This window comes from Hordeum vulgare, chromosome 3H, assembly GCF_904849725.1.
Source record: "Hordeum vulgare subsp. vulgare chromosome 3H, MorexV3_pseudomolecules_assembly, whole genome shotgun sequence".
In the NCBI taxonomy this organism is placed as follows: domain Eukaryota; kingdom Viridiplantae; phylum Streptophyta; class Magnoliopsida; order Poales; family Poaceae; genus Hordeum; species Hordeum vulgare.
Window position 1 is genome coordinate 53243072 of NC_058520.1, and position 72089 is coordinate 53315160.

At 41.7% G+C, this 72089-nt stretch overlaps 3 protein-coding genes and 1 pseudogene across 3 annotated transcripts; 3 read left to right on the forward strand and 1 right to left on the reverse strand.

The window, feature by feature from the left end:
• Positions 1–11022: 11022 nt before the first annotated feature.
• LOC123441472 (zinc finger CCCH domain-containing protein 39-like) lies at positions 11023–12043 on the reverse strand. The gene is made up of 3 exons (XM_045117896.1): positions 11633–12043; positions 11400–11516; positions 11023–11103 (listed from the first exon to the last, which is right to left on the reverse strand). The coding sequence occupies exons 1-3, from the start codon at positions 12041–12043 to the stop codon at positions 11023–11025; spliced, it is 609 nt and encodes a 202-aa protein (XP_044973831.1).
• A 350-nt stretch (positions 12044–12393) lies between these two features.
• On the forward strand, positions 12394–19367 carry LOC123442938 (ubiquitin-conjugating enzyme E2 2-like). Its single transcript, XM_045119127.1, has 6 exons — positions 12394–12601; positions 12923–13059; positions 13164–13189; positions 14136–14225; positions 14768–14856; positions 18971–19367. The coding sequence occupies exons 2-6, from the start codon at positions 12935–12937 to the stop codon at positions 19097–19099; spliced, it is 459 nt and encodes a 152-aa protein (XP_044975062.1). The 5' UTR covers positions 12394–12601; positions 12923–12934; the 3' UTR covers positions 19100–19367.
• Positions 19368–56469: 37102 nt separating this feature from the next.
• Positions 56470–57569, forward strand: LOC123439498. The gene is made up of 2 exons (XM_045116213.1): positions 56470–56916; positions 56985–57569. Exons 1-2 carry the CDS (start codon positions 56536–56538, stop codon positions 57288–57290), a joined length of 687 nt encoding a protein of 228 aa, XP_044972148.1. The 5' UTR covers positions 56470–56535; the 3' UTR covers positions 57291–57569.
• Positions 57570–65653: 8084 nt separating this feature from the next.
• The window catches only part of LOC123441473, a 10406-nt pseudogene continuing 3970 nt past the window's right edge, over positions 65654–72089 (forward strand).

A 72089-nucleotide genomic window follows, 5' to 3' on the forward strand; every position in this document is an offset into this window, starting at 1 on the left:
TAGTTGGTCATGATATTGTCTAGGAGTTTTTTAGCGTCTCCTAACGTGATTTCCATGAACGTTCCACCTGAGGTGGAGTCCAAGATATTGCGAGAAGCGAAATTCAAGCCAGCGTAAAAGATTTGTATAATCATCCACAAACTCAAGCCATGAGCGGGACAATTTCTAATCATAAGCTTCATCCTTTCCCAAGATTGTGCAACGTGTTCATGATCAAGTTGCTTGAAATTCATGATATCGTTACGTAAGGAGATGATCTTAGCTGGTGGAAAATACTTGGATATGTAAGCATCTTTGCACCTATCCCAATAATCGATACTATTTTTAAGCAAAGAAGAAAACCAAGTTTTTGCGCGATCTCGCAACGAGAAAGGAAGAAGTTTCAACTTAGTCACGTCATTTTCCACATCTCTTTTCTTTTGCATATCGCAAAGCTCAATGAAGGTATTCAGATGGGATGCAACATATTCACTAGGAAGGCCAGAGAATTGCTCTTTCATAACAAGATTCAGCAAAGCTGCGTTGATTTCATACGATTCCGCACTAGTGGCGGGAGCAATCGGAGTACTAATAAAATCATTATTATTAGTGCTCGAGAAGTCGCAAAGTTTGGTGTTTTCAGACATGATGTCTTCAACAAACAAACAAGCACACAAGCAAGCAAGAAACCGGCAAAGGAAAACGGCAAGGGCAAAAGAAAACGGCGAAGGAGAAAGACGAATGAAAACGGCAAATGTGAAGTGGGGGAGAGGAAAACGAGAGGCAACTGGCAACAAAAGTAAATGCAGGAGATGAGTTTGTGAGACCTACTTGGATAGATCTTGATCTCTCCTCCCCGGCAACGGCGCCAGAAATACTTCTGCTACTGCAACAAAAGACCTTCCAATAGCGCCAGAAATAGGCACGTCGACGGGAGAATACTTGGCTTGATCCTTCTGTTGCGGCTACGCCTTAATGGACTTCCTAGGCAAGTATGCAAAGGATTTCCCCCGTGGCCTTGGAGCCTTGCGTTGGTGTTCCCTCGAAGCGGAAAGGGTGATGTAGCATAGCGGTGGTAAGTACTTCCCTCAGTTTGAGAACCAAGGTATCAATCCAGTGGAGGAGTATCTCAAGATCATGCACAAACACAAAAACTTGCTCCCAACGCTATGAAGGGGTTGTCAATCCCTTATAGATTGTTTGCCAAGTGAGAACTGAAAGCAACAAAGTAACAAAGCAAAGTAAAAGCGAAGGTGTAAATGATGGATGTGAATAGACCCGGGGGCCGTGGTGTTTACTAGTGGATTCTCCCATGAAAGCAAGTAGACGGTGGGTGAACAAATTACTGTCGAGCAATTGATAGAACCGCGCAAAGTCGTGACGATATCTATGCAATGATTGTTTCTATAGGCATCACGTACGAAACAAGTAGACCGATACTTTCTACATCTACTACTATTACTCCACACGTCGACCGCTATCCAGCATGCATCTAGTGTATTAAGTCCATAAGAACAGAGTAACGCCTTAAGCAAGATGACATGATGTAGAGGGATAATCTCAAACCAATGATAAAATCCCCATCTTTTTACACTTGATGGCAACTACTTGATGTGTGCCTTGCTTCCCCTACTGTCACTGGGAAAGGTCACCACATGGCAGAACCCAAAACCAAGCACTTCTCCCATTGCAAGAATCATAGATCTAGTTGGCCAAACAAAACCCAAGACTCGGAGAGACTTACAAGGATTTCAAATCATGCATATAAGAAATCAGCAAAGACTCAAATATATATCATAGATAATCTTATCACAAATCCACAATTCATCGGATCTCGACAAACACACCGCCAAAGAACATTACATCGGATAGATCTCCATGAACATCATGGAGAACTTTGTATTGAAGATCCAAGAGAGAGAAGAAGCCATCTAGCTACTAACTACGAACCCGTAGGTCTGAAGTGAACTACTCACGAGTCATTGGAGGGGCGATGATGATGATGAAGAAGCCCTCCAACTCCAAAGTCCCCTCCGGCAGGGTGCCGGGAAGGGTCTCTAGATGAGATCTCGCGAAAACGGAAGCTTGCGGCAGCGGAAAAGTATTTTCGAGGCTCCCCTAATTTTTTGCGGAATATTTGGGAATTTATAGGCCAAAGACCTAGGCCAGGGGGCGGCCAGGGAGGCCACAAGCCTGCCCACCGCCGCCCCCCTGGTGGCGTTGTGGGGGCTTGTGGGCTCCCTGGAGCCAACCTGGCTTGGCCCAAAAGCCCCCTGGTCTTCTTCCGTTCGGGAAAAAATCATTTCGGGGTTTTTCTTCTATTTGGACTCCGTTCCAAAATCAGATCTGAAAAGAGTCAAAAACACGGAAAAAACAGGAACTGGCACTTGGCACTGAATTAATAAGTTAGTTCCAAAAAAGATATAAAAGGTACATAAAACAACCAATGAAGACAAGATAACAGCGTGAAACCATCAAAAATTATAGATACGTTTGAGATGTATCAGTGATCACCAATCATTGTTTGGGGAAAGGGGAGCTTTCGCATTCTTTTTTGTCCAATTCCTTCAATACAAGAAATGTATTACCGATAGGGAGATGCATGAGATACTCTTGATGCATATTTTCTTATTCACAACATATGTGCTTTGCTTTGTCCAGACTTGTAAGTGCATTTGAGGAAAAACAAAATAAATGACTATAGTTGTGAAATAGATTTGTGTCACGTTGATAAAATCACATGTTCATACTCGTGGCAATCTCTACTTGAGCATTTGTCAGTAAAAACCCGAAGAGATGTATTTTCTTAATCGTGGTAGATCATAGCAGAACCAAAAATGTTGGACTTATAGTAAATTACGAGAGTTTACAAACCTTTTTGTGTATACTAAAACTCTCCCCTCAACTGAAATCAACCAAAACTTGCCACCTCTAATCAACCCGTAAAGATCTTGTATGCATCCTGTATGTGCAACATTACTATGATGGGATCAAAACATCAAGCCTGGTTGAAACATCACTAATTGTTTAATTATTAATAATATACAATGCTACAATAGGGACTTTCCACAAACTATGACCATGTTGTTACCGGACATAGTGATTTGGACATTATCATCATTAGTACCAACATACAATGCTTATCGTTCGCACCAAAGGAGACATCGTTTGTGCTAGAAAAGGATAGGTCCTAATCATTCACGCGGGGAAACTATAACCACATATTTCTATATTTCAGGGCATAGTTTCTCATTTGCAATATATGGATTTTTCTATGAAAGGAGGTGTAGCTTTCAAAATTACTGGTTGTTTTGAGAAAAATATGCCTATAGTTAAGATTATTTTTGCCACATTAAGAGAATCACATGATTATAGTTGTGGCGATCTATACTTACACTGTGTGTGAAAACCGAACAAAAGTATTTTGTAGGCCACAACTAGCCATCGCATGTTTGTTGAATAGCGATTTGTACACCAAAAAGGAAAAACATCATGTCCGACATTTGTTGGCTTGACCTAAAAAGGAAATATTGGTTTCCATTTGTCTCGTGTAGTGCCTCAACAAAATATCCCCCTAGTCACGTGCATTATTTATGTATCATCATTTTTAGAAAATACAAAACACCACAACTTTTGAATAGTGCGTTGAAATTCATATATGTTTTTACCATTAGCTTTCTCTTGACGAGCTTTTCAAAACTAGAAGTCATATGGGAAGGTTTAGACTACTTCCACGAACAACTTTGGTGCTATGATGCTATATGAAGCATTTTTGTTGGTAGAATGCCTATCAACCCAATGCCCACCTAAGTTGGATACGATGATTGTCAAGTTGCGTAACATCGCCTCTAAAGTTATATACAATAGTTTCCTATGAACCAAATGCACCCCTAAGCTCGATACCATGTGTATCAAGTTGCCAAATGTCACCTCTAAAGTTCCATACCACCACCTTTATCTTGGAAGTTGCTTCCCATTGATGTTAAGTTGCACACTACTACTAATTAGTTGTTTGCGGTATTGTGAAAGTTGCCCACCTTGAAAGTGAAGTTAATTATAATTTATGAAGTTGTTTATATGTAATGCTCAATTGTATGCTAATTAGTTGCCTACGACATTGTGAAAGTTGTCCACCCTGGTTTCTAAGTTTCCTAACTTGTAAACTAAGTTGTTTGCACTATTATGAAGTAATCTCTCCTATTTTTAAGTTGTCTATGACAACAAAAAATATTATAGAGCAACATAACATAGTATTTGGATACTCATATATCATTGTAGGCAACTTAGGATAATGTTAAGCAATTTGAAGGTCATGGCAACAAATTGAAGATAACATTAGGAAACTTGGTGTTCTTAGTATCCAACATAAAATGGCAATGGATAGTTAAAAAGTCATGGTAGGAAACTTGATATGAAGTTGATATATGCAACACTAAAAGGTGCCTCATATAGCACCAAAGTTGCTTATTTTTAAAGTGTGTCAAAGCATATACAAATGTGATCTGGTTTTGAAGAGCCTATCAAGGGAAACCCAAAGGTGAAAATAGATCTCAATTCACATTTTATTATAAAAAACTATAGTTTTTTCGCAAAGCAAAATTAAATGCACAAGGAGACATAGGTCTACCACATGCAAACTATCGTACTATTGACATATGCCACCTCTTGTGAACTCCTTAATTGTGCCTATTGACGGGATCTCAATTTTGTCTTGATTGCGCGGCTCGGAGGTTGTGTTCCTGTCTACGCCAAATCATGCAGCTACATAGAGAAGAATTAGTTTTTCTTTATCATGTAAAATCACAAGAGGATAGGAAATGATAAGTCTGACCGTCTACATCAATGATGTATTCGAAGCATAGGCTCTCTCCACCTCAGTTCTAAGTGACACACATGCATTTTGGGGTTTTAGTTTGACTATCAATTTGACCAACATAGCATGGTTTACGTGTCACCCAAATTACACCTTTGAGTATGTGTTACAAATAATGTACAAAGATACAATTTTTGCCACATTGTAGTCATGCATTATTAGACATTGGCGACCAATGATTGAATTGTGAAATATGAAGGGGTCATGTGCATAGAGATCGAGGGAGTAACCAACAAGCTATGTTCTACAAACCAACAAAGTAGGTTCTGTTTTCATAGTAAAAGTTGTTTGAATCTAACATCTTGGTGAAATGTGATGAAAAAATATGGCAGCATCTAAGAAACAAAATTATTACTCGTTGATGGTTGTAGCTTTAGTAGCTTTTGACAACATTGCAAATCCCACATGTGGTTAGAAGTGTATTTGTATATTTGTGTATTTTGTCGATGCCCCGTAAGAACTCAGCATCAACTTCAATCTTCACAAGTAGGAATGCAAATTCAACAACAACTCCAACATTTATAAATAGGAAATAAATATGTGTAATCAATTCCAAAAATAAGAGTTGTCTCTGCATTTTTGTGAAATAATAAAAATATCCTAAGTCACTCTAGGTTCATCACACCATAGGGTCTTTACAAAGGTGTGTAGACAACACCTTTATACCATTTCATTGCACAAGCAAACAAATAACTAGAGAAGATCTCACAGAGCATGGTGAAAACAAAGGAGAAGAAAAGGATGCATCGAGAGATAAAAATAGGAAAAATGAAGAAGAACATGCATCGAGGGATAAAAAAAGAAGGAGCCAATTAGTTGTTCTTGTGGTCTTCTCCACGACTATGTAAGTAAGAGAAGATCTCATAGAGCATGGCACCGGGAACATGGTGCCGTTTATGAAGAGTATGAATGAGATCTCTAGAACAGAGTCACAAAAGGCTACTCTTGAAGGTTCAAAATCAGCTTTGACTACATATTAAGTAGTTATTTAGTGCACACTTAGAAAGGGGCACACAATTGCTAAAGAATTATTTTTAGATAAAAATTGCCAAATAAAATGGGTGGTTAAGGAGTTAATTGTTCATGATTCTTCCATAAAACTAAGAGAAAGTTCCATGTATCTAACTCACGAAGACACAATGAATGAAAAACCCAAAACTTGATCGAGTTTACCTACCACTCATATGTATAAACTTTTTTTAAATGTCCTTTGTTTTCGAGGTGTACACACTTACAACGCTCCACCCGCTCGAAGTGCAAATTCACAAGCGACATGTGAGGCAACGTTTGCTTCTTCTCTCAACCATGGAGTGAAGTGCATTAGAGAGAGATAGAATTTGGGGGGAGAGGGAATGACAAGAAAGGGATAAATGAAGCCGCAGCAAGCTGGCACACACATTGTCTACGAGGAGTATGGATGGTGATGTCGCTGACTCCATGTCAAGGATGAGATATAAGCTAGCTAGGAATTGGGAAGAATAATCTCGGTGCATATGTGAATAAAATGTGGAATAATCTAAAATGAAATAATTGGAAATGCTTTGCACATTATCCATAGAAAATATCTATGTGCCCATGTGAGTGCCTACTTGTCGTATTTCCATTGCGCATACTAATTTGGACTAAACTAATAGGTAGTTCAAAGTTATGGTCCTTCGATGTTGTTATTGCAAGTTGATGTATCAAAGTGTACATCAATGCCGAAATCATGTACTGTTGTATGTTTTACTTCATTTTATTTCACTCCCCTTATAGCTAGGTGCTAACAATACTGTCTCAGAAGATGATGATGAAAACAAAACCATGACAACTTATTTGTATAATCCCTTCTCGCGCGTGATATCACATACTTTTTTATGCGCGGGGTAACATACCATACTGTCAAGATTCAAATAAACTTTTTTATTTCACTTTGACACAAAATACAATTTGTCTAACACACAATTTCATGTCACAACCACCAGACTTGCACAATGAACCACATGCTTTGAAAGGAAATGCACACGACCACGAGTTTTGAGGTAATTGGTTTTATCTCATCCAAATTAGACGCGTTATCGCTCTTAAAACCAAAAACAAAAATAACTGGTTCTAATATTTATTCAAGTGTCAAGCAGACCATGCAACCTTGATTGACACGACTGCATTAGACCTTGTACAATAGAAGGTACTTAGAGAAGTGTTTTTTTCTTAAACACCAGTGATTATTTGATAACATAAAAACTTACTAGGTACTTCTATCATAGAAACAAGCACTCTTGCTTGAAAAAAAGTTTATTTTTACAACCTCCTCTCTACGCATCTTGCATTGTATATGGTCTTGGTACTTTTTTTGTTGATAGCAATATCTATCAATAGTGCCAATGCTATTATTTGCCCGTTGCTCAACCAATATATTTCATGTCTGCCAAACTTCCTTGATGTCTATATGCCACATGAGCACTTGCAAGCTAAAAGCATCGTCTATAAGTTTCTATGTATTGTTTTTGGCTGAAATGCAAAAAATCACCTGAAAACATGTGTTTATATGATTTGTTTTGAATAAAATGTGGTCATAAGGTTATAATAATATTTGGTTGTATGGAGCATGAACATTTGAATTGAAATAGGAATACACATGATTATTATATTTGTTTGTTTTGCAGTTGTATTTTTTTAATACAAATAACATAATATAATGATAACTATTTCCACTTATTATGGTTGCACGATGAATCATTTTCACGTATTTTCATGCATGATTTCATGTTAATATAGATGTTTTTATGTTTTTAGGCAATAGAGTTTATTCTATCAATATAGGGTTACAGTCGGGAGGCGGAAGAATCATGTTAAGATAACTAGATTAGAAAGTTCATCTTCAAATATACTCCCTCCGTATTTGTATACAAGGCTATCTTATACTCCCTTTATAAACTAATATAAAAGTGTTTAGACAATTAAAATAGTGATCTAAACGCTGTTATATTAGTTTACGGAGGGGGTATTTTTTATGTGTAAGTTCAATCATTAATTTTATCAATAGAGTGTAAGTTATGTGGCCTAAAAAATTATGTCACCGAATGCACATTTCAAAGAAATTATGATGATATATTTTTGATGACATATAACCTATTTTATATTGATCCAAATTATAAGTTAAAGTCTAACAAAGAAACCCGAAATGACCTTTGTATATATAACAAAATGGAGGAGTATGATTTCGTGCAATATTTTCTCTTGGTATCCTTCTCGGCATTGTACACCACTAGTACAAATGCCTGTGTGTTGCACCGGGCAAAAATTATACACTGCTTACATGTTCAACCATCTTAATCCTGATGAAAGAGAGGATCTTAATCTTGATGAAACAAAAAAATATAAATAAAAGTGTATGAAACCTTGAACATGGAAATTATCAATCAGGATATTATCATGTCATACTTCACATAGTTTTTAACAATCTCTGTCATAAAGGTCTCATCTTGTTATATTCCAAGATTACCATCCCGTTTTAATAGTGCAACAACAAAAGGAATCTCAAAATATACTTTACTATCATTCTAAACATGTACTTGGTCCTTTAAACAACATATATATGCACTGATGATCATCTATAAACATTTAAAAAATACATTAGTAATGGATATTACAGATTAGAACCTTTTTCGGTTTGCGTAAGGTTACTTACATTATCATTTACCCACCCCTTTTCATCTAGGAGGCACATCAATTGATTTTCTAAGACAGAACTTCCATTTGTCGTCACCAACAATTCTTTTCATGAAGATGTTTCTATTGCTATATGAGCACATAAATCATGGTCTGTCAATTCATAATCTGCAAAAAGGTCAAAAAGTTTAACAAAATGTATTGAATAAATCTACATGTAAATATAGGTGAACCATACACATGAACAAATAATAAATAGACTGACACACATAGAAAAAAGATTGAAGATGCGAGGTATTAAAGTACATGTTATAAATTAAAGAATTACCTTGTGGGAGATAGTCTTATGGTTCATCAACTTTGATCTGTTTATGCTCATATGGTTCATTATCATCATCTATTGACACTTTTGCTTCATTCATCAACTCAAAATCTGGAGATAATGTCATGCTGTTTGGAGAATGAGGTGATGGCAATGGATAATGATTTATCTGATTATCTCATTCCGGCACAATCAATGCAAAACATTCAAAAAACGAAGATGATGTTGAGATTGATGGTGACATAGGTGATGTCTCCAAAACACCTGATTCAGAATATTTTGCTTTTTTTGAAGGTCGGTTATCAAAATCGTCTACAATTATCAGTTTAGCGATGTCATTCATTTTCTGTGATAACAACACAATTTAAAGTCAAACCTCCAATTTTGAAATCATCTAACAATATTGAAAAGCTCATTATAGGGTGGATTTTCGGATTCCAGCAAGTCATGGGCAGAGAACTGTGCATATATGTGACCAACAAGAGTCTAATCAAAATATCTATGTCATATTAGCATAAAAAAAATAAGAGGACCTGATTCTACAGCAAAAAAGAAGTGTATTGTACAACACATACTACAGAATCTGGAACATCTTGTTCATGGTTGCTATATCTTGTTCATGGTTACCACTTGCTCGCATCAATTTCAATTGGTACTTGATGCAGCTAGTTTCACAAAGAAAAGAAGATGAAAAAGTACAGATCGAAAAGGTGATTGCTTGAGCATATGCCAACAGAAAAATTGTGTTAATTACTTGCTCACATAAATTTAAATTTCTACTTGCTGCAGCTAGTTTCACAAAGGAAAGAAGATGGCAAAGCAATATAAAGCTATAATCACAAGTTAACTCCTAAATTCCGACCTGCCTCGAGCCCTCGACATTGACACCGACCTGCAGCGGCCGACGATGATGTGGAGCCTAACACCCAGAGGAAGGCTCCTATGGATAACCTCGGTTTCAGGAAGTTGGGAATCATGTCCAGGCCTTCAGGGACGGCGAGATGCTGCATAGACATTAAGTTATAACTTGTGTGAACCACAACTTCTATTTTCTTAAGTTCAATTTTTCTGAAAAAACACTGAAACTATCTGGATGTGTTTGCTTCAACCCAGAAAAATATCAGCAAAATCTTTATGTAAATAGCTGTAAATCAAACACAACTCCATCTAATGCATGCGACTACAAGCACTTCGGTCATCTCCTAGATCACACCTTACAACAACATAATCAAGGCAGGGACAAAGTAAGATAAAGAAAGCTGCAACAGCAACAATGCTTTGACCCGGCAACAAGAGTGTTGCCCCCTCAAGAACCTAAAGCGATTGAGGCGGAAGATTGGTGAAGGTAGATACCTGTGGCAAAGAAGGTCTAAGCGACGACTGATGGTCTTCTAAAAAAGTCGGCGCAGGAGACCTTCTTCAAATCTACCGGATACAGGTACATATTATATCATTATTAAGCAAATAAACCTTCCAAAGGAAAACATTAATTAACTCATAGCAAGTGGCAACTCTATTTTCACATAGTAGCAATTGCCAACTCCTGCATGACTCACCGACCTTCTATGTAATGTAAGGTGGAAGCATCCCTTTCAGGAAAGAGGTCAACATTACCAGCGCTCTCTCAGGCTGGAAGGACGGAACAAGATGACCGGCACCTCTCACTGATAGAAATGTCAATCCTCCGGCGTACTGCTGAACATATCCTGCCACCTAACCAGTGAGTGAAGCCGTCAATTTCAGAGTGACCAGAACATTGTAGATGAATAATGTTTTCGATGATGGGATTTAATTACCTCCCCCTTTGCTACCCATGGGCGCCATGGAGTGGTCACAGGAAGGCCAAGGTCTTGAATAGAGTACCTCGTCGCCGGAAGAGGGCATACAGAGTCGAAATCACCACTGTAAAATGCAGGAAACTTTATCGTACTACTAAAACTAAATATTTTTTAGGTGTCTGATAATAACTGATGTTAATCTGTTACTACCTGAATATCCAAACGGGAAGCTTGTTCTCGATCAAGAACTTGATGGATGGCAGCATAGTCACTGGCGCATATTTCCACTTGAAGTTTCTGCAAGCATGAATCACACGGTTAACTTTCGGACGTGTGGGTGAAAATCATTGAAAAATCGTTGACCGGTATATGCTAAATCAATGTCCATTCATCTAATTACTTGCAGGGTGACCACTCTGTCATCCTAGCGTGGAAAGCGTCCTGCACTGCTGGATCATTGAGATAGCCATTGATAGGATAATCACTGCACGGATCATACCCTGGCAGTTGCGCACAATTTTAGAGAAACGTGAAGGTCAGCTAGCAATTCAGAATAACTTACATAACAAACCATGTACGAAAGTACCCTCCAACACATGAATTTACCTCTCTGATGATCCAGAATCCCAGATCAACCCCACCGATAAGCAGCTCAAATATTCACATTTTTGCCGGTATGTCCTAACTCTGTTGACTCAAGTGTCGTTTGCTCTGTGCATCTAAATCAAAATTTGCGTTACTTAGGTCTCCCATTTTTGTGCTTTTTGCTTGTTTTCTGATGTGGCATATATAACACCTGGAACTTCAACCCGCCGGGAGCCGTGGCGACCTGACCGCCCTTCTCCCCGCCATCGCTTCCGCCCTTGTGCTCCTCCTCCTTCGCGCCGTCCACGCCCACGAACACGCGCTGCTGCTGTCATTGCGTCGACACAAGCAAATGGTCGAACACGTGAGCGTCATGGATTGGACTGGCACAGAGCCGCGGGATTGAGTTGGGGGAATGGAGGGGTTGGGTTTCGATGATCTCACCGAGCCGACGTTCACCGGCTTCGTCACGCGATGCTTCAGGTAGCCTTTGGAGCGGATGGAGATGCTCTTGGGCATCGCCGCGTGCTTCTCGGCCGGGGAGGCGGGCAGCACCGGGGGAGCCGGCACGACCTGCGCCTGCGTCTGCCCGACGTGGAGGGGGCGGAGCTTCTCGTCCGAGGAGGCGAGGCGCGCCATGGGCATGGGCATGGGCTGCATCTGCCCGAGGTGGAGGCGGCAGAGCTGGTCGGCCAGCGTGACGACGGAGGCCTGGAGGCCGTTGGGGTTGGGGTGGTGGGGGTCGACGGGGACGAAGGCCCCGGGCTCGAGCTCCATGGGCTCCTCCTCCTCCGCGTCCGACACCGTCTGTGGGTACCGGTCCGCCAGCCACCTGTAGAACGCCGGGACTGCCATCTCTCGGAACCTTCCGGCCGAATCCCTCTCCTCTCTCGCCTCTCCTCCTCGGGGGCGGCGCTTGCCGGGGGCTTGTGGCGGGGACGGCGGGGGCGGCGGTGGCTCCCCTCTTCTTCTCTCTCTGGTTCGATCTGCGGGGTGGGGAAGACGGAGGTAACGGGACAGGTTTTTTTTCCACTTAATGAAGGACTGCGGGTTGATTTCAACAAAATACAGAGTGTTTTCTGTAAAATTGCCACGACGGACGGCAGAATGGCTACGCGCTTTATTATTAGGGGAGAAAACAATTGAGTAGGTGCCTTTCGGCAGGATATTTGGATCACTTGCGTCTTGCGTGCGTGAATCGACCAGTGGCTGGCGGTGTTGTCATCGCTGACTTTCCTCGACTCTCCTGTCCAATCCTTTTGCCCTCCTCTCTACATAGCCCCCTCTCCATCCCCGACCTGCCCTTCCATCGCCCAGGCTGACCTAAAGCCGTCCACCCCGTCGTCTCCATGCTCTAGGACAACGAGCACGCGGGAGCCTACATCTCCACCACCACCGCCGGCCGCATCTCAGGTGACCACCGATCCCCTCCCCCCTGCCAGATCGCTCGAGCCCTCCTCGCTTCGCTCCCCAGATTCGGTTCGCTTTGGGGATATTCGTAGGCTAGAGCTCCCGATTCGACCTAGATATACGCTTGTTCTCTTGTCAAAATCGTGTGCGCGGGACGGCGGGGGCACGAGCAGCTGTCTCGGAGGAGGGAGGATTTGAGCCGCGAGCGAATTCCGTGTCCGTAGATTTGATGTCCGGTGTTCGCGAGAATTTAGGTTTGCGCCGGTATGTGTCGGTTGCTGGGTTTTGTGGCGGTGTGCTCACATGGCGGTGTGGTTTTCGCAGATAACTTTGAGGATGTCGACTCCTTCAAGGAAGAGGCTGATGAGGGACTTCAAGCGGCTGATGCAGGACCCTCCTGCGGGCATAAGCGGGGCGCCGCAGGACAACAACATAATGCTGTGGAATGCTGTGATTTTTGGGTATGAATGATGCTAGGATTACATGGTTGCGCCGTTCCTTTCTTTTCCTCTTCAATGTCTTTGGGTTGTGGTGTGCTCATGCATTTGCTCGTGTTGATTTGCAGCCCTGATGATAGCCCGTGGGACGGAGGTTAGTTGATATAAGTGTAGTTGCAATAGCTTTTTCAATGATGTCCTAGAATCCTAGAATTTCCTTGCTGGACTCCCTTGGTTTTGGTTGTTACATGCTAGGTGCCATGGCCACCAAAGATTAGCAATGTGATTCCAACCTGGATATCTCATGTCGTAATATTGGGAGTTCGACATATGGAATGATGTGGCGGTGCAGGGGTGTGGTCCGACATCGAAATGGGGGTGCACCGTGATGGTTATGTGCCAAACAACGTCACGATGGATACCCTAACGTCGTATTTTGTCAATGCCACTGCTGTCCATGCACTCCTGTCCTGAGGCTGCTGGAATGGTGCCTTGTCTATTGTAATAGGAAAATAATAGATATACAACATAATTCATATAAGGCAGTGTGGAATATAAAACGAAACAAATGACCGGAACCTGTTTTTCTTCAGAATAATTACCAAGTACTTAATTACTTAGACATATAGTCATAGTGATAAGAGTGCTGAGCAGAGAAAAAAGAGGTACTTTGATAGGTATCTCACAAGTTAAGTTTATAATATAAGTAGGCTTTGTTACGAAGTTGAGTTCCAAAGTTAGCATGTTGTGTTGGTAAAAGGTACCTATATAGAATAGAAGAGTTATGGCTAGCTAAGGCAAATAGCTGAGCTATTTGAAGCTATACGGCTGTCGCTACCGTAGTGGAACATTGGCATATCGCTGAACGATTAGGATCCAAAAAATCTGCAGCTCAGCTAGCTATTTAGAACCTTCGTCAATAGATCGAAAATACTAAATTTGAGAACCGAGTCTAGCCCAGCTTCATTGCAGTAACTAGCATCACATGCACGATTTGTATGGCTCATAGGTTGCTTATAGTATCCCTGTTATTTTTAGTTCTGATTGCATATTTTGATTTCTTTCTTTCCATTTTGTGCTGAGCTGTATCCCATTTTCAGGTACGTTTAAGCTGACTCTCCAGTTCAATGAAGAATATCCTAATAAGCCACCAACAGTTCGGTTTATTTCTCGGATGTTTCACCCTAACAGTAAGTTGTTTCACGTGATCTTTAAATACGTGTGTACACATGAAATAGTTAGATTAAATTGAGCTGGCATGCATTTCTAATTGAAAGATTGTTCTTAACGTATTTGTATTTCTAACTGAAATATTGATCTGTAACATACTACTAAGTGTATCTAATTTTTAAATCTATGCATATGTTTTTTGTAAATGGAGCCTACTTATTTTGTTTGCGCTTAGTTCTCTTGTTCCTTCTGTTTCAGAGACTTCCAACAATTAACTACTGTTCTTTGTATTTTGTTACCTGCTTTATAGATGTACACTTGTCGGTTGTGCTGTGAAGGCTTGATATTGATTTTATGCCGTGAACACATCTTTGCTGATTACCTTGAGCAAGCATGCTGCAGCCTTTACAGCACACTTTGAGTGCATGCGTAGCTTATGATTTTGAACTGATGAAACTCTCGCTTTCTTTTTACTCCGCTGATAGAAAGCCAAAAACAAGGATACAAATCATGTACTCTCCACTTCTACTTGTCATCGTGACCTTTTTCTTATGGCCTGCAGTTTATGCTGATGGAAGCATATGCTTAGATATCCTACAGAATCAGTGGAGCCCAATATATGATGTAGCTGCTATACTTACATCCATCCAGGTACAAAATAAGCAGCTCTGATTATTTATAGTTTTATACACCAACGTTTTGCAATGCCAGTTTGTTACACTTAACTATAGAGCATATATTTGAAAATTCAACTTTTCAATCTGTTCAAGCCTCGACTCATTACATATTGGTAGCTCTTCGGTGATACGTATATTTTCAACGCACTTGCTCCAATTGTTGGAGCATGTGGGGGATCAATTTAATTAGTGCATCTTCATTTGTTGGCAACTTCAACCAGCCAATCCACGCCCCGCTGCCTGTATCTTGCAGTAAATGCCTGGGATTCGGCCACCCACAGGCTAATTGCATCTCGGATGTTAGATGCAAAGCCTGTTATAATACGGACATGTGAACGGATCCTGTCTACTCCCTCCGTTTCTAAATATAAGTCTTTCTAGATGTTCAACTAATAGACTACATACGGATGTATATAGACATACTTTAGAGTATAGATTCATTCATTTTACTTCGTATGTAGACATCTAGTTAAATATCTTAAAAGACTTATATTTAGATACAGAGGGAGTAATTGAGAAGCACAATCGCCAGAGTCTGTGGATGTGCAAGGGAGGTGGGCCACAGAGTAGTGTTCCTGCTTATACGCTGGGGGCAAATGCCTTCTCCCCACTCCCTCTCCTTGTGTCCATCCACATTATTCTCTTCCTGCAACAATGGTGAACTTTGGAGTGAATCACCTTCCGTACGTTCCCCATGGCTTCACCCAGGGCCGGAGCCAGGAATTCTGATATGGGTATGCAAAGTCGATTATTTTGTGAGACAACAATACATAAGATACGAAAGTCCACACAATAATGGAAGTAATAAGACTGCATTATTGTTTGTAACAAACAATCCCTCACATAATTTATTATGTTCAGATGTCAACGATAGAATCACATTTTATCAATATGATCACGATTTTGGAAACAATAAATGATGATTAAAATGCATAAATTCACCTTGTTTCTCTTGCATCTATTCTGTTGACATATATCAATTATTAATAATCAATTATTAATGATACCCACGATGGATTATTGGACATATATCAATTATAATCAAGAAATATAGGTTATATCATCTGTTCTCAAATTGATAATAAGGGGAAATGAAGAACTGATAGAACAAAAAGATAACCATGATGGATGTTGCCGCAGTTGGGGGAGTACGTACACGTCGTGGTTGGGCGTTGGACTTGCCAGTTGCTTGCCGGAGTGCCGGATGCGCGCACCGCTAACCATCGTCCTGCTGCCGTCACTGTGAACGACGAGGGCAGGGAGTGCCTACGCGGTAGCGGCTGAGACACTGATCTGATTGTTGACCCGCGCGCGGCCGCAGGATGCCCTAGTTCTTTCGTGCGAATCGTGTATCAATCAGCAATTCCTCCGCTCTGAGCCTTCGACCCCTTACGTTTGCCCAGCAGCAAACTTAAAAAGCCCGGTGGCGGGCCTAAGTGAGATATTGGCCCACGTGGAGGAAACCAGAACGTGGGAGGACGCCAGAAGCCATGAACAGTGCTTCTGCTCTTGTTTTTCCTGATTACACGCGTAAAAAGGCTACCATGCTTGATATATACACATGGACATATAAACTGAAATTATTTGACAAAAAATATTGGGTATACATTGCATACCCTTGAATTAGTCTAGCTCCGCCCCTGGCTTCACCATTAGAGAGGGGCGAGATCAGCGGGTCCTGCAAATGAGGGTTCGTTCTCTCCTCCGAGGATCCTCCTGATGTTGGTGACGCTTGTATCTTCCCGAACTAGAATCTGAGGAGCTCAAGCAGGAGGCAAGAGTGGCCATTCGTACCTATGTCAGAGTTGTCAAGGGAGAAACGGTAGCCATCTCAGGACATCACCCTCTGGCTGTTGGTCTCTTCCAGTTTCATCTGTTATGTCTAGAGGTCGCATGGTGCAAAATGCAAAATTCCCATCCTGATTTCTGAGTTCAACGGACCGTGTACCTTATCTTTTATCATGAATATGAGGCCAGGAAGTATCATTCAGGACCCATTTGAGTGCTGGGTTCTTTTACTTGGTTTATCGCAGTGGCTTATTAGGCAGTCCTGTATTTGGAAGATAATTAATTCTTTTTGAATACTGCTGCATTGGCATGAGCCGAGGGACAGCATGCACAAGGTTTTGGTTAGGTCTGCTGTTGAGGACTGTTAATAGCATCCCCACTGATCGTGCCTCGGGCCTAGATAGTTTTAGTGGGTTGTTCATTAAAAAGTGTTGGCATATCATTAGACATGATTTGTACAAGCTGTGTGAAGATTTTTCTATGGTACGGGTAGTTTACAAAGCATCCATGACATCCTTACTACCCTAAAACCCCCAAATCAGAAGTACATGGAGACTACCGCCCAATTTTCCAACACAACTGTTGCCTCAAAATCATCACTAAGGTGGCGTTTAGTTTGATGGCTGCGGGGTATTGGTTGGGGATATCTTTGGTTGTAAGGATGAGGGTTTGGTTGGATAGCCAAGCTTTTTTGTTTGGTTACATGAAAACATAAGTTGTTGGCTTGTTGTGATGCCCTTTTTTCACGAGAGATGGTGATTCTACCTCTTTGCATACAAAATTATTATTTCTCCAAACCAAATTAATTCACAAATTGATACATGTGCTGTGAAGTAAAATATATTATATATGACTATAATTAGACCAATATGTATATACTACCTCTGTTCACTAATGTAAGACGTTTTGACAGTTTGTTCGAACTGCCAAAGCGTCTTACATCAGTGAAATAATCTGGTATACCACACATGCATTCACAGTTTTCCCAATAAATATAGATGCATCCATTTTATACACACATAACATTTGCCGAAAGTTGCTCATAGCCTGAAAATTTGCTGAAGGTAGGCTTATAATTTGCTCTAATACTACTATGGCAGCAAAGGCAACCTATTGTTTGGTCAAAACCAGGAACTGTAGGACTAGCAGCAAGCACTGGCCATCGATCCAACCCAATTTATACATCGAGGTCAAATACACTGACACTTCAAACCCATAGTATGCAACGGATGGAGGCCACACCTTGAGGATGGGATGGCAGCGACCCACGGTGGAGATCTTGCCGGTGGCCATCACCGCTCACGCGAATCAGGTCGATGAGGCGGATGGGGTATGTGCCACTGCTCACCTAGTAGCCAGCCCTGCCGCTCGCACTCTTCCTGCAGACATAGAAGAAAGGAGAGGGCACGGTGAGAGGTGAGAGGAAATCCTAGGAAGAGAAAGAGGAGATGAGGCCCTGACATATCATCGTCGCTCGCTTTGCCGTATCTCTGTGCACAACCGCCACTGCCACAGCTAGGGATTAGCGAGAGAGACGGGATCTGGGTAGGCTGGGTTATTGTACAGGAGATAAAGGCGGGTGATAGGAGATTTTTTTTCAAGAGGGTGAGGGAATTGCGCGTCCGCAAGCTGGTTTCTCTCATCTGGTAGGTTTCCGCGGCTATCGTCAACCAACATATACAGAGTGTTCCCAAAATTGGGTTGCCCTTATCCCCGCAGACCTGCCATCCTTCCTTCCAAACTAGTGGTGTCACACCAAAAAGTGGACCTGTCCCTTGCATGGATGGCTACCAAACGCAAAAATACCACCTAAAATCTCACCTAATCGCCTTGAAAGTCATTCTTGACCTTGGGCACGGGAATCAATACGGATTCATCAAAGGCCTATAATGCTTGGAGTTCTGAATTTCTCCGTCGGTGCAATCAGTCTAATAGGGAGATTGTGGCGCTCAAACTATAGACTTAAGAAAAGCCTTTAGACATTGGAGGGCTCCACAATTATTACTATGCTTGAGGCCTATGGGTTTGATAGCCACTGGATCAGATGAATCAAGTTCCTCCTCAGTTCTGGTACTCCTGCTATCCTGCTCGTTTAATAGTAACATATTAAAGGCCTATCCTCAGTTTTGATACATATTAAAGGCCTGCTATCCTGTACATGGAAACCGTGTTGTGTTTCCAATCACTCAGCATGTCTCTCTCTCTTTTTTTGACAGCAATCACTTTGCATGTCTCTGTTGGAGGCAACGGTGTTGGTTGTGGTTGTGCTGAACTAACCTGAGCTTTTGTCCCATTTGCAGTCGCTGCTGTGTGATCCTAACCCGAATTCGCCTGCTAACTCAGAAGCTGCCCGCATGTTCAGTGAGAATAAGCGAGAGTACAACCGCAAAGTGCGGGAGATTGTCGAGCAGAGCTGGACGGCAGACTAATGAGTTGAGTTCACCATGCGTTCTCATGCGGTCTCTGTATCAAAATGCTTGTAACTGAAATGGTTGAACTCCGTCTTTACCACCTGAAACAGCAACTTGCTTTGTTGCATCATTTGGCTGGACGGTTGGAAATGCCTATACTGTCTGTATGTGGAATACAAACATTTTGTAACGTCCTCTTGTGTGAGTTTGTAAGTTGTATCACATCACATTGACTCTGATCTGGGGCACAAATCTTCACTTGCTATAGTTGAATGGTGTAGAAGTTCAAAAAAAATCATGAAAAGAACGCAGTGGCTAAATATCATGAGCAATATTTAATCCTATTCGCGTGGTTATTCCGTAATAAGTTGAACACTAATTTCGATGCGGCTGTAGTTGGTTGAGTCAAAAAGGATGGACATGAAATTGGTCTAGTCTCGACTGAGCTTCTCTGGAATTCACATTCATCTTTTTATATAATTTCATCTTGTATCCATCTTATTATTGACGTTGCCTTGCTGCACATACGTTGCTCTGACACCATTTTCTTTGTGTGAATATTCCAAACGCAACGTCACATAATGCGGGTGCACCATCCCATGTCCCACCTTAACAATTACTCCCTCTGTTTCAAAATATAAGACCTTTTAAAGATTACACTCGAAGACTACATACGGAGCAAAATGAGTGAATCTACATTCTAAAATATGTCTATGTACATCCGTATGTAGTTCATAATACAATATCTAAAAGGTCTTATATTTAAAAACGAAGGGAGTAATTATTAGTTAGCCTGTTTGTTCATCTCAACATCCACCCCTTCCAACCCTTTCTAATCTTTTCGACCGCTATAACAAATCATTACACGGAGGAGGGTCTTGAATCCATTGTTATGTACTCCCTCCGTTCCTAAATATAAGTCTTTTAAGAGATTTTATAAATAAACTACATACAAAACAAAATGAACGAATCTACATTCTAAAGTATGTCTATATACATCCGTATGTAATTCTCTAATAGAATCTCTAGAAAGACTTATATTTAGGAACGGAGGGAGTACTATGTGGAATAATAGTATGAGTGGGACATAGAGGAAGCGACAAAGGTGCACAGCTGTACGGGAACATAGTATTGGCATAGCTTGAGGTTTCCATGAATTCACAATATATTTCAGTTATTATGTTGACCTTCTGGTAATGGTGGTATACTTGTATATTTAAAATAGATTTCAAGAAAATTTAATAAATATTTTTTTCTCTATCTCTACCTCACTCTCTCTGTCTCTTTCTCCTAACCACTCTGAGAACCTTTAGAAGCTGAATACGAAGTTGAGGCAATAAATTGACACAATCATCACCAGTTTAAGAAAACACATGCAATCTTGTATCAACATCGGTGATGTTTTTTTTTTTGTAAAGATCGAGTGACTTATGTTTCTATAACAATAGGGTTTACTATTCTTGTGCCCCCGATTTCTTAGTTGTACTCATTCATCTCCACGCTGTTAATTTTTGCTTACTTTTTTCACTCCCTTATCCGAAACCCTAAAAAATGGTCACAGTGGAGGACACTGCCGGGTCAATGATTTGATTGTTAACTGCTGACAAGTGGGGCCGCGTTGGACCGTATCGCCCGGTGGACCTGCCAAGTGGGGCCATGTTGGACAGTGGCGTTGGTTGGGCCGTTGGGTTATGGTTTCATTCGACTATTGGGTCGTTCCATGAAACGCGTGCATGCATACGTTGATGCACGCCGCCATGATACAGAAACCTTGTTATGCATGCATGATATGAGCCAGCTAGCCTGCCTCCATGCACTGATGCGCGTCGCCATGATGCCCCACTGACACAACCTTCCTGCATGTGAGCCGCCACAGACGCAGCGACGATCGCTGCCGCTGGTTCTCTTCTCGCACGCGTCTCCTCAATCGATTCATATCTTTACATCGTTTCAGCCTTTTCGATCCACTCCGCATCTATTCAGCGTGACAACTAAATTCTAGGGCATAACGATCGACACATCTCGTTTGAACGTAGCAACATGCGGTCGATGCCCACCCTTATTTCAACCACCCACCCCTGCACCTATTCTCCACACATCTATTTGTGCCGACCCCTTCTCTTCTTCACCCAAATCTAGAGCACTCTCGAAGCGAGGCGAAGATGGAGCACTACGGCCCCACCTTCCAGCTGCCACCGTTCGTGCTGGAGAGGTGGTACCCCGCAGGCGTCGTCGTGGAGAAAATGCTCCGCGTGTGGACGATCTCACACTGGAGGGGGGCTAGGGATTTGGCCGAGTGGTTCCTCCGTGCGGGCTTCCCCCACCTCCCGGCGGGCTTGCCAGTGATGTTCCCACTGGAGGAATTGCGTCCAAACTCCAGCTCTCCGCCGACAAGGCTCATCGCTAATTTCACCAACAGATTTGATGCGTACCACCTGCTGGGCAAGGTGTTCTGGTGTGGGTGCGAGTTCATCGCTTTCACAACCTACAACATCTTCACGGATCTCGATAGAATCTTCTTCACCCGCAACATCATCCATAACCTCCCCTACTACCTCGGCGAGAATAACATGGAGGAGGAGCAATGAAGAGAAGGCGCAATGTCGTGAAGCATGTCTTGCCCTAGGGTGTTAGGGCTTTTTATATATTTGCATATTATGTCGTTGCTTGTACCGTGGACCTTTTATCCCTGTCGTGTTATGTCATGTTTTATGTAAGAACCATGTTATGCTTGCTACTATTTATATTATCTGTGTTATGCTTGCTATTTCTATTCGTGGAAAAACTGATTTTGGGGTTATCCTCATAAAAATGGATGGAGGGTAGTCCATTCGGCTTGTTATATTCATGTTGTGTGATATTTGTATTTTGGTCCTTATATTTTATTGGTTCCAAGTTTTGGCACGTGCGGCTAATGGACTAGTTGAGGTGTCAAAAAAGGGAGATAAAGCTAAAAAAATGAGCCATGTTGATGTTGAAAATAAGAAGGAAAAGAAGCTATTTTTTTGAATTATTGGTGGCCATATATATTACCTATATATTTAATGAACAAAAATAAGCTAATTGTTTACTTGTTGGTGGCCATATTGCATGAAACAAAAAGCTAATTGTTGACTTTGTAGGTGCAATCAAATCAAGAAAGAAAAAACCCAGAACCAACACATGCACTATATTCTAGGCCTCTCTTATCTTTGTGGGCCTTCGACAGTCAAAACCTTGTGCAGGCCCAACGAGGACTTGGTTTCATTTTGGGTAGACGAGTGGGCGAGCAGAACCAACCTCTCGCGGATCGCCCAACGATTCAACGATGCGGAGCCGTCCATGTGATCCAACAACGCGAAGCCTGCACACAACCTACCCTCGGAATTCCTTCTAGAGACAATATGTGAGGGCTGTCGCTTGGAGCTAGGGTATGATCGGACGGCTGCAGTTCGCCGTTAGGGTTTGGAGAGATACTGTGGGGTTTTGTTCCGGTCAATGTGGTTATCTTAGGTTTGACCAACTTTCAAATGACCTTAACTAATTCAAAAAAAGGAAACCTTCCCGATTTGTCGTTCTATAAGACATAGTTACCATAAAAATATAGACCTGGTTTAGGGACATTTTTATGAAAATCATTTTTTGAGGTGAGCTACCATTTCCAAGTTCAAATGAGCAGAACTAATTCAAAAAAATCAAAAAAATATGAAACTTGCACCCATCACCGTTTTCTATGACCGAGTTGCTGGGAAAAACAAGAAACTTGGTCTATGGGTATTCTCATGAAAAATCCTTCACAAAACATAGCTATCATGAACGAGGTTGCATGAGATTCAAGCTAGGGTTTAGGGCTAAGCATGTCATAGTTTTTTAAAATGCTCTTATTGGGCATGGACCCCATATTTGCACACTATATGTCAACTTTTGATTTTTGGCTCATTTAGAAAAGGTCGCAAAATTTTGCTTAGGAATGGGGTGTTTAGCCTAACTTCGGAGCTCATTTGGAGCACATTTTTCATGACTAGTATTCACATCAACAATAAGTGGGAAGGATCTGAACATGCATATGCCTAATATGTGAGAACGATATAAACTTATTATTGAATTTCTGAAATTTTAAACCGTTTTCATAATGATTTCTATTAAAAATGGTCTGTTTACCCTAACTTTAGAGCTCATCACCATGCCATATTTATCATGACTACACACATACATCGGATTGATCATCTAACATGTGTCATAATTCAAAATCATTGCAACATCACATCACAAAGCAATGGATTTCAAATGTTGCTTATAATTTAAAGGTTAGTTCAAATTCAAATTTTGCCTTAATTAAACATCACCTCACACCACATCACATCACATCACATCCTAACATCACATCACATCACATCCGAACATCACATCACATCAGTGACACTTGTGATCTGCGTGGGTTATCGCAACACAAAGTGGGTAAGTATTTCCCTCAGTTATGAAACCAAGGTTTATCGAACCAACATGGATATCAACCACAACCGTCTTCAGCGGCTGCACACAAAAGAACAAACAACTTGAAACCAACGCGAGCAAGAGGGTTGTCAATCCTCTTGTCTTGTTATTTGCAAGCAAGTGAGGTGTGTAGATAACTGTAGATAGTAAGATAAAATAAAAACAAATAAATAACAACAAGGTAATGAAGGTTTTATTAATATGTTGTGAATGGACCCGGTGGCCATAGCTTTCCCTAATGGCATCTTTCATGAAAAATAGCATATGCTGGGTAAACAAATTACCGTTGGGCAATTGGCAGAAAAGCAGATAGTTATGCGATATTCACGACAATGATCATGTGTATATAGGCATCACGTTCATAAACAAATAGGTCGACTCCCCCGTGCACCTATTACTTTTACTCCACTCATCGACATCTATCCATCATGCATCTAGAATATTAAGTAAAACAAAGTAATGCATGGAGAACAATGACATGATGTAGACAAAGTAAACTCAAGCAATATGGGTAAACCCCATCGTTTTATCCTTAGTAGGAGCAATAGAAAGACACATCTTGTCCCCTTCTATCACTGGGATATAGAAATTCTCCAGGCTAAACCTACCACAAAACACTTCTCTCACCGAATAAATATCGATCTTGTTGGCCAAACTATTTTAATAGATCGGAGAGAATTACGAAGCTATCATAATCATGCACATAAGAATCATATAATTATTCAGAGGTGACTCAAATATTTATCATGAATAAACTGAACATAAGCCCACAATTCATTGGATCCCAACAAACGCACCGCACAAAAGGAATTACATCATATGGATCAAAGCAAAGATGCGATGATCATTGTATTGAATATCAAAGAGAGAGAGAGAGAGATTGCCATCTAGGTACTCACTATGGACCCGCAGGTCTGTGGTAAACTACTCACACATCATCATGAGGGCAGGAAGATTGATGAAGAGGCCCTCCGTGATTGATCCCCCCTCTGACAGGGTGCCAGAACAGAGCTCCAGATGGCCTCCCATCGAAACAGAGACTTGCGACAGTGTAAAAAGTGTTTTAGGACTCCCTCTAGTGTTTTTAGGGTAGATGAGAATTTATAAGCCAAAGAACGGAGTCGGGAGGGCCACGAGGGAGGCACAATCCATCAGGACGCCCCCAGGCCACACCCTATTGGCTTGTGGGCCTCTCCTGAGGCCTCCAGCCTTCTTTCGATGCTCATTGGTCTTATTTTGGTCCAGAAAAAATCACCAAAAAGTTTTAGGGCAATTGGATCTCGTTTGGTATGGAAAACCTGCAAAGTGAAAAACACGCAGAAAATAGCAACTAGCACTGGGCACAAGGTCAATAGGTTAGTGCAAAACAATAATATAAAATGATAAATAAATACCCCAAAAGTATTCTAGAATGATAATATATCAACATGGAACAATAAAAAAATATAGATACGTTGGAGACGTATCAAGCATCCCCAAGCTTAATTCCCGCTCGTCCTCGAGTAGGTAAATGATAGAAACATAATTTTTGATGTGACATGCTATCCATGATGTAACCTTATGCATGTATGCTCACTGAGAAACGATGAATTAACAAACATTAACATAGCAATACTTATAGGTATATGTAGGAAATAATTAATCTTTCAAAGTATATGATCCTCAAAGATTGTTTTACCCCCATCCATCTTTATTATATTAGCAAGGCATGGCTCCATCTTCACCACATTAATACAAATGTCAAGCACCACAATATTCAAGTCACGCAATTGGATCGTACTTTTTCAATATGCATCAACCTTTTATTCTTCACGCAATACATGAGCGTGAACCATTGGACATAACATAAAGATGGAACAGAATATGGTTGTAGGTTTCAAAGGGGTAAAAGTGGATAAGACAGTCTCACATCAACTAGGCGCACAACGAGATATGGAGATGCCTGCCGATAGATATTGATGCGAGGAGTATGGATTGCCATGCAAACTATGCACAAGAGCTATAAGTGTATGAAAGCTCCACTGAAGCTAAGTGGGGTGTGCATCCAACTTGCTTGCTCATGAAGATCTCGGGCATTTGAGGAAGCCTGTTATCGGAATATGCAAGCCAAGTTTATGAAAAAGTGATTCCCACTAGCATATGAATGCTATAACATGAGACTCTCTATGTGAAGAACAAGGTGCCACTTTGAGGCACAAGTGTGGTAAAGGATAGCAGCAAAGTCCCTTCTCTCTTTTTCTCTCATTCATTTTTTTATGGTGGGATCATTTGGCCTCCCCCAGTTTTATTTCCTCACTGGGACAATGCTCTGATAATGATGATCATCACACTTTTATTTACTTACAACTCATCATAAAAAGTGACAGGACGATATGACTCTGAATGAATGCCTCTAGCAGTGTACCAGGATGTGCAAAGATCTAGCGTGACATGTATAAAAAACATGATGAACGGTGGCTTTGCCACAAATACTATGTTATCTCTATATGATCATGCAAAGCATTATAATGATGAACGGACTAGTCATGTGAAGTGAAGATGGCATTTGCATGGCAATATATCTCAGAAGGGATGTGGAAATGCCAAGATAGGTAGGTATGGTGGCTATTTTGAGGAGGATATAAAAATGTTTATGTGAAACAGAGCATGTCATGTCATGGGGTTTGGATGCACCGGTGAAATTGCACCGATCCTCAAGGTTAGAACGGGCGATGCACGGTACCGAAGAGGCTAGCAAATATGAGGAGGTGAGAGAGCGTATGTCCATGGTGTAAAATTAGTCATGAAGAACTCATATACTTATTGCAAAGTTTTATTAGTTTTATCATAAATCAAAGTACTACCCACATGCCCCGAGGTAGAGGGTTGGTAGGAATTAACCATCGCGCGACTCTGACTCAAAACAACACAAGGATTTCAACGAGGAATAGAAATGCTCACACTTCATCACCATGCCTTTTTAATTTTTATAGATGAACAAGAAGTTTAACATCTCCTAATATCGACACCTATCTGAATTAATGATAATGCACTCTCACCTTTTTCATATCACGACATCAATATCATTAACCAACAATTCCTCTATATGTTCTACATGATGGTTTTTATCATCACTCATTGGATACTCATTATTTTTGATCTAATATTATGACCCATGCAAATTACCGTCACTATTTGTCCAGATCTCAAACAAAAATAAATGAAGAACGAGAGCATAATATTTCTATAAAATGTACACGCCACCGTGTTCAAAAATATATAAGTGAAGTACTAGAGAAACTTCTAAGCTCAAAAGATATAAGTGAAGCACATAAAGTATTCTAGCAAGTTGTGATGATGTGGTCTCTCTCTCTCTCAAATAGGTGTGACCAACAAAAAATGTTTGTGGTAAACTGAAAGTAAAAGCAAACAAAAGCAAACGATGCTCCAAGCAAAACTCATATCATGTGACGAATAAAAATATAACTCCAAGTAACATACCGATGGATTGAGACGAAAAGAGCAGATGCCTTCCGGGAAATCCCCAAGCTTAGACGCTTGAGTCTTCCTAGAATACTACCTTGGGGTGCCTTGGGCATCCCCAAGCTTTGATTTTTCTTCTCCTCAATGCCTTGTCCATCGGGACAATACCCAAAACTTGAAAACTTCAATCACATAAAACTCAACAAAACTTCGCGAGATCCGTTAGTATAAGCAACATATCAAATACTTTCAGGTGCTGTTAAAAATTAATTATTATTTCATTTTAGCATATGGTACTATATATTAACTCCTCCATGGCTTAGACCCCTCGATACAATCCATAGCATCATCAAAACAAGCAAACTACACATGCAAAAACAGAATCTGACCGAAACAGAACAATCTGTGGTAATCTGTAATGAACCTATACTTCTGTAATTCCAAAAATTATGAAAAATTAGGAAGACCCGAGGAATATGTATACCAATATTGTGTAAAACGTTCAACTTAAAAAGACATTCTAGTAAAATCAGAGAAATTCTGCACTGGACGTCAAAGTTTCTGTTTTTGCACCATATCAATTCTACTGATCTTGCAAATCATCCCAAAGGATTTACTTAAAAACACATCATTGCAGAGGCAATAATCATGTTATCACACACTAACAAAAATAAAAGAAAAAGTTAAACATAACTATTGGGTTGCCTCCCAACGCGCGCTACTGTTTTATGCCCCTAGCTAGGCACATTGCATAGTTTCAAGTGTTGTCATCTTTGTTATCAAGCTCCTTAATAATAAAACCATGGATAGTAGGAACAAGAGAAGACTTGAGAATAGGATCCTTTATCATATCTATGAAGTTAGGGTGAACACTAATCGTTTTGAGATCTTTGTTTCTTTCGGTGGGAGCTGTACTAATGCTCTTAGGAACATATATGAACTTGGGACTTTTGTCTCGACAAATACTAGCATTAGTTTTAGATGGTGTAAAAGTAGAACCTACTTTGTCAATCACCTCCTCCATTATACTAATTCTACTCAAACCTTGTTCCACCCTATTATCAATAATAATGTCCTTTTCCTTTAAGGATTTCAAAGTCATTCCTACACGTGACCCAAGTTGAGTGATATCATTATTGAAAGTGTGTTATATCACTAGAGGGGGGGGGTGAATAGGAGATTTTTAGAATTTCATCACTGAGGAAATTCCTTGTGAGGAAAGTCCTCAGTTATGAACTTAGTGCAACGGACATAGTATAGGATCAGGAGTGCAAAAACGACTACAACAAAGTACTCGATGAAATTTAAGAGATTAGGTTTGCACAGTTCGCAAGTACGGAGTAAGCAGGTGAAGATTAACTCAAGTGAAGAATTTGAGGTTGAGGAAATTCAGAGAAAGTCTTCAGATAAATTCTTCAAACATCACAGATGAAATTCTTCAACATACAATTGAGGAAATGAAAAAGTTGAATAAATAGAACCCATAGCTCGATGGAGACAGTTGTTGATGACCCAGTTCCAACTACTGTGATAGTTCTACGTCTTGTTCGGAGCGGCTTGGTATTGAAACCAAAAGGACACACAGTCCCGGGACAAATAGTCCCTACCATCTTCTCCTTATCTAAGGACACACAGTCCTCACCCAACACTCATGGTAAGTCTTCAGGGCAGACTTCCAAACCCTCACAAACTCGATCGCCCGACGATTCACAATTGATTGCTGGATGCTCTAGACCATGACGCCTAACCGTCTCGAGGCTGCAGAGTAGTCAAAGGTAAAAAGCGTCGGCTCCACACAGGAACAACTTCTTTAGTGATGCTCAATCACTTGGGGTTTTGGTTTTGGTTTGGTGTTTGGGGTATTTCCTCACTTAAATTTTTTCTCTCGAAGACTCTGAGGAATTTGGGTTGCTCAAAATGACAAGTGTCAGTTTCTCTCGGAGCAGCCAACCAACAAGTGGTTGTGTGTGTGTGTGGGGGGGGGGGGCTATTTATATCCTGGGAGCATACCGACATGATTTGACATGAATTCCCTTAAATAATGTGACCGTTGGGTGGATAAGATCAGTGAGGTGGCGCGTGGAGCGACAACAGTCGGAACTTTCAACTGTGAAAGTCCACATGTCCTCATATTCCTCACTTTGAGGCTTTGGTAGATTTAGGCTTGGGTTGAGCATCATGAGGGAAATCATTCCGTAGTTTTACCTCGACCCCCTTTAACAGTACGGTATTCCTATGACAAGTATAAAGAAAATGAAACAGAAAGAGTAAGTCTTCACGCTTCAAAGTCTTCAGAGTGTTTTCTTCAGGACAAACCGAATTCCTCATCTTCAATATCTTCATGAGGAATATCAATTTCATCGCAATTTCTTCGTGATCAAAGTCTTCAAGGAAGGACCAAAGTATTCACCCGAATACATACGTTTTTAGGGGTCGATATTCATCATATAACTCAAATTCCTCACGACTTACAGAGCCTGTGTACACTAAGGGGCTCTAGATGCAATTACAATCTCCCCCTTTTTGGTGGTTGATGAAAATTAGGTTAAGTTTTCAACGGGGATAATAATATGGGATGTAATTACAGAGTTTTGAGGAATTTGAAGTTAAGATACACAGAAACTACCCCTGAAGATGTGCATATTTTGAGGAATTTGCTTTGAACAGCAGATGCACATTGATGATTTATATCATGGAGATCTCCCTGTGTATCTTACAATTCATGCATGCATTTGACATATAGTATGAGGAATTGGATATGCATGATGAAAAATGGTGTTTGAGGAATTTCAGCATGCCTGCATTAATAAACTTTGAGGAATAAGCATGCGAGGAAAAACATTCAAAAGAGTTAGAACACCATCAGGCTTAAGTTACAACTCATTACATAAAAAACTTCAGAAGAACCAAGAGTTTGTAACTTAATAAAGTTTATAAGCCCATAAAGTATCCCGCTTGAAGACTAACTCTCAGATTTCCCCCCTTTGTCATCAAGTGACAAAAAGGGACAAAACTGATGACTAATGCCTTTGAAGAAATTCAATTCTTTGTTGATGTAAAGGCGTGAGCATCCTTGGGGACATACTTCTTTCTTGGACCAGTTGCAGTGTCCTCTGGTTCTTCATCTGACTCTGAAGTGCGAAATGAAGAAAATGAACTGTCCTCCAAGTCAGGAACTGGAATTGGCTTGAATTTCTTCTTTGGAGGCCACGACCAGTCAAAGTCTTGAGTAAATTCCATTTCCTCAAGTTCCTCAGGAGTCTCCACGTGAGCCAAAGTGGCCCAAGTGCGATCAAAAACCTTATGAAGATAATAATGATTTTTCTTTACCGCATTTTGAGTCTCATTGAGGGTTTTCACAATGGCACCAAACTAGCGTTTCACCCACTTGTGATTGCGATCGACTTTTTGGTAAAGACCGAGGAGAAGCTCTCTGTTAGTCATCACCTGAGGGGCAGTTGGGCTTGGAGGTTCTTGAGTAGCAGTATCATCATATGAAGAATATGAATCAACCTTGGGAAATTGGCCGTCTAGGGGTCGATTTCCTTCATCAATCACGGACTTGCCTTTGCCTTCAACACATTCAAAAGATTGCTTAGTGACTTTGATAGGCGGCAGATGTCCGAGGTGATTCTGAAAGTCAGCTTGATAATTGATGCCCGATCTGTTCCTGATGAACCTCATAATCCACGGTGCATAAATCTTCAGCTCATATGGTGTCAAAGCGTTGTCAGCCAAAGTCCTCAAGAAGAAATCATGGAGATCCATGGGAATGCCATGAATTACGTTGAATAGGATATTCTTCATGATGCCTACAACATCTTCTTCATTGTCATGCCCTTTGATTGGAGCGAAAGAATATGACAAGATTCGATAGACGGTTCTGGGATCATACTTCAGATCCTTTACGAGGAATCTAGTCCTTGGAGGTTGGCCTTGAGCCAAAGGCTTAATGAGGACTTTCATGAGCTTGTTCGACAGTTCTCATTCATCATACATTTTGACTGGATCCTCTGAGGGAATTGATATTAGGAGAGCTCGAAGCAATTTTGTGGCTGGAGCTTTGTAATGCGTGTGCTGAGTCATCCAGTCCAAGACCCATGTGGTGACGTCTTTTGGGTCGTCTGAGATATGCACTGTGGCATAAAATTGAAGAATTATGTACGTGTTCCAATCTCTGATATCTGTGCAGAATGGCAGTAGCCCAGCTTCGTGAAGAACATTGAGGACTGGGGTGAAGCAAGGTATTTCCTCCATGTCACAATGAGGAATATGGATGTGAAGAAATATCTTCTTTCTTCCACAAAGCACAGAGGCATAATAGTTGAGTTGATTTCTGGTCCACAATTTTCTGTGCCTTATGCGAAGCTTATCATAGGGGTTTGCACCTGTGAAGTAATGTCGTTCATAAAAGAATGCTTCCTTCTAAAACTTCGGCCTCTTGGGGAAGGGTTGATTAGGCTTCGGCTGAAGATTATGCTGCTGTGCATCTTGAGGAGTTGTGGCCACCACCACAATGGCAGTTTCAGGATTCACTACAACAAGGTCAGTTTCAGCATTTGGGGCAGAAGCATTTTATTCATCTTGAGCATTTTCTTTAGCTTGAGGATTTTCTTTAGCTTGAGGAATTTGCTGACTTGAGGAAGCAGTTGCAGTTTTTGATGCTGCATTTTCTTCAGCTGATGCAGCTGATTCGCGGTCTTGTGCTGATTCCTCATGTATGCTCTTTTCATTAGAGCCAGTCAGAATTTCAGTGTCAGCCGGAGTTTGAGGAATTTGGGTTGTTCTTGGTGAGTTAGGGTGAGCTTGTTCCCAAAACTCATCATGGATCACAGGTGTGCTGCATCCAATTTCTTTATCACCCTCCTTTTCTTCAATTGTCATTGGAGGTGTGGCGGTTTGAGGAATATCATGAATTTAAATTTCCTCATCCATCGGTGTGGATGCACGAGAGCGAGTGTCTTCCATTTCTTCATCCTCTCCGGGAATGATGTATTCCTCACCGAATGGAACCATCATATACGATGGTGCTACATTTGAAGGAGTAGCATCCACCGGGGCCGATGAAGATTTTGAAGGCATAATCTTCAGACGTTTTGCTTCTAAGGATTCTGAAGCCATTGAAGCTTTTCTCTTTTTAGCTTCTTTTTCAGCCGCTTTGGTTTTCTTCACGTTTGCTGCAGACGGAGTTACTTTATTTACCTTTGAGGATTTACGTGAAGGAGCAATTTCATCAGGCGCTATTTTATCAAAGTCAGGCGTGGCATATTCTTCAGCTGGAATATTCTGAGGAGTTTCTTCAGCAGCTGGTTCTTCATTTTCATCTTCCTCATGCAATTCAATAGTGTAGCTTGGCTGAGGGTTTGTTTGCCGCTTTGGAGCTGCCATTCTGCTATTGTATTCATCAATTGTAGAAGTTGCAGCCTTGACGAATTGCACTTTGACCCTCTTACGATCAGCGTGAAGACTTGTATACTTGTCCGTGAGGGTTTCCAGTTCAGCTTGAGTTGAAACGAGTTTCTTAGGCGATAGGTTGAGGAGGTTCTGCTTCAGAAATTTCTCCTTTTTAACTTTAGCAGCCCTGGCTTGTTTGGCTTGCCGTTCCTTCCATTTGACTTCATTGATGAAAGTGGCAACCATGTGGCTTACACTAGGGGGAAGCTTCAAATCATCAATCAGAGTGTTTGGATCTTCATACAAGAGGTCTTTGAAGTCTAGCAATACCTTCGGATCCATTGCAAGAGGAATGGAACTGCCAGTGGCTTGTGCAACTCTTTCTTGTTTGATTTTGATAATGGCTTGAAGTGTTTCATCATCAAATTCTTCACTTCCTTCTGATGCAGAAGGAACGTTGACGATTTTGTTTGGACTTGGTCTGGTACCTCTACCAACAGTCATCTTAGTCTTCAACAGACTTGGTGAAGATTTTGAGGCCGAGCCAGTGGCAGATGGTACAGAGGAACTGGGTTGTTCAAATTGAATCTTACTGAGCTACGGAGGGGGTGAAGACTTTGCTACAGTTGAAGATTTTGTAGTCGTTGCAACTTTCTGAGGAAACTGCTCTTTTAACGCAGTTGTTGAGGCTTTTGGTTTCTTCAGTAGAGCCTTCTTCTGAGGAATTTCAGCGGAAGAAGCCTGAGCAGCTGAAGAAGTGGCAGCAGTGGCTGCAGCAGCAAAGTCCTCATTGAATTTCGTCACGACAGCTTTGGCCTTTTTCTGCAATTTAGACAAGTATTTGTCTTTTTCATCAGGGTAATCCTCAATAGTGGCTACACTTGATGGATGAGCTGTTTGTTGATCTCCATGTGGCAACCTTTTGCAGGGAGGCTTGAGGAGAACTTCTTGGCATATTTTGGAGTCACATATGTGTACTCTTTCCGCTCTTTTTCCCATTGAGTTCAACCTCTGAAGCCTTATTTTGCGCTTCACCATGGTCTCTTTACCATGAATTTCCTCATCAGGTGTACAATAATCAGCATAGATTTCTTCAAGGATCTCAAAGGAAGTATTCTGTTCCAGCTTCTTGCCACCTTTCTGTTTCCGGTCTTCTTCCATTTTCTTCAGCTGAGGTTTTTGGTGAGGAATTTGAACTCTTTATGATTCTGAAGACACAGGTAAGGTTTTTTCTAGAAATGCTGCAAATGAGTTAAGTTGATGAGAACCTAGTTATTCATCAGCTAACATTTTGTACGTGTGAACAGAGTATAGGTGCGAAGAATTTGGAGAGGTCATATGCGCTCTCAGATTTGAGGTAATTGAAGAATTACTTAAGTTGAGGAATTTGACCAGTTAGTTGAGGAATTTGACTAAGCATTCTGATCTTGGGTTTCAGAGTTGTGTAGATTCGAAAATTTACACAATTGAGGAATCTCGTGAAGAATTTTAGTGACTTAGTGAAATTCATGAAGTGTTCTGGACATGGGTGTGCACTGCTGAGGAAATTTCTGAGGAAAAACTGATTTCACGAATCTAAAGAGAATTAAGTGATCAACGGGGGCAGTAAAATAGGATTTTATTTACCCTATGCGAAGAACACGATGAACTGAAGCAGTAAAAAGAGGAAGTTCTTCGGTCCAGATCTTCAGTGCCCTAACTTGGCGACTGAAGATAGATACGACAGCGGCATAGGAAGATATTCTGCAATCGGCGTGAGTCCTGCGACGACGAGGGCGAGGCTGTGAACCTTTTCCTCACCGACGAAGAAGATGCTAGCGACGATGCTAGGGTTCGAGCTCGAGCGGAGAATATGAGAGGGAGAGAAGAGTTTTGACTGAGGGGGGTTAAGGGGTGATGTCTACTACGCAACCTTCTCCTTGTAGACGTTGTTGGGCCTCCAAGTGCAGAGGTTTGTAGGACAGTAGCAATTTTCCCTCAAGTGGGTGACCTAAGGTTTATCAATCCATGGTAGGCGTAGGATGAAGATGGTCTCTCTCAAGCAACCCTGCAACCAAATAACAAAGAGTCTCTTGTGTCCCCAACACACCCAATACAATGGTAAATTGTATAGGTGCACTAGTTCGGCGAAGAGATGGTGAAACAAGTGCAATAAGGATGGTAGATAAAGGTTTTTGTAATCTGAAATTACAAAAACAGCAAGGTAACTAGTAACAAAAGTGAGCACGAACGGTATTGCAATGCGTGGAAACAAGGCCTAGGGTTCATACTTTCACTAGTGAAGTTCTCTCAACAATGATAACATAATTGGATCATATAACTAGCCCTCAACATGCAACAAAGCGTCACTCCAAAGTCACTAATAGCGGAGAACAAACGAAGAGATTATTGTCGGGTACGAAACCACCATAAAGTTATTCTTTGTGATCGATCTATTCAAGAATTCATACTAGAATAACACCTTAAGATACATATCAACCAAAACCCTAATGTCACCTAGATACTCCATGTCACCTCAAGTATCCGTGGGCATGATTATACGATATGCATCACACAATCTCAGAATCATCTATTCAACCAACACATAGAACTTCAAAGAGTGCCCCAAAGTTTCTACCAGAGAGTCAAAACGTGTGCCAACCCCTATGCATAGGTTCCCAATGTCACGAACCCGCAAGTTTATCACCAAAACATACATCGAGTACTCACATGAATCCACGTGTGCCAACCCATATGCATAGGTTCCCAATTTTCACAAACCCGCAAGTTGATCACAACAGGTAGACACGTGCAAGACATACATCAAGTGTTCTCAAAGACTCAAGCCGATAAGATAACTCCAAAGGGGAAACTCAATTCATTACAAGAAGGGAGAGAGGGAAGAACGTCATAAGATCCAACTATAGTAGCAAAGCCCGCGGTACATCGAGATCAAGACATCTCAAGAACACGAGAGAGAGAGAGATCAAACACATAGCTACTGGTATATACCCTCAGCCCCGAGGGAGAACTACTCCCTCCTCGTCATAGAGATCGTCGGGATGATGAAGATGGCCATCGGAGATGGATTCCCCCTCCAACAGGGTGCCGGAACGGGCTCCAGATTGGTTTTTGGTGGCTACAGAGGATTGCGGTGGCGGAACTCCCGATCTAGGTTTCTTTCTGGGGTTTCTGAATTTATAGGAATTTATGGCGGTGGAATTGCGTCAGTTGGGTCAACGAGGAGGTCACAAGCCGGCACGGTGCGACCTGGGGGGGGGGGTGGCCGCGGCGTTAGGGCGTGTGACTCCCTCGTGACTCTTCTGGCCTTCTTCCAAAGCTTCGAGGGTCTCTTTTGTCCAAAAAAAATCATCGTAAAGCTTCATTCCATTTGGACTCCGTGTGAAAAAGGGTCAAAAACACCGAAAAAACAGAAACTTGCACTTGGTACTGAGTTAATAGGTTAGTCCCAAAAAAGATATAAAAGGCATATAAAACATCCAAAGTTTGACAAGATAACAACATGAAACCATCAAAAATTATAGATACGTTGGAGACGTATCAAGCATCCCCAAGCTTAACTCCTGCTCGTCCTCGAGTAGGGAAGTGATAAAGAATGAATTTTTGATGCTTTCATGCTACCTAGCATAGATGTCCTTTGTAACTCCTCTTATGTAACATGGATGTTCAGATCCGTTAGATTCAAAACAATAGTTTGCTATTGATGTGGAGACAATAATACTTCAAACAAACTAGCAAGGTAATTATGAACTTTCAAAATAACAAGGCCAAAAGAAAGTTATCCCTACAAAATCATATAGTCTGGCTATGCTCTATCATCCTTGCACAACGAATTTAAATCATGCACAACCTCGGTATTGGCCAAGTAATTGTTTTCACACCTTTACTTTCTCAAACTTTTTGAACTCTCATGCAATACATGAGCGTGAGCCATGGTTATAGCACTATAGGTGGAATGGAGTGGTGGAGGTTGTGAGACAAAAAAAGGAGAAGATGGTCACATTGAATAGGCATATCAATGAGCTATGGAGATGCTTATCAATAGATATCAATGTGAATGAGTAGGGATTGCCATGCAAGAGATGCACTAGAGCTATGAGTATGTGAAAGCTCTTAAGGAAACCTAGTGGGTGTGCATCCAACTTGCTTGCTCACGAAGACCTAGGGCAATTTTGAGGAAGCCCATCATAGGAATATACAAGCCAAGTTATATAATGAAAATTTCCCACTAGCTATATGGAGGTGACAAAACGAGAGATTCTCAATCATGAAGATCATGGTGCTTAATATGAAGCACACGTGTGGAAAGGAGATAGTAGCATTGTCCCTTCTCTCTTTTTCTCTCATTTTTTTGGTGGGCTCTTTGGCCTCTCTTTTTTGTGTGGGCATCTTTGGCCTCTTTTTGTAAATGGGCTTCGCTGGCCTATTTTATTTCCTCACATGGGACAATGCTCCATCAATGATGATAATCACACTTACAACTCAAAACTTAGAGGAATGATGACTCTATATGGAATGCCTTCGGTAGTGTACCATGAAAATGGTCTAGCATGTCATAGACATCAATGGAAACATCATGCTAGCTATCTTATGATCATGCAATGGCAATGTAGAAGCTGTGGCACATGTCATGGTGGTAGTTGCATGGCAATATATCTCGGAATGGCTTTGAAAAATCCATAGTAGGTAGGTATGGTGGCTGTTTTGAGGGAGGCTAATGGTGGTTTTATGCACTGGTGAAAGTTGCACGGCACTAAAGAAGATATTGATGGTGGAAGGTGAAAGTGCATCTAAACCATGGACTCACCATTAGTCATGAAGAACTCATATACTTGTTGCAAAAGTCTTAGGAGTAATCGAAACAAAGCATTCAACGCATACTCCTAGGGGAAGGGTTGGTAGGTATAAACCATCGCGCGATCCCGACCGCTACACAAAGGATGACAATCAATAAACTAATCATGCTCAGACTTGATCACATAGCGGTTCACCATACGTGCATGCTACGGGAATCACTAAATTCAACACAAGTATTTCTAGATCCACAACACCTTACTAGTATAACTTCAATATTACCACAACCACAACTCAAAACTAATTGAGATGAATCAAACTTCTCTAACTACTCAATGCACATAAAGTTGGAAGTTTTCATATCCCTTTGGATAACTACCCCTTTTGAGACTACTTTCATAGCATATATCAACTACCACGCCACGCACTGCCGTGCTCCAAAAGATAGAAGTGAAGAGCATAGAGCAAAATCAACTAGCTCAAAAGATATAAGTGAAACACATGTGAGCTGAATTGCCTAACTCAAAGGATATAAGTGAAGCTCAACAAAATCACGGTGAGTGCATGTCTCTCTCTCTAGGTGTGCAGCAAGGAAGATTGTGACACAACAAAAATAAAATACTCCTACGATACAAGACGCTCCAAGCAAAACACGTATCATGTGGTGAATAAAAATATAGCTCCAAGTAACATTACCGATGGATTGAAGACGAAAGAGGGGATGCCTTCCCGGGGCATCCCCAAGCTTAGGATTTTTCGGCATCCTTGAATCAACTTGGGGTGCCTTGGGCATCCCCAAGCTTGAGCTCTTGCCACTCTTTATCTCTTTGTCCATAAGAACTTCACCCAGAACTTGAAAACTTCACAACACAAAACTTAAATAGAAACTCGTGATATCATTAGTATAAGAAAGCAAACCACCACTTCCTTAGGTACTGTAGCAAACTTAAATTCTACTTATGTTGGTTTTGGGTTGCTATATTTTCACTTTTCCATGGCTAGTACCCTCCGATACTATCCATAGTTTCATCAAAATAAGCAACCAACTCAACAGAAAACAAAATCTGTTAACAGCAGACCAGTCTGTAGCAACCTGTATACTTCGTATACTTATGGTACTTCTTACGACAGTCTGACGAAATTGCATAGAAATCAGCAGAAAAAAGAAGCAACTCAAAAGCTCTTACAGAATAAAAATGAAAATTCTTTTCGTGAGCAGAAAGTTTCTGTTTTTTTCCAGCATGATCAAACAATCATCACCAAGACTAATCATAACGGTTTTGCTTGGCACAAACACAAAAATAAACACAAAAGACAGAATTATGATGGTGTGGATAAAACAAAACAGGAAGCAAAAAGCAAAGAAAATTTTATTCATTGGGTTGCCTCCCAACAAGCACTATCGTTTAACGCCCTTAGCTAGGCATTGATTTCAATGATGCTCACATAAAAGGTAAGGATTGAAACACAATGAGAGCATCATGGAGCAAATGGCTAGCACATTTAAGTCTAACCCACTTCCTATGCATAGGGATTTTGTGATCAAACAATTTATTGGAGCAAGAATCAACCAGCATAGGAAGGCAAAACAAGCATAGCTTCAAAAATTTCAACATATGGAGAGGAAGCTTGATACTATTGCAATAAGTAGAAGCATATGATCCTCTCTCATAGTAATTTTCAGTAGCATCATGAATGAATTCAACAATATAACCAGCACCTAAGGCTTTCTTTTCATGATCTACAAGCATAGGAATTTTACTACTCTCCACATAAGGAAATATATTCTCAAGAATAGTAGTGGGAGTATCGTAAAAGACTTGAGCACTACAAATTGTGTCCACAATGAAAAAGCAAGGTTTAGCAAAGGGGTTCTCGAGAGCATGACAAGTTTTATCACCCCTCTTCTTTAAAGCATAAGTGTCCTCACAATAATCATCATAGATAGGGGGCATGCTTTCATCAAAATGATTTTGATCATTCAAAGTGGAAGAACTAAGAAGATCATCTTCATCAAATATAGCATCCCCAAGCTTGTGGCTTTGCATATCATTAGCATCATGGGTATTCATAGAATTCATGCTAACAACATTGCAATCATGCTCATCATTCACATATTCTATGCCAAGCATTCTATGTAATTCTTCTTTCAACACTTGAGCACAATTTTCCTTCCCATCATGCTCACGAAAGACATTGAAAATATGGATCATATGAGGCATCCTCAATTCCATTTTTTTTCTAGTTTTCTAGCGAAAGAACAAGAAACAAAAAGATTCGATTGCAAGATCTAAAGATATACCTTCAAGCGCTAACCTCCCCGGCAACGGCGCCAGAAAAGAGCTTGATGTCTACTACGCAACCTTCTCCTTGTAGACGTTGTTGGGCCTCCAAGTGCAGAGGTTTGTAGGACAGTAGCAATTTTCCCTCAAGTGGGTGACCTAAGGTTTATCAATCCGCGGGAGGCGTAGGATGAAGATGGTCTCTCTCAAGCAACCCTGCAACCAAATAACAAAGAGTCTCTTGTGTCCCCAACACACCTAATACAATGGTAAGTTGTATAGGTGCATTAGTTCGGCGAAGAGATGGTGATACAAGTGCAATATGGATGGTAGATATAGGTTTTTGTAATCTGAAATTACAAAAACAGAAAGGTAACAAATGGTAAAAGTGAGCACGAACGGTATTGCAATGCGTGGAAACAAGGCCTAGGGTTCATACATTCACTAGTGAAGTTCTCTCAACAATGATAACATAATTGGATCATATAACTAGCCCTCAACATGTAACAAAGAGTCACTCCAAAGTCACTAATAACGGGGAACAAACGAAGAGATTATTGTCGGGTACGAAACCACCATAAAGTTATTCTTTCTGATCGATCTATTCAAGAGTTCGTACTAGAATAACACCTTAAGATACATATCAACCAAAACCCTAATGTCACCTAGATACTCCATTGTCACCTCAAGTATCCGTGGGCATGATTATACGATATGCATCACACAATCTCAGAATCATCTATTCAACCAACACATAGTACTTCAAAGAGTGCCCCAAAGTTTCTATCGGAGAGTCAAAACGTGTGCCAACCCCTATGCATAGGTTCCCAATGTCACGAACCCGCAAGTTGATCACCAAAACATACATCAAGTACTCACATGAATCCACGTGTGCCAACCCATATGCATAGGTTCCCAATTGTCACAAACCCGCAAGTTGATCACAACAGATAGACACGTGCAAGACATACATCAAGTGTTCTCAAAGACTCAAGCCGATAAGATAACTCCAAAGGGGAAACTCAATTCATTACAAGAAGGTAGAGAGGGAAGAATGTCATAAGATCCAACTATAGTAGCAAAGCCCGTGGTACATCGAGATCAAGACATCTCAAGAACACGAGAGAGAGAGAGATCAAACACATAGCTACTGGTACATACCCTGAGCCCCGAGGGAGAAGTACTCCCTCGTCGTCATGGAGATCGCCGGGATGATGAAGATGGCCACCGGAGATGGATTCCCCCTCTGGCAGGGTGCCGGAACAGGCTCCAGATTGGTTTTTGGTGGCTACAGAGGCTTGCGGCGGCGGAATTCCCGATCTAGGTTTCTTTCTGGGGGTTTTTGAATTTATAGGAATTTATGGCGGTGGAATTGCGTCAGTTGGGCCAACGAGGAGGTCACAAGCCTGCATGATGCGGCCTGGGGGGGTGGCCGCGGCGTCAGGGCTTGTGACTCCAGCATGGCTCTTCTGGCCTTCTTCCAAAGCTTCGGGGGTCTCTTTTGGTCCAAAAAAGTCATCGTAAAGTTTCATTCCATTTGGACTCCGTCTGAAAAAGGGTCAAAAACACGGAAAAAACAGAAACTGGCACTTGGCACTGAGTTAATAGGTTAGTCCCAAAAAAGATATAAAAGGCATATAAAACATCCAAAGTTTGACAAGATAACATCATGAAACCATCAAAAATTATAGATAAGCTAGAGACGTATCAAGGGGCTACCTATAGCTCAGGTGAAAAACTGTTCGGGCTGAAACTTTCGGACCAAACTGCCCTTGCCCCTTTGTATCCGCTTGACATGTGGTGCCCACGATTGAAGCGGTGGAGATCGTGATTATCCGAACGTGAGTAGTGGGTGTGGTTACTATTGTAACATTTAACTTGTTCTTTGAATTTTGAGGATTTCGTGTCCTCAGCTGACTAGGATTCAGTGAGGACTTTGAACAAGTGTGAAATAGAAAGCATATGAAGAATTGAGAATAGACTGGGTTGAGCTTAGCATAGAGGGGAGTCGGGTCCGATCACATTCACTTAGAGGAAATATCAAATTGAATACTGAGGTATAAGTGAATGTTGTTGTGGACATTGAAAGCTCATTATATATATATACTCAAATGAAGATCATCAAAAAGCATGAAGAATTTGAAGATTTTGAAAATTTGAGGATTTTGTGACAAAGTCTGAGATTGAAGAATTTCAACTTTGAAGAAAAATCAGCTTGAATAATTTCAAAGTTGGGTGGTGGTGTGACCCACCGTATAAGATTGATGATTTCATGTGCCGCGTACAATTGTGGTAGGGCCGTTAGAACCAAATTCTTCATTGATTTCTTCACACTTAGAGTGATTTTCTTCATTGGTTGAAGAAAATCGTTACTTTGTGTGTTGCACATCTAAGTCATCAATTTTGCATAATTGTTAGGACGTGTGCATATTTACAAGACATTCGAAGATTCTAGGATGTTTAGCTCACACCACAACTTGCAAAACCTTCTCTCATCCAAGGGCTTCGTGAAGATATCTTCTAGTTGATCATCAGTCTTCACATGATCGATGATGATATTCCCCTTGAGAACATGGTCACAAAGAAAATGATGACGAATTTGGATGTGCTTGGTCTTCGAGTGTTGTACTGGGTTGTAGGCGATCTTGATTGCACTCTCGTTGTCGCAGTAGAGAGGCACATTCTTCATGTTGATGCCTTAGTCTCTGAGGGTTTGTTTCATCCATAGCAGTTGAGCACAACAAGATCCAGCAACAATGTATTCAACTTTGGCAGTGGAGAGAGAAACACAGTTCTGCTTCTTTGAGGACCAGCAGACTAATGTCCTCCCGAGGAAATGGCATGTGCGAGATGTTGACTTGCGATCACACGCTCACCAGCATAATCAGAATCAGAATATCCAATGAGGTGAAGATTTGAGCCCTTGGGGTACCATAATCCTAGTGTTGGTGTGTGAGCTAGATAACGAAGAATATGTTTCACAGCCTTATGGTGTGATTCCTTCGGTTTTGCTTGAAAACGAGCACACATGCAAACACTAAGCATAATATCTGGCATAGATGCACATAGGTACAATAAAGAGCCAATCGTAGAGCGATATACCTGTCGATCAAAATCTTTACCATTTTCGTCAGTGCAGAGGTGGCCGTTGCTAGGCATAGGAATCTTGACGCCTTTGCATTCATGCATGTTGAATTTTCTCAGAACGTCCTTGAGGTATTTCTCCTGAGATATGAAGATGCCATTGCGTTGTTGACGAATTTGCAGACCTAAGAAGAATTTCAGCTCCCCAACATAGATATTTGATATTTTTCACTCATCATGTAGGCAAATTCATCACTGTAAAGTTTGTCAGTACAACCAAAAATAATGTCGTCGACATATATTTGGCACACAAATAGTTCATTGTCATAGGATTTTGTGAAAAGAGTAGGATCAAGTGAACGGGGTTTGAAGCCTTTCTTCATGAGGAATTCTTTCAATGTATCATACCACGGCCGAGGGGCTTGCTTGAGGCCATAGAGTGCCTTTTTGAGTTTGAAGACTTTGTCCGGATGCTTCGGGTCTTCAAAACCTGGGAGCTGAGCAACATATACTTCTTCCTCAAGCTTACCATTGAGGAATGCACTTTTCACATCCATTTGATATAGAGTTATATTGTGATGATTAGCATAAGCAAGTAATATTGAAATAGCTTCAAGTCTAGCAACAGGTGCAAAAGTTTCATCGAAGTCAATTCCTTCAACCTGTGTGTAGCCTTAGGCTACAAGTCGTGCCTTATTCCTCACTGCTTGACCATCCTCATCTTGCTTGTTTCGGTAGATCCACTTGGTGCCGATGATATTGTGCTTACGTGGATCTGGTCTTTGATGAGTTCCCACACGTCATTTAGCTTGAACTAAAGAAGTTCATCTTGCATGGCTTGAATCCACTAAGGTTCCATGAAGGATTCAACACCTTTTGAGGGTTCTATGATAGACACAAACAAGGAATGCACACAAAAGTTAACTAAATGTGAAGCTTTTGAGCGAGTGAGAGGACCTGGCCCATTGATGTCATCGAGGATTTTCGCAAGTTCTACTTCATTTGCAATCCTCGGATGAACTGGTTGAAGACTTTGGTTGGGCTGAGGAATTTGATCTGTAGCATTTTCCTTAGGTGCACCAATTTGAATTTCGTCAGTGTTGGGGATGACTTCTTCAACAAGGGGTTATTCCTCAGTAGGAATGATATCTTCAGTAGCCTTGAGCTTGATGGCTTCCTCAGGAGATAGTTTATCTGGCACCAGAGGTAGTTGCTCTCTTTGCGAGCCATTAGTTTCATCGAACCGCACATCTACAGTTTCAACAACCTTGTTGTGATAGGTGTTGAAGACTCTGTAGGTGTGCGAGTCCTTCCCGTAACCAAGCATAAAACCGTCATGTGCTTTAGGTGCAAACTTTGAGCTATGGTGAGGATCTCTAATCCAGCATCTTGCACCGAAGACTTTGAAATAACTTACATTGGGCTTCTTGTGAGTAAGGAGTTCATGTGAGGTTTTGTTGAGGAATTTGTGAAGATATACCCGGTTGATGATGTGGTAAGCTGTGTTGATTGCTTCAGGCCAGAAGCAACGAGGAGTCTGATATTCTTCAAGCATAGCCCGTGCCATTTAAACCAGAGTCCTCTTCTTGCATTCAATGATGCCATTTTGTTGAGGAGTATAAGGAGCAGATAATTCGTGAGTAATACCAAGTTCATCAAGATAATCATCAAGACCAGTGTTTTTGAATCCTATCCCATTATCACTCCTGATGTGTTTGATCTTCACGGCAAAGTTTGAAGAAAATTGTTTCAAGACTTCCTGCACTTCAGTTTTATACATAATGATGTGTACCCAAGTATAGCGAGAATCGTCATCAACGATGGCAAAGCCATATAAATATGTTGCATTGGTTATAGTAGCATAATGAGTAGGTCCGAACAGATGCATGTGAAGCAATTCAAACGGACGAGTAGTAGTCATGATAGTCTTCGAGGAGAGTTTGGATGTGGCAATCTTTCCAGATTCACAAGCACCACAAAGATGATGGTCCTTGAGGAATTTGACGGATTCGATGCCAATGACATGATTTTTCTTCGCCAGTGTATGCAAATTCCTCATGCCTGCATGACCAAGTCATCGATGCCATAGCCAGCCTTCTGATGTTTTTGCTAGTAAGCATGTGGCTGGTTGAGGACCTGTGGCAAAATCAACAATGTACAAATCTCCTCTCCTAAAGCCTTCAAAGACTTTGGATTTGTCAGATTCCATGATGACTACGCATCTATATTATCCAAAAATGACAATCATATCAAGATCACAAAGCATTGAGACTGACATGAGGTTAAACCCAAGGGATTCGAAAAGCATGACTTTGTCCATGTGCCTGTCCTTGGAGATAGCCACTTTGCCAAGTACCAATACCTTGCTTTTACCTTTATTAGCATAAGTGATTTGCTTCGGTGGTGACGGGGTTAGTGGCATATTTCATCAACAAGGTTTTATCACCAGTCATGTGATTTGTGCAACCACTGTCAAGAACCCGTTCTGTATTCTTGGGTTTGTCATCGTGCAGATGAATTAGTACAGCTTACCATCTCATATGCTTCAGACTTGAATAATATGATATCAATTTCACCGGATAAGAATTTCATCATAAACAGTAAATTTGAGGACGTGTGAAATGTCATCATTTCATCATTTTTAGCTTGTGTCCAATCAAGCAATTTCCTCAGGTCTCCAGCAAATTCTTCAGATGATGACTTTCATCTGGAGACCTGACCTGTAGAAGTGATTAATTCATTTTCTTCACCACACACATCTGAAGGGGTGGCAAAGCGTTTATCATCCTGCAAGCACCATATGAGAATGGAGGCATTGAAGCTAATGCACTTATTTTCAGAGTAGGGGGGTTAGAGTACTCAAATGAATAGGCGCAGAAATTCTTTGAGGACTTATGAACATAATGATTTGAGGAATAACACTCATATTCATGCCCCTTGTAATTTCTCTGCATATCAGAAGCATTAGCGCGAGTACGAGCATAATATTGACCATTTGAGGAATTTGATCCTCGTGAAGACTTCTGTCCACGTGAGGAAATTGATCTGGGTTTCTGGTTCTTCACAGGTGGTGTCATGAAGACATTCACCTGAAAATTTTCCAAGCAACTTTTGGGGACCCAGATTTTCCTCAGGGGTGGTTCATTCCTGTAGTTAGTTCCAACATATCGAGCAAATACTTCACCAGATTGATTTTTGAACAGTTTATAGTTGGAGTCAAATGACTCATCTGAGGAATAGGATAATTCACATGCAAAGCCTGTTAGAGTGGATGGATCAATGGGAGGGCCTTTAGCAGTAACCCATGAGGTTTTGGGGTACTACTCAGGTTTCCAGTATGATCCATCGGCATTCAATTTCCTCTCAAAGATAATGCCTTCTTTCCTCGGGTTCCTGTTCAGAATCTGGTTTTTGAGCACATCACAAAGGGTTTGATCCCCTTTGAGATTTTTGTATAAGCCTGTCACATACAATTCCTTCAACCCTGCATTTTTGTTAGTAGCATTTGTGGTTTCTTCAAGTGAAGAATTTGATACCATAGGGATAGTTGAAGAATTTGTAGCGATAGAAGCGTTTCATGATTCGGGTGAAGAATTAGCAGTTTCATGCTCGATGCATTTCAAACATGGTGGAATGAATTCAACATGAGAGGTACTGATCTGTTGAGCAAGTAATGAATCATTTTCCATTCGAAGATCATCATGAGACATTTTCAACTTCCCAAGATCAAGTTTCCTGTGAAGAAATTCATAGGAAAGTTTCGCATGATCAGCCAAGAGGGTGCCATAACGATCTTGAAGACTATCAAACCTAGAATGAAGACTTTTCACATCTTCAATGAGGACTTGAGTATGATTCATTTCATCGTTCAACAGATCATCGCTTCTGTCTAGGAGTTTCTGAAGCTTTTCAATGGCACTTTGTTGCTTAGTGGCAATGTTGGCAAGTTTATAGTAACTGGGTTTTTGATAATCATCAGGTTCATAATCACTAGAATTAGAGGAGGACTTATGGTTTGGTACCTTTGAACCTTTTGCCATGAAGCAATTGGTTGGAGAGAAGTCATCAGCATATTCATCAGTGTAGATAACGTTGCCATTTTCTTCAAGGTTGAAGATTGACTTGGTGACAATGGGGCAGCCAGTGCAAGACTTGCCACACCAGACTGTGAATCCTCTTTAGAACCTTCCTCTTCATCACATTCCTCAGATTCTTCGTCAGAATCCATTACCTTGCCAATGAGTGCCCGATCCTTTCTCAAACTGGTCTTCTTGTGCGATGAGGACTTTGAAGATGAGGATTTTTAAGATTTCTTCTTTTTCTTTGAGTCATCAGAACTTTCATCCTTGTATTTCTTCTTCCTTGATTCCTTCACCCAATGAGGGCTGTCAGCAATGTAGTGACCATATTTCTTGCATTTGTGGGAGGTTCTTTTCTGGTAGTCCTCAGATGAAGATTCTGATTTCCTCATATCTCTTCTTGAAGATTTACCAAACTGGCCATGCTTTGCGAACTTCTGGAATTTCCTCACGAGCATTGCAAGTTCCTGTCCAAGTTCTTCAGGGTCACCAATGCTGCAATCCGAGTCTTCTTCTTCAGATTAGGAAATAGCCTTAGCTTTCAATGCACGAGATCTTGAGTAGCTTGGTCCGTAGAGATCTCTCTTTTATTCTTGTTGGAATTCATGAGTATTGAGTCTCTCGAGTATATCAGCAGGATCAAGCATTTTGTAGTCTCTTTATTCTTGAATCATCAGAACTAGTGTGCCAAATGATGGATCAAGAGATCTTAGGAGTTTCTTCACAACTTCATGGTCAGTGATGTCTCTAGCTCCCAGTGCTTGCAGTTCATTTGAGATGTCAGTGAGGCGATCAAAGGTATCTTGGCAGCTTTCATTGTCAAGCCTATTGAAGCAATTGAAGAGATTGCGAAGAACATCAACACGAGAGTCACGCTGTGTTGAGACTCCCTCATTGACTTTGGACAAACTATCCAAGATAAGCTTAGATGTGCCCAAAGCACTCACTCTGCCATACTGACCTTTGCTCAGATGGCCACAGATGATATTCTTCACTTGTGAGTCAAGTTGCTTGAACTTCTTCACATCAGCAGCAAAGATAGTAGCAGTGATGGAGGGAATACCATGTTCCACAATATACAAAAGATCATTGTCAATAGCTTGAAGATGCATTTGCATCTTGGTTTTCCAGTAGGGAAAATCCTTTCCTTTGAAGGTAGGACATCCTGCAGTAACCTTGATCATACATGCGGTCGACATAACTAAAACTCCAGGTGGTTAAACCAAAATCACACAGAACAAGGGAGTACCTTGCTCTGATACGAATTGAAAGTGCATTATATCGACTAGAGGGGGGTGAATAGGAGATTTTTAGAATTTCATCACTGAGGAAATTCCTTGTGAGTAAAGTCCTCAGTTATGAACTTAGTGCAGCGGAAATAGTACATGACGAGGAGTGCAAAAACGACTACAACAAAGTACTCGATGAAATTTAAGAGATTATGTATGCACAGTTCACAAGTACAGAGTAAGCAGGTGAAATTTAACTCAACTGAAGAATTTTAGGTTGAGGAAATTCAGAGGAAGTCTTGAGACAAATTCTTGAAACATCCAGATGAAAGTCTTCAACATACAATTGAGGAAATGAAAGAGTTGAAGAAATAGAACCCGTAGCTCAATGGAGAAAGTTGTTGATGACCCAGTTCCAACTGCTGTGACAGTTGTACGTCTGGTTCGGAGCGGCTTGGTATGGAAACCAAAAGGACACACAGTCCCGGGACACACAGTCCCTACGGTATTCTCCTTGATATAAGGACACACAGTGCTCGCCAAACACTCGTGGTAAGTCTTTAGGTCAGACTTCCAAACCCTCACAAACGCGGTCACCTGGCGATCCACAATTGACTGGTGGATGCTCTAGACTATGATGCCTAACCGTCTGGAGGATGCACAGTCCTCAAAGGTAAAAAACATCGTCTCCACACACGAACAACTTCTTAAGTGATGCTCAATCACTTGGGGTTTTGGTTTGAGTTTGGTGTTTGGGGTATTTACTCACTTGATGATTTTTCTCGAAGAGAGTGAGGAATTTGGGTTGCTCAAAATGACAAGTGTCAGTTTCTCTCGGAGTAGCCAACGAGCAAGTGGTTGTGAGGGGGCGACTATTTATAGCCTGGGAGCATCCTGACATGATTTGACATAGCATGCATCTTTTAAACTTTCTCCTCCCCTTTGCTTAAAATTGACAACATCATTATTGTTAGTAACGCGAAGAGAGGAAGAACGAGCCATGACTTCAAACAAGAAGACATGTAGAAAGCAAAGATAAATATTTTTGTATTTTTATTTTTTTATGAGACAAACTAAATATACCAGCAAATAAAAAGAGTAACAAGTGAATGAAATTTTGTGTGGAGTTATTTGGTAGTTGGTGATAATATTCCCCGGCAACGGCGCCAGAAATCCTCCCTGATACTCGTGATGTGCGTTGCGTTTTCCGTGAAGAAGAATGGGTTATCGCAACACAAAGTGGGCAAGTATTTCCTTCATTTTTGAAACCAAGGTTTATCGAACTAATAGGAATAGAAACCACAACTATTTTCAGCGGTTGCGCACAAAAGAACAAAGAACTTGCACCCAACGTGGGCAAGAGGGATGTCAATTCTCTTGTCTTGTTATTTGCAAGCAAGTGAGGTGTGTACATAATTGTTGATAGTAAGATAAAATAAAAACCTATAAATAACAACAAGGTAATGTAGCGACCCGACTCAAGACGAGTCAAGCCTCTATGTTTCTGTGCCATCCCTGGATCAGTATGCTGGCACACACAGTACATCAATGTATATATCAAAGTGCAATCACATGTAAATAGCGTAAAACGGATATATACCTTAATTATCTCAGCGAAAGCGGTCAAGGGAGTGGAGACCCAATAAACACCAACGGCAAGTTGAGTGTAGACCGTAACCCTGAATCGTACTCTTACTCGTCGAAGAAAAATATCTGCAACATAAGACGTTGCAGCCGTGTAGGTCAGCATATTGAATATGCCGGCAAGTCACATAAGAGAGGGGTGAAAAGTAATCATCTATACTATATGCATATATGCCAGGTGGGGCTATAAGTTTTTAGCGAAAAGCAAGTTTTCTCCTACATCAAGAGACGCTTAAAAGCAAAATTTTACTACGTTGTTTGTTGTTAACGAGATGGTTCCGCCAACCAGTTCTCGTACCCGAGTTGTCAATAATTACCCTCATCAAATATATTTAATGGTGTTGAGAAATCCAGATAACTTCGATTCCTTTGGCTCAAGTTGTCCATGACCGTGGACACGGCTAATCGATTAGGTTTGAGTACTCTGCAGAGTTTTGCACACGTTCCCCACAAGATTTGATCGCCTCCGGGTTTGTCCTCGCACTTCAGGGTGTTTGAAGACCGGATGATCAAAACATGGTCTTTCAACGGGTCCCTCTGAATTCCTGTCGGTGCCCATCCATTCCTACCGTTCGTCTACATCTGCTAGCACCGCCTGTCCAGAGTCGCCGCGTTGTCCAACCAAGCCAGAGCCCATAATGACTTGTGGCTGTGCAGGTAAGCCTTGGGTCTTGAAAATATCCGTCCGTCTCTTTGAGCCTGGGTGAAGCTTTCCGCAGGATGACATGGCCTCTCCAGCATCCCGGGCATCCACTGGGTTTTCCAGGGAGCCGATCAGCCGTCCTTCACCCAATGTTGCATTGCGTCCGAGGTCTTGAAAATCTTGTCTTAGTCCGGTCTTGATTATTATATCAACCTCGCATTACTCGTGGTATACACTCAACCGATAACCCATCTACTTAAGCATAGCAAATATAACATTGTCATCCCGGGGCCAAGTGTCGGGGTTGTTGTGTTCCTACCACATGATACTACAACTAGAATAAAGTTTCCAAGTACCTAGGCAGCATGCAAATGGGCATAGGATGGTAGAACTACAATGCATAAAACATAGGTGAAAGTATGATCAAAGTGACTTGCCTGTGATGTTGACGAAGAAGAATTTCTCGAGAAAATAACTTGATAGACTACTCGTCACTCTCCGATGAAAATCTATATAGCAAACATAACATTCACATAAGCACTCATACTAGCAATCATTCTAGCAATCAAACAAAAGAGAGAAAGCGAATGAGAAACCGAAAGAAACATCAAATAGAAATAAAGAGTCTTCTACTACGTCAACCACTAAATAGTTTTGTCTAACAGAAAAAAATAATAGCAAGGAACTAAGGTATAAGTTTAACTAAGATAAAATAAAGTGTTTTTCACAAAACCTTTTGAAAGTATTCCCAAACGGGATTTGAAACAACGGTGAAAACATTTGCACGTTACTACGGAGCTAGAATTGTTTTCATAAAAACAAATAAAACTAAAATAAGAACTTGTTGCAAAACTACTGTTAACTAACATAAACAAACAATAATAATCTTTCTGAAATAATAAAGAAAATATTTTAAAACAAAAGTAGAAAAAGAATTAGCTGAAATCCTGAAAACGGTGAAACAGAAATTGTTTCACATGAAATAATGAGTTAAAATACTCAAACAACTCTGAAATTTTACCACTGATACTTAAGATCACTAGTGATCAGTACCAAAAGGAATCAAATTAAAAGCTATTTTTAAACTCCTAGAATAGGCAAAACAAGGTTTAAACTAAATCTGATCTAACTTATATTTACAAATTTCAAACATAGACAAATTATATGTTTTTGAAAACTACAGTAAATTTGTGAGCTACTGGAAAAAGAATCAATGTCATTGGACTTCGGGATCAAAAGTTGTGGCCAAAACAAGATTGAAACTTGCTGTTTTTGCAATTTAGACGGAAAAAACCGGAGATAACTAGCTAGCTATTGGGGTACACGTGGCAAGTTGCTAGTGGCTGCGGTGGGTGTTTGTTTCATGGTTTGGAGCAAACGGCCGAGGGCTAGCAAGACTGCTGGCTAAATTATAAGTGGAACTAAAAAGCCATTGGTTTTCTAAACTAAACCGAAGAGGTATTCTAGATCTAATCTACACCATCTAAATAGGATCTAAGGGCCAAAACAAAACATGTACAAAAAAGAAAGGAGGGAGGGGCCTTACCTCGGCTGGGGTGCTGCTCCCGTGGCTGTATGGCCGAGGTGGGAAGGGGGCTCCGGTGGGGTGGGTCGCCGGCGGGGAGGGGGGGCACTCCGGCGGGGTTGGGGAAGGGGGCCGAAGGGTGGGGGCTCTCGGCAGGGGTGGGGAGGCGAGGTGGAGGGAGGGGGGCTGCAGGGGCGAGGTGGAAGGTGAAAAAAACTGCTGGTTTTGCTGCTGCTCGTGGCAATGGTGATGGGGAGGTGGAGAAGGGGCAGCAGCGGGGTGGAGAGGTGGTGGAGGAGGGGGCCGAGGTGGTGGGGACAGGTGGCCGAAGGGTGGAGGTGCAGGGGTGGCGAGGTGGAGGAGTTCCAGTGGGTTTTCCGGCAAGTTTTCCGGTGACAACTCCGACGAGGGGTGCGCGAGCTAGAGGCGAGGAGAGGCGGCGGTTTCAACGGGAATGGAACGAGGAGGACGAGGGGCTTCTTATAGAGGCGACGGGAGGCGTTGGGAAGGTATGTGCGTCGCGAATCCCGGAGGTGGGGATTCTTTGTCTCCATGGATGGAAGTTTCTCTGTCACGTGGGAGAGAGGAGGAAGAAGAAGATCTCCTGGGCCAAATTTGGAAAGTGCTTAATGGGCCAGCTCCTATTTCCTAATAAAAGTGATTTCCTTCCTATTTTCAAAACTAGGAAACTAAAACGATAAAAAGGAAATCAAATCAATTCGGAATAAAGAGTTTTTATATACTAAAATTATCAGAAAAATAAAATATACATGATGTGCATTTTTCCACAGCAAAAATAAAAACTTCACAAAAAAATATTTTTCCTAAAATCCCTAAAACTATTATTTCTTTTTGCAAATAATTTTCAAATGACCCTCTAAGTTTTAGGGTGCAAATAACATTCAAACTGCCCGGGTATTTGAGGGTCATGTTCCTCCGCTCTTTAGAATGTATTTCCCGACATTTCTTGCACGAAGAAAACGGATAGAAATGCAAGAGAATTCAAATGCAAATATCTCCGTTCAAATTATTTATAGTTGAAGAAGTCATGTCATCTTCTCTCTTTGCTTTTAAAAGCTTGAATTTGAATTCACCGGAGAAGGGGAAAGTCATTTTATTCCCTCTCATTCAAAAGTTTCGAAAAGTTTCAAATTTCACACAAGTTTCAGTCACTCAGCAATCAAACAAACAATCAATCTAATAATTATATTAACATTCCAAAATTTATAATTTTGGGATGTTACAAACTACCACACTTAAAATGAATCTCGTCCTCGAGATTCGAAGAGGCTAGAAAGAAAGGTTAGGGTTTGGGGGTCTTCTAAGAAATCCAATCTCCGGCAAGGTGGGGTGCTAGCACACTTAAAATGAGAGATACTGGTCCCTCAAAATGCTTTAACGATCCTCTGAGGTTTTTGGCATCATGACTTCGCACAGTCTTCATATTAAATCCTTTGGTGTTGCTCTCCCGTTGATATAGGCTTCTTCCATCACTGGGTCTTCTTAACTGACAGTCTCGTGATCAATTCTAAATAATATATCGATGGTTCTCATGGTGGTCTACCATTTGTGGTTATCCTGCAGAGAGAAGGGTCTTGGCTTCACCCTCACCATAAAATTTCCTACGCGTGACAATAGGTGCCATGTACATGGGCTTTTCTTATACCACTCTAAGGCTTAAACAAAAGCTTCAAAGAACGTCGTCTCTCTCTATGGGTAAGTCTCTCAGATTTACCATTCCGAATAGCACGATAAATGATAAGAGTAAGTCGTCATGGTGATCAATCCATTCCGCACCCAAATCATTTCTCTGTATAAGGTTTAACGAATCTCACATTCTAACACTTGGGCATCCTCACAAGCATTCTAACACTTGGTAAGCCACCTCCTCCTCCTCCTTGCACCACTCTTCCTCATTGCTTTCATGGAGGACATATTCTAGTGCCTCCTGGTAGGCGGCCTCCGCCTCCTCATCCTCATCGCACACGACAAGGAGCGGCGGGGTGCCAACTCACACGTCATAGACGCCACGCCGACGCTAATCCTCATGCTCAAATGCAAACCAGACCTCCCAATCAGAAGAGTCTACAACATAGGTCGGGTTGAGCCGCTGCTCAGGTGGGAGTTGCTGTTGCCGAAGCCTCACCTCCTCCGCATGCGCCCACACCGACCGTGGCACCACCAGGACTGGGATCCTCTACGGATCCAAGTGCGAGTCATGTTGTAGGATCACTTCGGGGTAGGGGAGAGGGACGCGGTGCTCCCAATGCCAGCTCGCTTGGTGCACTAGGACGCTAATATGCTACCCACGCGGACGGGAAGACGACGGTGTAGGTAGCACCTGCGAAGGGACGGCGGGGGCCTTGCCCTTGTTCTTACCGGAGCTCGGGCCGATCCCTGAGAAGATGCCCATAGTGGCTACAGGCTAGGGTTTGTCGCCGGTGGGCTAGGGTTTGTAGATCCTGCCAGGGTGGAGGGGGCATGCTTGGATTTGGAAGGGTGGAACCTACTGTGGACTGGCCGGTCCACGGGTGTTCACTTAAAGAAGGATGACGACCCAAACATGGGCGGTTGACAACCGGGGCCTGCCACATATGCGCATTTACTTTGGGCTCTGGGGGTAGTTGGGATGCCGCCACATGTCCCCGAGGCGGACGAGGAGAAAGCGTGTGCATGTCCATTTGACGTCCGTGTGGCTAAAAATGGGGCTGATCGGACTCACTCGTCAGGTCCAACAGGCGACACTGTCCATCACGACCCCCCTCGTCAGCAGTTAACGATCAAACCATTGACCCGACAACATACTCCGCTATGACCGTTTGAGGATTTTGGACAAGGGAGTGGGGAAAGTGAGCAAACGTTAAGAGCGTGGGGATGAATGAGTACATCTAAGGAATGAGGGGCACCAATGTAAAAAATGCATAATGATGGATATACCATTCTAGACATATTTGCACATGAATTATTACCAATTTGATGCCAAAGATAGGCAAGTACTAATTTGTCAATAAGACATCCTGGAGGATATCACTAATTGTTGGACAAATTTATCACCCATATCTCCTAGGTATTGTATGAACAATAATGACTAAAATTCAATTTTTCTAGTTAATGGAACAATGCCTTACCCTTGCTATTGTCATCAAAAGAAATGTTTGGAACCATTGGCGACTATGCAATCAGGCTCCAGGACTTTGGCACCATTGGCGATGAAGCGACACCCCCATAGGAGCTCACCACTTTCTTAGAGGAGACATCCCACGTAATGATGGAGGAGGAAGAGACTAAACACCAAGCCTCTAATTGAAGAAAAATATAAGAAAATTGAGAGGAATTCATCAAGTATTGATGATGGTGTAAAAATGCTGACCCATGGAGGTAGCGGTGGCATGAATAGGCGATCTTGATGGAACAACGCTTACCCACGATGTTAAGAAAGGCGACTTGGATAAATGTGTTGTTCTACCCGTTGAGATATCGACTAGGGGATGGAGAGGAAGTAGCAATGTAAGATGCACTGTTGGGGGGGGAGGAGTAGAGGAAACAACAATGGTTTCTAGTCAGACTCGATGTGGGGAACACCAGAGGACCCTGTCCGACATAGTCCGACCCTTCGGGACCTGCTACGATAATTATAGGTGGGATAAAACACGACCAATGCAAGTAAGATATTCGGAAAACACACGCATTAGCGTAAGAAACCAGTGATGCCGTGGCTTCATCAGAAGTCCGGAAAATCATGTAGTGGGGGCTCCTATTTAAATATATAGTAGATACCAAGCACACTCCTCGTGAATGTTGACCTACATAACATGGTATGTGAAAAATAAGTAACTAAGATGGCATACTTCTTTTATTATCTTATTATTTATGTTGCCTCACCGCACACACATTGCTCTCATGCCAATTTCTTCATGTGAATATTTCATTAGCACAATATCACATAATGGGAGTGCATCATCCCATGCGTCGCCATAAAATTAAATATTCATTCGCCTGCTTGTTACTCTCAGTATCCACCCTTTTCAACCCTCTCTATTTTTTCAACTGCTATAACAAATCATAACATGGAGGAGAGATAATAGCATGCTTGGGACATAGAGTAAGTGAGAAAAATGCATTAATGTAGCTCCCTGGGCACATAATAATAACATAGCTTGAGGGTTCCCTAAATCCCCAGTATATTTATTATGACCACGTTCTCGTAATAAGGCGGTATAGTCGTACATTTGAAATAGATTTTGACAAAAATAAATAAATGAAGATTGTTTTCTTGCTTTAACTCTCCCCATCCATCTGAGATCAATTAGCAAATAGTATCTTGCAGCCTTGGTGCAAGGCTAAAGACGTTGAATAAAAAAATGTTTAGGAAGTTGAGACAATAAACTAACAGAATGATCACTAGTTTAAGAAGACACATGCAATTTCGTATCAACAATGGTGATGTTTTTTCTTCTTCCAAGATCGTCTGACTTATGTTTCTATAATAATACCATTTCATTCAACACTTGTTTGCATATGAACTATTGCCAAATATATGTCGAAGGTGGCAAGTAATTGTTTACCAATAATATATCCCATAGGATATCATTAATTATTAGACACATTTATCACTCATATCTCATAGATATTATATGAATAATAATGATTAAAAATCAAATCTTCTAGTTAATGACACAATTAAATAATACACGAGTCCCTACATGTTTAATAGATATGCAATATCCTTATAAATATACCTAATATCACTTCCTATAACATCCCTCATCAGAATAAAAAACTATTGTGCATACATCTCTAATTCCCATACCTTTTCGCCAAGAGTTCTTGATTTTCATAGGTGCTATGGATCCTAATGGCTCCTATTCTAACAAAGTCATATCTACTGAAAGTGAGGCCAATGGATCTCTATCAACACTACCTCCTAAGTTGCCCGATGCACAAGTTACTCCTTTACCCATGGCCAACACCCTTACTTCTAAGCCTAACCATAGTGGAATCTTTGAGAACCACCATGAAATGTTACCGTACCAAGCTTTCTTGTCAAATCCTATTAGCAACTATCTTGGTACATCAGACCAAATGAGGATATCGTCGATGGAGTCTCCATCAGTGACATCCTTACTGCAAGGAGATCCCCTTGCCATTGTTCATGCACACCTTAATACTATTGGAGCAACAAATGATGGTCCAATCTTTGAGATCCCCACCAGGCATGTTATCGAGGTAAAATCACCACAATCAATTTTTTTGTCTTCCTAAAAAATTAGCCCTTCACACTAATTATTATTCAGGGGCAACAGAATATACCATGTGGAACGCTAACCCATGATGCTACTGATGGTGTACCTACCCTTCTTGCTCCATTCATGGCATCCCCACATGGTGTGAGAGAAGACATAATTCCTATAGGTGTCCCAAATGTCACCACTCATAGTGTTATCGTGCATGATTATACGAGCTTACCTAAGTACACTTGCAAGATTTGCAATCGCACGTTCTACTCATCTCAAGCCTATGGAGGTCACATGAGTTCCCATAGCAAAGAAAATAAGAAAGCTTACAAAGTTGATCTTCCCAGCAAGCCAGACATCTCATGATTACGACTCTTGGGTCACATATTTCTACTAGCGCAAAAATGGATGAAGGCATAGAGCTTCAATTGCAAGTGGAGGAAATAATTATGATTTATTTTATTTTTTAGAACTAATATATATCAATAAAATAGCATAAGATTGAAAACAAAATGTTGTGTGGGTGTGAAAGAGTAGAACATTGTTTGTTTAAATCAGTTTTTTGTTATTTCTTTATGTAACTACTGGACTCATAGGTGGTTGTGTTCTATGTTATTTGTTTTCCCATTTTCTATTTGAAGTAACCATGCTTTTCAATGAAGGTTCATTACAGTTAGGTAAATTGTATGTTTGCTGCCATTTTATTTGTCTTTCTTTAAGTTTAGTAAACATTCAAAATAGTTCGCCATGTAAAGTGTGATGGGATCTTAACATATTTTCCTAAAACGAGTAGTTTAGTCTGACAAGGATGCTTACCTCGTTTTTTATTTGAACTAGCATATATTCTACATCACAACATACAATAAATCTCAAACAAATAAGACACACAAGTAAAAAGTAATATGTGGTTTTCCATTGATGTTACCCAAATAGGAAATAAGGTAGTATGACGCTCAACCACCATTCTCTCTATCATAGAAAAGCCTATGGAACCAATGTGAAAAATAGATACATGGTTACCTATTGTGAACCGATATGTGAATAAATATATAGGCTAGAGCTCTTTGGTGGTGGCACGGGTGGTTTGCTATGGCTCAGTGACAATGGGAACAACTACCACATGGCTTAATGATCTAACAAATTCTGGTATTTGTAGTATTGTATGATGACACAAATTCTATGCAATATAATAGAAACATCAACACATATAACATCTTTTAAACAATACCATAAGACAAATATTTTTATTAACACACATAACACCAAAATAGTGCATGATATTTAAATTGGTTAACCAAACTTATTCAACCACTATGAAGCCTAGGATCACTACTTATCTAAAAGGTAAGGCCATATGCCAACATGACTTAAAAACCAAAATAGTGGCCAAGAGGAATGCACAATAATGCATACAAATATATTATCTATTAAAAATTTAACTTCAACATCAAATTTCTTATTTATACCACTTGAACTGATTAAAGATGTGTAAACTGAAATAAATTCCAAATCAGAACCACATGAATGGTTGTGAGAAATACATGATTCTTTAATATATGTTACACATAGAGCAAATAAAGTAGTATGATGCTTAACCACCATTCTTTATCATCCAAAATCCTTTGGAATTGTAAGTTCATCTAGTGCCCCTTAGTGATTTTGGTGGTTTGAAGACTTATAGGTTAAGAGACTGATATGTTTGTAAGTGTACATAGGCTCTGTAAGTCGCTGAGGAGTTTGAGTTATCCCATGAATATCGATCCCTAAAAATGTATGTCTTCAGGTGAAGACTTTGGTCCTTCCTTGAAGACTTTGATCGCGAAGAAATTGATATTCCTCATAAAGATATTGAAGATGAGGAATTCGGCGTGTCTTGAAGAAAACACTTTGAAGACTTTGAAGTGTGAAGATTTACTGTTTCTGTTTCATTTTCTTTACACCCGAGTCATAGGAACACCGTACTGTTAAAGGGGGTCGAGGTAAAACTACGGAGTGAATTTCCTCATGATGCTCAACCCAAGCCTAAATCTACCAAAGCCTCAAAGTGAGGAATATGAGACATGAGGACTTTCACAGTTGAAAGTTCCGACCGTTGCCGCGCCACGCGCCACCTTACTGTTAAAGGGCATTTATGTCAAATCATGTCGGGATGCTCCCAAGCTATAAATAGCTGCTCTCCACAACCACTTGCTGGTTGGCTGCTCTGAGAGAAACTAACACTTGTCATTTTGAGCAACCCAAATTCCCCAGAGTCTTCGAGATAAAATCATCAAGTGAGGAAATACCCCAAACAACAAACCCAAACCAAAAACCCAAGTGATTGAGCATCACTGAAGAAGTTGTTCCTTTGTGGAGCCGACACTTTTTATCTTTGAGGACTGTGCATCTTCAAGATGGTTAGGCGTCATGGTCTAGAGCATCCAGCAGTCAATTGTGGATCGCCGAGTGACCGAGTTTGTGAGGGTTTGGAAGTCTACCCTGAAGACTTACCACGAGTGTTGGGCGAGGACTGTGTGTCCTTAGCTCAAGGAGAATATGGTAGGGAGTGTGTGTCCCGGGACTGTGTGTCCTTTTGGTTTCAATACCAAGCCACTCCGAACCAGACGTACAACTGTCAGAATAGTTGGAACTCGGTCATCAACAATTGTCTCCATCGAGCTATAGTTCTATTTCTTCAACTCTTTCATTTCCTCAATTGTATGTTGAAGACTTTCATCTGTGATGTTTGAATAATTTTTCTGAAGACTTTCTATGAATTTCCTCAACCTCAAATTCTTCACTTGAGTTAATCATCACCTACTTACTATGTACTTGCGAACTGTGCAAACCGAACCTCTTAAATTTCATCGAGTACTTTGCTTTAGTCGTTTTTGCACTCCTGATCCTGTACTATTTCCGCTGCACTAAGTTCATAACCGAGGACTTTCCTCACAAGGAACTTCCTAAGTGATGAAATTCTAAAAATCTCCTATTCACCCCCTCTAGTTGATATAACGCACTTTCAATTGGTATCAGAGCAAGGTACTCCCTTGTTCTATGTGATTTTGGTTTAACCACCTGGAGTTTTAGTTAAGTCAACTGCAGGTATGATCAAGGTTACTGCAGGATGTCCTACCTTCGAAGGAAAGGACTTTCTCTACTAGAAGACAAAGATGCAAATGCATCTTCACGCTATTGACAATGATCTTTGGTATACTGTGGAAAATGGTATTCCCTCCATCACTGTTACTATCTCTACCGCTGATGTGAAGAAGTTCTAGCAACTTGACTCGCAAGCGAAGAATATCATCTGTGGCCATGTGAGCAAAGGTCGGTATGGCAGAGTGAGTGCTTTGGGCACATCTAAGCTTATCTGGGATAGTGTGTCCAAAGTCAATGAGGGAGTCTCAACACAGCGTGACTCTGGTGTTGATGTTCTTCGCAATCTCTTCAATCGCTTAAATAGGCTTGACAATGGAAGCTGTCAAGATACCTTTTATCGCCTCACTGACATCTCAAATGAACTGCAAGCACAGGGAGCTAGAGACATCGCTGACCATGAAGTTGTGAAGAAACTGCTAAGATCTCTTGATCCATCATTTGACACACTGGTTCTGATGATTCAAGAATGAAGAGACTACAAAATGCTTGATCCTGCTGATATACTCGAGAGACTCAATACTCATGAATTCAAACAAGAAGAAAAGCGAGATCTCTATGGACCAAGCTACTCATGACCTCGTGCACTGAAAGCTAAGGCTATTTCCTTATCTGAAGAAGAAGACTCGGATTGCAGCATTGGTGACCCTGAAGAACTTGGACAGGAACTTGCAATGCTCGTGAGGAAATTCCAGAAGTTCACAAAGCGTGGCCATTTTGGTAAATCTTCAAGAAGAGATATGAGGAAATCTGAATGTTCATCTGAGGACTACAAGAAAAGAACCTGCGACAAATGCAAGAAATCTAGTCACTACATTGCTGACTGTCCTTGCTGGCTGAAGGAATCATGGAAGAAGAAATACAAGGATGAAAGTTCTGATGACTCGAAGAAAAAGAAGAAATCTTCAAAATCCTCATCTTCAAAGTCCTCATCGCACAAGAAGACCAGTTTCAGAAAGGCTCGGACACTCATTGGCAAGGTAATGGATTCTGAAGAAGAATCGGAGGGATAGAAGATGGCTCCTCTCCTCTCCTCCTCTCCTCTCCACCTCTCCATCTCTCCTCCTCTCCTCTCCACTAAAATTTTCCCTTAACCATGGTGATCTCCTTGGTTTCTCAAGATGGATGGGCTACTGCACCGGGATTTCTCACCAGGTATAGCTTTGGCCAATCAGGTGAGGCGCAAGTTTGGTTCTACGGTGCATTTTTCTGCTTCCAAATGGGATAAGGAGTTTTTCTTGGTGGTCTCCTTTTCTTCGGCCTCCTTCCCCTTGTCTACTGATTCAGTGGGAATTGATCTACAATGTTGCCTGGGTGGTCTCAAATCAGGGTTTTGTGTCCGCAAGATTTCGGCTAGAGCTTTTCGTTTCTCGGTTCCCAACAACAAGGTGGGACACTTTATCTATAGTCTTAAAGATAGAGTTTGGCCAGATTTCGTTTGCCATTTTCATCTGTTCAAAGGAAGCTCCTATCGGCCTATGCAATATGATTCTCATTGGCATGCGGATGAAGAACTACTGGATATTTCCTCCAGGAGGAGTATGGCGATCAAAGCTGATCTACGTTCTCTTAAGCATGGGGTTGCCATGCAAACTGCATCATCGCTGCATCATTCCTCGAATTTGATTCCCGTGGATCACATGGGGTTTTCCAACAACAATGTGGATGAATCTTCTTCCTCAGGTGCTGTTGAGCCTCCACCCCAGGAGCCTAAGCATTCAAATTTGAATTTCAAAATGCCTGTCAGAGCGGGAATCTCTCCACAACATTTAATGGAGAATTACTTGGCCCAAGCGTATTTGGAGGAATCTGGCATATCTACCCCCGCGGATTATATCACTTTGGGCAGTTTCCATTTTAGATTGAATGTACCATATACCGCACCACCGCAATGCTTTGTAAACTCGGCATTCAAATATGCACCTTCTGCCACATCATGGCTGCCGGTTCTCGAGGCAAGGCACAAAGTGGATTTAGCGCATGCTCATTACTCGGAGGAGGACATTTCGGATTTGGCCATTAATTGGCCGATTTTATGCTCTAGATGCCTTCAATGGGGCCATCATCAACGCACCTGTCTATCACGTCTAATATGCATTTATTGTTCGGCTCCTGATCATAAGGTGATCGCTTGCCCATTGGTGCCAAAGCCCGCGTTGCCGACAGCATCTCCGCTAATCTTGGAGATTAATCCTCCTGCTATCAATCACGCCAATGCTGCCGTTTCGTGTAAGGTTACCAAACAGGGCGCGAGACAATGTTCCATTAGATGCAAGTGGTGTGGGGTCTACGGGCACGTGGCACGAGCTTGTCGCAAGAAAGACAAAGATACTAAATGGGTTTGGGTGCCCAAACATCCCGATTCTACCCCCCACGCTTTGCATTCTTCTCCTTCCCGTACAGAGCAACCATCCGCCTCGTCACATCCGTCATTTTCGCTTCCAACACCACCACCATTGCTACCACCTCCTCCATGCCCATTGCTGCCACCTCTGCTATTCCTCGAAGAATCCTCTCCGCTCGCCATGGCTAACTACCCCCAGAACCCGGTGCCGTTCCTACCACCGGGATTTGTAGTCGAACCTGGACCGGCTGATAGATTGGTGAGAAGCGGCATGGTGGTTGGTCCGATTCCACCTCTCAACCACGACTACCTCGCCATCATGAAGGCAAGCCACTACGTTCCACTGCATCATCGTGCGGCTATCCGCACCCAGATTGAAGGTATGTTGCATGAAGCCCAGATCTTTCCTACTGAATCCTCTGATCATCCTCTGGGCATTGGGTTATTTGGTTTTAGGGATGCTTTTATGAGGGATACTGCCATTGCTACTCCTTTAGAGCTAGAAGATGAGGATCTGCTTATCACTTTTGTCCCTCACAATGAAGCTCTGAATCGTCGCAGCACCACTTTTGGACCTAAAATTTGGTTAATGTACTTTGGTTTCCCATATGATTATCAAACATAGTATTATATCAACAAGTCTCTAGGTGGATTTTTGGTTCTCTAATCTCTTGGTACAACCCAAGTCAGGACAGACGATTCATTCTGCTCAAGGTTAGGGTTCTTAATATGAGGCTCATTCCCAAGAGTTTTGTAGTATGGCAACTATGTGGGGCTAGAGATTGTTGGACAGTGCAGGTTATGATTCTGAGAAGCAATGACTGGGGCAGTTTGCTACCAGAAGTCCCACCTGCTGGAGAAGAAGCACCTCCTCCTGATGGCAACCCTCACCCCCAATTTGGCCCAGATCTTACTGCTGAACAGCTCTACCAGCAGCAGGTACATAATTGGTTAGCTCAAAATGCTGCTCCTCCCAATGCAGCCCCCTGCTCAGGATGTTCCCAATCAACAGACTCAGAATGAAGGTTGGGGTGTGTGGCCAGTCCAACCTCCTCAGGCACCTCCTCCTCTACCACCATATCTTTTTAATTTCCAAGCCTGGCTTGCTGCACAAGGGCTTCAAGTCCAAGATGGTGTGGTGCCCGAGGATAATATCACAGACAGTGCATCACAAGCTTGGAATGACACATTCACAACATCTGATAGCTCTGGTGGTACTGATACTTTGGTTGAACCACCAACCCTGACTGTAGTGCAATCACATACATCACAACAACAATCTATTGTGGACTCTCTGCAGATCAATATATCCATACACAATGGTGGAATTTGCTTTGGGCTTTCTGAACAGGGAGAATCAATTCTCACATTGCTGCTGACAGACTCAACTCCCAGGCAACAACTTAATGATTTTACCTTCAGAAATCTGCAACCTCTTATAGCTACCAGGGGGCCTTGGTCCAATGGCTATGGTTTCAGGCATGAGTGTGTGCAAATGGGAGTCACCATTTCTGTTGGAGAAGAAGGCCTGATCTTTAATAGCTCTGGCTCCCTGCTTCCTGCACCTAGACTTGCTTCTGCTGTTGTGCTCGAGGATTACTCTTCTGGACACGCAATGTTAGCACTGGATACAGAGGTCACCCATCACCAGATCATTGTGGCACCTCAACCTAACACCTCTGGGGTGATCACTACAGGGGACTCTACTGATGAAACAGGGGAGGCCCAATCTGATATGCTCTCCTGAGTGATACTTCGAGATATTAGGGCTCCACCAAGGGAGAAGGGTAAAATGACAATTCATGTTGATACTTCCACCCTGCACTGCAGCTCCCGCTCGAACAAATATGATGGCTTTAGAGTGCCTCCAATAGCTGACGGACGCATCAGTAAATCGAAGGTCAAACCCAGAGTGATGCCCCGCATCACAAATCAGGAAGACAACACCCTCTCGGACATGGATGTGCCTCCCACCGCCATCACCACCATGCAAGCCGTCGGAACCCACCTCTGCGCCATACCTGAAGAGGAGCTCACAGCTAGTATCTTGCTCAAGGAAGCATCGGGAGCTGATTCAGACCATGTATGAATTAGTCATATACTGTAGCTTTTAATATTTTCTTATGGCTCTTTTACAACACTGGAATGTGCTCTGTTGGAATATCCGTGGCTTGAACTCGCCGGTTAAACATCTAGCTCTCTCAAATGCAATCCGTGATAGTGGATGCTCGGTTATTTGCTTGCAAGAAACTAAGATGCAAACTTCTGATGCCGCTGTTCTTAAAACACTATGCCCTAAATGCTTTGATCGATTCGCTTACATCCCATCTAGGGGTGCCTCTGGTGGTATTGTCACAATCTGGAATAGCAAGGTTTTCACAGGCACTACGTTTATAGAGAAAGATTTCGCCCTTGGAACACAGTTTAAATCAAATCATTCAGCGCATCAATGGAAGCTTCTGAATATCTATGGTCCCTGTCAGGGAGATCGAAGAACTCTATTCACGGAATGGTTGTTCGACATAAACATCCCAACCTCAGAAGACTAGTTGATGGTTGGGGATTTCAATTATATCAGAGACCCACTGAACCGTAACAGACCGGGAGGAGATGTCCAAGACATGTTCACGTTCAATGAATTCATCGGCGAGCAAGCGCTTACGGAGCTACTGATCAAAGGTAGAACCTATACATGGTCTAATATGCAGCAAGATCCGCTTCTAGAACAGCTAGACTGGTTTTTCACGTCTCTGAACTGGTCCATATCATTCCCCAACACTATGGTGCGCCCTCTAGCAAGACCTATCTCGGATCATATTCCTTGCGTTGTTGTGATACAGACGAAAATTCCTAGGAATAGAAGCTTTCGCTTTGAATCTTTCTAGATAGCGCACCCAGGATTTATGGACACGGTCTCCTCCGCTTGGTCTAAACCGATCCGTTACGGTAAAGATAGCAATGCAGCTTCGATCATCTGTCAAAAGATGAATGCGGTTAGGGTAGCTCTCAAACGATGGAGCAAGAACATATCTCGTCTATCAGTTGCCATTGACAACACCAACAAAGCCTTGCTAGAGATCGATGCGATAGAAAGAAGAGAAATCTCACCACCCCAGAGAAGAACTTCAGGTCGATCCTCAAATCTCACATCATTAGGCTATTGCAATATCAGAAGGAATACTGGAGTAAACGATGCACAGTTAGGTGGATCAAATTCGGAGATGAAAACACCAAGTTTTTACAATCAATGGCGACCGAAAGATACCGACGCAATTGTGTAGCTACACTTAAAAACATGGATGGCAGTGTAGTCGAAGATCACAAGGACAAAGAGGCTGTCCTATTTGAAACATATAGAGAGAGAATGGGTGCGTCTAGACCACCGGACATACGGTTCGACCTCGCGTCACAACTGAGATCAGAGATTGACTTTGATACACTCACTGTTCCTTTTGAAAAATCGGAGATCGATGATGTCGTCAAACAAATGCCAGCGGACCGAGCACCAGGGCCAGATGGGTTTAATGGAGCGTTTCTGAAGGCTTGCTGGTCAATCATCTGGGAAGATTTCTATGGACTCTGTGAAGAATTCCACAGGGGATCACTTAACCTAGAATCTCTCAACTATGGATATATCACACTGATCCCAAAAGTATCCTCGCCTGAAACAGTCAATGATTACAGACCGATCATGCTGCTTAACTGTTGTCTTAAGATGATCTCTAAGATTATCGCCCAACGACTTCAGAAGATCATCTTGCGGATTGTACACCGTAATCAATATGGTTTTCTCAAGGGGAGATCGATCCATGACTGTCTAGCGTGGGCGTTCGAATATATCCACCAGTGCCAAGAGTCTCGAAAAAAGATAGTGCTACTTAAGCTTGACTTCGCCAAGGCATTTGATACGGTTGAGCACTCAGCGATGATTGACATCATGAAACATATGGGCTTTAACGCGCGGTGGATTAGTTGGATAAAGTGCATTTTCTCCTCAGGGAAGTCATCGATGCTGTTGAACGGGGTTCCTGGACGACAATTTCCGTGAATATGTGGTGTCAGACAAGGAGATCCCCTCTCCCCCGTGATATTTGTCTTGGCTGCAGATCTACTCAAAACTGTGATCAACAAAGCGATGGCCGATGGGGTTTTTACGCATCCGATCGATCCTCGAGGAAATGAGGACTTCCCAGTGATCCAATATGCTGATGACACGATCATTGTGATGCCAGCTTGTGCTGTCCAGGCCGCCAAGATGAAAGACATCCTAGATGACTATGTTGCAACCATCGGGCTCAAGATCAACTATGAAAAGTCGACGCCGGTTCCCATCAACCTGTCCCCCAACGAAAGTGAAGATATTGTGAAGATTTTCGGATGCACGAGGGCCTCTATGCCATTCACGTACCTGGGACTACCGCTGGGCACATCAAAACCCACGGTTTTGGACATGACCCCACTGGTTTGTAAAGTAGAAAGGAAGATAACGGCGGCAATGACAATGATGTCGTATGCGGGCAAGCTAGCCCTAATGAACTCTCTTATTACATCGATACTCATCTTCCCCATGGGAACGCTCCGGATCCCGCCGACGATTGTGGAACAGGTCGATAAGATAAGAAGGAGGTGCTTGTGGAGGAAGAAGGTGAAGGATGGTTTCAAAAGCAATGCGCTTGCAGCTTGGGAGGCGGTGTGTAAGCCCAAAGATAATGGTGGGCTTGGGGTTCTAAGTCTCAGATTACAAAATGATGCCATGCTTCTGAAAATGCTGCACATGTTCTATAACCATCGTGATGTTCCCTGGGTATCTCTAATCTGGAACACACATTATGTAGATGAAGTGCCGCATGCACAGGGGCCGTGTGGATCCTTTTGGTGGCGAGAGCTGGTTAACTCATGCCTCTGCTTAGGGGGGTGACTAGAATCCAGACTAGCAACGGCCGATCCGCACTGTTTTGGAAAGATGATTGGAACAATGCGGTATATGAAGACAAATTCCCCCGAGCATTCTGTTTTTCTAGCTCTGAAGATGCATCAGTCCACGACTTTCTGAGCACGCAATCGTTGCAGGAGAGGTTCCTGCTACCACTCTCGACGCAGGCTCATGATGAAGTCAAGCTGTTAATGGCAGAAATATGTGAGAAGACGATCAACCCTAATGCAGATAAATGGACGTGTGCATGGGGGACTGATGACTTCAAGACGTCGGATTATCGTAGGTTCTGCTTCAAAGGGGTGGTTGCCCATGCAGCATATAACTGGCTATGGAAATCGAAGTGCACACCGAAGATCAATGTGTTTGGTTGGTTCCTACTCATGGACAGGCTTAACACAAGGAATATGCTCAAAAGAAGACACTATAATATAGGCTCCACGTTGGATTGTCTACGGTGTGGCCGTAATATAGAGGAGACGCTTGAACATCTCTTCTTCGGATGTGGGTTCAGCAAAAGTTGCCGGGAGCTGTTAGGGATTAGATGGGCGGTGTCTGATCATAGACTAGAGGTGTTGCAACACTAGAAGATGATATATCCCCGGAAGATGTTCATGGAGACCTTCCTGGTGGCAGCCTATAGTCTGTGGAAAGAAAGAAACAACAAATGTTTTGAGAATGTGACACCCTCTCTAGACTCTTGGAGACATAGATTTGTAAAGGATTTTTCCAACCTTAGACATAGGGTGCCAGCTAGCAAGGCACATCTAGTGGACAACATTGTTGCTTCTTTGCTGATCCCTCCTCTAGTAGTGTAAACCATCCACCACCACCTCACCCCTCCCCCCACATGTACATGTAACATTGTGAGTTCTATTTATATATACATGCAGTAGGAGTCTTTCCTACTGTCTTACACTCAAAAAAAGAAGAACCAGAGGAATATGATGAAGATCAAGGTTCTGAAGAGGAGTCAGAGTCTGGAGTGGCAAGTCTTGCACTGCCTACCACATTTGTCACCAAGTCAATCTTCAACCTTGAAGAAAATGACAACACTATCTACACTAATGAATATGCTGATGACTTTGCTCCAACCTATTGCTTCATGGCAAAAGATTCGAAGGTACCAAGGCATACTTCCTCCTTTGATTCTAGTGACTGTGAACCCGATGATTATCAAAAACCCAGTTACTACAAACTTGCCAACATTGCCACCAAGAAACAAAGTGTCATTGAAAAGCTTCAAAAACTGCTAGACAAAAGCGATGATCTATTGAATGATGAAATGAATCGTACTCAAGTCCTCACTGAAGATGTGAAAAGTCTTTAGTCTAGATTTGATAGTCTTCAAGATCGTTATGGAACACTCTTGGCTGATCATGAGAAACTTTCCTATGAATTTTTTCAAAAGAAGCTTGATCTTGAGAAGTTAAGGATGTTTCATGATGATCTTCGAATGAAACATGATTCATTACTTGCTCAATAGATCAGTACCGCTCAGGTTGAATTCATTCCACCATGTTTGAAAGGCAACGAGCGTGAAACTGCTAATTCTTCACCAGAATCATCAAACGCTTCTATCGCTACAAATTCTTCAACTGTCCCTGTGATATCAAATTCTTCACGTGAAGAAACCACAAATGCTACTGACGAAAATGCAGGGTTGAAGGAATTGTACGTGACAGGCATATACAAAAGTCTCAAAGGGCATCAAACCCTTCGCGATGTGCTCAAAAATAAGATTCTGAACAGGAACCCAAGGAAAGAAGCCATTGCCTTTGAGAGGAAATTGAATGCCGATGGATCATACTGGAAACCCGAGAAGTACCCCAAAACCTCATGGGTTGCTGCTAAAGGCCCTCCCGTCGATCCATCCACTCTAACAGGCTTTGCACGTGAAATATCCAATTCCTCTGATGAGCCATTTGAATCCAACTATAAACTATTCAAAAATCAATCTGGTGATGTATTTGATCGATATGTTGGAACTAACTACAAGAATGAACCACCCCTGAGGAAAACATGTGTCCCCAAAAGTTGCTTGGAAAATCTTCAGGTGAATGTCTTCATGACACCACCTGTGAAGAACTAGAAACCCAGATCAATTTCCTTAGGTGGACCAAAGTCTTCACGAGGATCAAATTCCTCAAATGGTAAATATTATGCTCGTACTCACGCTAATGCTTCTGATATGCAGGGAAACTACAAGGGACATGAATATGAGCGTTATTCCTCAAATCATTATGTTCATAAGTCCTCAAAGAATTTCTCTGCCTATTCATTTGAGTACTCAACCCCCCTACTGTGAAAAGAAGTGCGTTAGCTTCAATGCCTCCATTCTCATATGGTGCTCACAGGATGATAAACTCTTTGCCAACCCTTCAGATGTGTGTGATGAAGAAAATGAACTAATCAATTCTGCAGGTCAGGTCTCTAGATGAAAGTCATCATTTGAAGAATTTGCTGGAGACCCAAGGAAATTGCTTGATTGGACGCAAGCTAAAAATGATGAAATGATGACATTTCACACGTCCTCAAATTTACTATTTATGATGAAATTCTTATATGATGAAATTGATATCATATTCTTCAAGTATGAAGCATATGAGATGGTAAGTTGTACTAATTCATCTGCACGATGACAAACCCAAGAATACAAAATGGGTTCTTGATAGTGGTTGCAGAAATCACATGACTGGTGATAAAAGCTTGTTGATGAACATGCCACTCATTCCATCACCACTAAAGCAAATCGCTTATGCTGATAAAGGTAAAAGAAAGGTATTGTGACTTGGCATAGTGGCTATCTCAAAGGACAGGCACATGGACAAAGTCATGCTTGTAGAAGCCCTTGGGTTTAACCTCATGTCAGTCTCAATGCTTTGTGATCTTGATATGATTGTCATTTTTGGAAAATATAGATGTGTAGTCATCATGGAATCTGACAAATCCAAAGTCTTTGTAGGCTTTAGGAGAGGAGATTTGTACATTTTTGATTTTTTCTACAAGTCCTCAACCAGCCACATGCTTACTAGCAAAAACATCAGAAGGTTGGCTATGACATCGACGACTTGGTCATGCAGGCATGAGGAATTTGCATACACTGGCGAAGAAAAAGCATGTCATTGGCATTGAATCCGTCAAATTCCTCAAGGACCACCTTTGTGGTGCTTGTGAATCTGGAAAGATTACCAGATCCAAACACCCCTCGAAGACTATCATGACTACTACTCGTTTGTTTGAATTGCTTCACATGGATCTGTTTGGACCTACTCATTACGCTACTCTAACCAATGCAACATCTTTATATGGCTTTGTCATCGTTGATGACTATTCTCACTATACTTGGGTACACATCATTCTGTATAAAAATGAAGTGTAGTAAGTCTTCAAACGATTTTCCTCAAGGGCCTCGACGAACTTCGGCGTCAAGATAAAACACATCAGGAGTGATAATGGGACAGAATTCAAGAATACTGGTCTTGATGATTATCTTGATGAACTTGGTATTATTCACGAACTGTCTGCTCCTTATACTCCTCAACAGAATGGCGTCGTCCAATGCAAGAACATGACTGTGGTTGAAATGGCAAGGACTATGCTTGAAGGAGATCAGACTCCTCGTCGCTTCTGGCCTGAAGCAATCAACACTTGTTGACACATCTTCAATCGGGTATATCTTCACAAATTCCTCAAGAAAACCTCATATGAACTCCTCATTGAAAATAAACCCAATGTAAGTTATTTCAAAGTCTTCGATGCAAGATGCTGGATTAGAGATCCTTAGCATAGCTCAAAGTTTGCACCTAAAGCACATGAGGGTTCTATGTTTGGTTACGGGAAGGACTCGCACACCTACAGAGTCTTCAACACCTATCACAATAAGGTTGTTGAAACCGTAGATGTGCGGTTTGATGAAACTAATGGCTCGCAAAGAGAGAAACTACCTCGTGTGCCAGATAAACTATCTCCTAAGGAACTCGTCAAGCTCAAGGCTACAAAGGATATCATTCCTACTGAGGAACAACCCCTTGTTGAAGAAGTCGTCCCCAACACTAAGGAAATTCATACTGGTGCACCTGAGGAAAATGCTACACAAAAAATTCCTCAGCCCGACCAAAGTCTTCAACCAGCTCATCCGAGGATTGCAAATGAAGTAGAACTTGAGAAAATTCTCGATGACATCAATGTGCGAGGTTCTCTCACTCGCTCAAAAGCTTCACATTTAGTTAACTTTTGTGGGTATTCCTCGTTTGTGTCTATCATAGAACCCTCAAAAGTTGCTGAAGCCTTTATGGAACCTGAGTGGATTCAAGCCATGCAAGATGAACTTCTTCAGTTCAAACTAAATGATGTTTGGGAACTCGTCAAAAGACCAGATCCTCGCAAGCACAATATGATCGGCACCAAGTGGATTTACCGAAACAAGCAAGATGAGGATGGCCAGATTTTGAGGAATAAGGCACGGCTTGTAGCCCAAGGCTACACACAGGTTGAAGGAATTGATTTTGATGAAACTTTTTCACCTCTTGCTAGACTTGAAGCTATTCGAATATTAGTTGCTTATGCTAATCATCACAATATAACTCTATATCAAATGGATGTGAAAAGTGCATTCCTCAATGGTAAGCTTGAGGAAGAAGTATATGTTCCTCAGCCCCCAGGTTTTGAAGACCCGAAGCATCCGGACAAAGTCTACAGACTCAAAAAGGCACTCTATGGCCTCAAGCAAGCCCCTCGGGCGTGGTAT

What these genes read in the sequence shown, in the direction of transcription:
- LOC123441472 (XM_045117896.1), bottom strand. Translation starts at nt 12,043, where the DNA reads ATGGCAGTCCCGGCGTTCTACAGGTGGCTGGCGGACCGGTACCCACAG. An exon ending in AGCCGGTGAACGTCGGCTCG is followed by an intron (nt 11,517 to 11,632) that starts GTGAGATCATCG and finishes ACGCAATGACAG; the next exon opens with CAGCAGCGCGTGTTCGTGGG. An exon ending in CCGGCGGGTTGAAGTTCCAG is followed by an intron (nt 11,104 to 11,399) that starts GTGTTATATATG and finishes CGCAACTGCCAG; the next exon opens with GGTATGATCCGTGCAGTGAT.
- LOC123442938 (XM_045119127.1), top strand. Translation starts at nt 12,935, where the DNA reads ATGTCGACTCCTTCAAGGAAGAGGCTGATGAGGGACTTCAAGCGGCTG. An exon ending in TGGAATGCTGTGATTTTTGG is followed by an intron (nt 13,060 to 13,163) that starts GTATGAATGATG and finishes GTTGATTTGCAG; the next exon opens with CCCTGATGATAGCCCGTGGG. An exon ending in TCGGATGTTTCACCCTAACA is followed by an intron (nt 14,226 to 14,767) that starts GTAAGTTGTTTC and finishes TATGGCCTGCAG; the next exon opens with TTTATGCTGATGGAAGCATA.
- LOC123439498 (XM_045116213.1), top strand. Translation starts at nt 56,536, where the DNA reads ATGGATCCTAATGGCTCCTATTCTAACAAAGTCATATCTACTGAAAGT. An exon ending in CCACCAGGCATGTTATCGAG is followed by an intron (nt 56,917 to 56,984) that starts GTAAAATCACCA and finishes ATTATTATTCAG; the next exon opens with GGGCAACAGAATATACCATG.